This window comes from Lolium rigidum, chromosome 1 (assembly GCF_022539505.1).
Source record: "Lolium rigidum isolate FL_2022 chromosome 1, APGP_CSIRO_Lrig_0.1, whole genome shotgun sequence".
NCBI lineage: Eukaryota > Viridiplantae > Streptophyta > Magnoliopsida > Poales > Poaceae > Lolium > Lolium rigidum.
This window is the reverse complement of record NC_061508.1, coordinates 254,121,637-254,193,725: the sequence shown is the minus strand read 5'-3', so window position 1 is coordinate 254,193,725 and position 72,089 is coordinate 254,121,637.

The window sequence follows — 72,089 nt, the reverse complement described above, 5'->3', positions numbered from 1 at the left end:
AAAGACTTTTCATGAATAGCACTTCAAGACAAGCATTAATAAGTCTTGCATAAGAGTTAACTCATAAAGCAATAATTCAAAGTAAAGGCATTGAAGCAACACAAAAGAAGATTAAGTTTCAGCGGTTGCTTTCAACTTGTAACATGTATATCTCATGGATATTGTCAACATAGAGTAATATAATAAGTGCAATAAGCAAGTATGTAGGAATCAATGCACAGTTCACACAAGTGTTTGCTTCTTGAGGTGGAGAGAAATAGGTGAGCTCGACTCAACATTGAAAGTAAAAGAATGGTCCTCCATAGAGGAAAAGCATCGATTGCTATATTTGTGCTAGAGCTTTGATTTTGAAAACATGAAACAATTTTGTCAACGGTAGTAATAAAGCATATGTATCATGTAAATTATATCTTATAAGTTGCAAGCCTCATGCATAGTGTACTAATAGTGCCCGCACCTTGTCCTAATTAGCTTGGACTACCGGATCATCACAATGCACATGTTTTGACCAAGTGTCACAAAGGGGTACCTCTATGCCGCCTGTACAATGGTCTAAGGAGAAAGCTCGCATTGGATTTCTCGCTATTGATTATTCTTCAACTTAGACATCCATACCGGGACAACATAGACAACGAGATAATGGACTCCTCTTTTATGCATAAGCATGTAACAACAATTAATAATTTTCTCATTTGAGATTTGAGGATATATGTCCAAAACTGAAACTTCCACCATGGATCATGGCTTTAGTTAGCGGCCCAATGTTCTTCTCTAACAATATGCATGCTTAACCATAAGGTGGTAGATCGCTCTTACTTCAGACAAGACGGACATGCATAGCAACTCACATGAAATTCAACAATGAATAGTTGATGGTGTCCCCAGTAAACATGGTTATCGCACAACAAGCAACTTAATAAGAGATAAAGTGCATAATTACATATTCAATACCACAATAGTTTTTAAGCTATTTGTCCCATGAGCTATATATTGCAAAGGTGAATGATGGAATTTTAAAGGTAGCACTCAAGCAATTTACTTTGTAATGGCGGAAAATACCATGTAGTAGGTAGGTATGGTGGACACAAATGGCATAGTGGTTGGCTCAAGTATTTTGGATGCATGAGAAGTATTCCCTCTCGATACAAGGTTTAGGCTAGCAAGGCTTATTTGAAACAAACACAAGGATGAACCGGTGCAGCAAAACTCACATAAAAGACATATTGAAAACATTATAAGACTCTACACCGTCTTCCTTGTTGTTCAAACTCAATACTAGAAATTATCTAGACCTTAGAGAAACCAAATATGCAAACCAAATTTTAGCATGCTCTATGTATTTCTTCATTAATGGGTGCAAAGCATATGATGCAAGAGCTTGATCATGAGCACAACAATTGCCAAGTATCACATTACCCAAGACATTAATAGCAATTACTACATGTATCATTTTCCAATTCCAACCATATAACAATTTAACGAAGGAGAAACTTCGCCATGAATACTATGAGTAGAAACCAAGGACATACTTGTCCATATGCTACAGAGGAGCGTGTCTCTCTCCCATAAAGTGAATGCTAGGATCCATTTTATTAAAATAAAACAAAAAACAAAAACAAACCGACGCTCCAAGAAAAAGCACATAAGATGTGATGGAATAAAAATATAGTTTCAGGGGAGGAACTCGATAATGTTGTCGATGAAGAAGGGGATGCCTTGGGCATCCCCAAGCTTAGACGCTTGAGTCTTCTTAATATATGCAGGGGTGAACCACCGGGGCATCCCCAAGCTTAGAGATTTCACTCTCCTTGATCATGTTGCATCATACTCCTCTCTTGATCCTTGAAAACTTCCTCCACACCAAACTCGAAACAACTCATTAGAGGGTTAGTGCACAATAAAAATTAACATATTCAGAGGTGACACAATCATTCTTAACACTTCTGGACATTGCATAATGCTACTGGACATTAGTGGATCAAAGAAATTCATCCAACATAGCAAAAGAGGCAATGCGAAATAAAAGGCAGAATCTGTCAAAACAGAACAGTTCGTATTGACGAATTTTAAAATGGCACCAGACTTGCTCAAATGAAAATGCTCAAATTGAATGAAAGTTGCATACATATCTGAGGATCATGCACATAAATTGGCTTAATTTTCTGAGCTACCTACAGGGAGGTGGACCCAGATTCGTGACAGCAAAGAAATCTGGAACTGCACAGTAATCCAAATCTAGTACTTATTTTTCTATCAACGGCTTTACTTGGCACAACAAAACACAAAACTAAGATAAGGAGAGGTTGCTACAGTAGTAAAAAACTTCCAAGACACAAAATAAAAACAAAGTACTGTAGGTAAAAACATGGGTTGTCTCCCATAAGCGCTTTTCTTTAACGCCTTTCAGCTAGGCGCAGAAAGTGTGTATCAAGTATTATCAAGAGACGAAGTGTCAATATCATAATTTGTTCTCATAATAGAATCAAAAGGTAACTTCATTCTCTTTCTAGGGAAGTGTTCCATACCTTTCTTGAGAGGAAATTGCTATTTTATATTACCTTCCTTCATATCAATGATAGCACCAACAGTTCGAAGAAAAGGTCTTCCCAATATAATGGGACAAGATGCATTGCATTCAGTATCCAAGACAACAAAATCAACGGGAACAAGGTTATTGTTAACGGTAATGCGAACATTATCAACTTTACCCAAAGGTTTCTTTGTAGAATGATCAGCAAGATTAACATCCAAATAACAATTTTCCAGCGGTGGCAAGTCAAGCATATTATAAATTTTCTTAGGCATAACCGAAATACTTGCACCAAGATCACATAAAGCATTACAATCAAAATCTTTAACCTTCATCTTAATGATGGGCTCCCAACCATCCTCTAGCTTTTTAGGAATAGAGGCTTCGCGCTCTAGTTTCTCTTCTCTAGCTTTTATGAGAGCATTTGTAATATGATGTGTAAAGGCCAAATTTATAGCACTAGCATTAGGACTTTTAGCAAGTTTTTGTAAGAACTTTATAACTTCAGAGATGTGACAATCATAAAAATTCAAACCATTATAATCTAAAGCAATGGGATCATCATCCCCAATGTTGGAAAAAAATTTAGCAGCTTTATCACAGGCAGTTTCAGCAGTTTTAGCAGTTTCAGGCAGTTTTCGCGCTTTGCATTAGAAGTGGAAACATTGCTAACACCAATTCTTTTATTAGTATTAGTAGGAGGTGTAGCAACATGTGTAGCATTAGCATTACTAGTGGTGGTAATAGTCCAAACTTTAGCTACATTCTTCTCTTTAGCTAGTTTTTCATTTTCTTCTCTATCCCACCTAGCACGCAGTTCAGCCATTAATCTTATATTCTCATTAATTCTAACTTGGATGGCATTTGCTGTAGTAACAATTTTATCATCTAAATCCTCAGGTTTAGCAGCCATTTTATTAATTAAAGAAGATTGTGATGCAGACATGTATGAGATTCGGGTTTCAGCATTAGCAAGTTTAGTTTGCAACCCCGAGATCTCCCTATTCAGATTTTCAAGTTGATTCCCTATATTCTTCAACAAGGTAGATTGCTCATTCATAGTTTTAGTAAACAATTTATTTTGCTCATATTGTGATTGCATAAAGCTCTTGGTGGATCTTTCAATTTCTAGCATCTTTTCTTCATTAGGTGAAGCATATCTACCATAAGAATTACCATTAGCAGGGTATGGCCTAGAATCATTGTAATTGTTATTTTTAATGAAATTCACATCAACATATTCTTTTTGAGCAACTAATGACGCTAACGGAACATTATTAGAATTAACATTAGGCCTACCATTCACAAGCATAGACATAATAGCATCAATCTTATCACTCAAGGAAGAGGTTTCTTCGACGGAATTTACCTTCTTACCTTGTGGAGCTCTTTCCGTGTGCCATTCAGAGTAGTTGATCATCATATTATCAAGAAGCTTTGTTGCTTCACCAAGAGTGATGGACATAAAGGTACCTCCAGCAGCTGAATCCAATAAATTCCGCGAAGAAAAATTTAGTCCTGCATAGAAGGTTTGGATGATCATCCAAGTAGTCAGTCCATGGGTTGGGCAATTTTTAACCAGAGATTTCATTCTTTCCCAAGCTTGAGCAACATGTTCAGTATCTAATTGTTTAAAATTCATTATGATACTCCTCAAAGATATAATTTTAGCAGGGGGATAATATCTACCAATAAAAGCATCCTTGCATTTAGTCCATGAATCAATACTATTCTTAGGCAGAGATAGCAACCAATCTTTAGCTCTTCCTCTTAATGAGAAAGGAAACAATTTTAGTTTAATAATATCACCATCTACATCTTTATATTTTTGCATTTCACATAAGTCAACAAAATTATTAAGATGGGCAGCAGCATCATCAGAACTAACACCAGAAAATTGCTCTCGCATAACAAGATTCAGTAAAGCAGGTTTAATTTCAAAGAATTCTGTTGTAGTAGCAGGTGGAGCAATAGGTGTGCATAAGAAATCATTATTATTTGTGGTTGTGAAGTCACACAACTTAATATTTTTAGCGTTGGCCATTTTAGCAACAGTAAATAAAACAAACTAGATAAAGTAAATGCAAGTAACTAATTTTTTTTGTGTTTTTGATATAGCAAACAAGATAGCAAATAAAGTAAAACTAGCAACTAATTTTTTTGTATTTTGATTTAGTGCAGCAAACAAAGTAGTAAATAAAACTAAGCAAGACAAAAACAAAGTAAAGAGATTGAGAAGTGGAGACTCCCCTTGCAGCGTGTCTTGATCTCCCCGACAACGGCGCCAGAAATTTAGCTTGATGACGCGTAAAGCACACGCCCGTTGGGAACCCCAAGTGGAAGGTGTGATGCGTACAACGAGCAAGTTTCCCTCGATAAGAAACCAAGGTTTATCGAACCAGTAGGAGTCAAGAAGCACGTCGAAGGTTGATGGCGGCGGGATGTAGTGCGGCGCAACACCGGGGATTCCGGCGCCAACGTGGAACCTGCACAACACAACCAAAGTACTTTGTCCCAACGAAACGGTGAGGTTGTCAATCTCACCGGCTTGCTGTAACAAAGGATTAACCGTATTGTGTGGAAGATGATTGTTTGCGAGAAAACAGTAGAACAAGTATTGCGAGTAGATTGTATTTCGATAAAGAGAATTGGACCGGGGTCCACGAGTTCACTAGAGGTGTCTCTCCCATAAGATAAACGAGCATGTTGGGTGAACAAATTACGGTTGGGCAATTGGCAAATAAAGAGAGCATGACCATGCACATACATATCATGATGAGTATAGTGAGATTTAATTGGGCATTACGACAAAGTACATAGACCGCCATCCAATCGCATCTATGCCTAAAAGTCCACCTTCGGGTTATCATCCGAACCCCCTCCGGTATTAAGTTGCAAAGCAACGAGACAATTGCATTAAGTATGGTGCGTAATGTAATCAACAACTACATCCTTAGACATAGCATCAATGTTTTATCCCTAGTGGCAACATCACAACACAACCTTAGAACTTTACGTCACTTGTCCCGAGTGTCAATGCGAGCATGAACCCACTATCGAGCATAAATACTCCCTCTTGGAGTTACAAGCATCTACTTGGCCGGAGCATCTACTAGTAACGGAGAGCATGCAAGATCATAAACAACACATAGATATAACTTTGATAATCAACATAACAAGTATTCTCTATTCATCGGATCCCAACAAACGCAACATATAGAATTACGAGATAGATGATCTTGATCATGTTAGGCAGCTCACAAGATCCAGACAATGATAGCACAATGGGGAGAAGACAACCATCTAGCTACTGCTAAGGACCCATAGTCCAGGGGTAGACTACTCACACATCACACCGGAGGCGACCATGGCGGCGTAGAGTCCTCCGGGAGATGATTCCCCTCTCCGGCAGGGTGCCGGAGGCGATCTCTGGATCCCCGAGATGGGATCGGCGTTGGTGGTGTCTCCGGAAGGTTTTCCGTATCGTGGCTCTCGGTGCTGGGGGTTTCGTCACGGAGGCTTTAAGTAGGCGGAAGGGCAAGTCGGGGAGGGGGCACGGGGCCCCACACCATAGGCCGGCGCGGCCGGGGGTGGGCCGCGCCGCCCTAGGGTTTGGGCACCCTGTGGCCCCACTTCGTTTCGTCTTCGGACTTCTGGAAGCTTCGTGGAAAAATAGGCCCCTGGGCGTTGATTTCGTCTAATTCCGAGAATATTTCCTTACTAGGATTTCTAAAACCAAAAATAGCAGAAAACAGCAACTAGCACTTCGGCATCTTGTTAATAGGTTAGTTCCAGAAAATGCACGAATATGACATAAAGTGTGCATAAAACATGTAGATAACATCAATAATGTGGCATGGAACATAAGAAATTATCGATACGTCGGAGACGTATCAAGCATCGATTGCTATATTTGTGCTAGAGCTTTGATTTTGAAAACATGAAACAATTTTGTCAACGGTAGTAATAAAGCATATGTATCATGTAAATTATATCTTACAAGTTGCAAGCCTCATGCATAGTGTACTAATAGTGCCCGCACCTTGTCCTAATTAGCTTGGACTACCGGATCATCACAATGCACATGTTTTAACCAAGTGTCACAAAGGGGTACCTCTATGCCGCTTTGTACAAAGGTCTAAGGAGAAAGCTCGCATTGGATTTCTCGCTATTGATTATTCTTCAACTTAGACATCCATACCGGGACAACATAGACAACAGATAATGGACTAATCTTTTATGCATAAGCATGTAACAACAATTAATAATTTTCTCATTTGAGATTGAGGATGTATGTCCAAAACTGAAACTTCCACCATGGATCATGGCTTTAGTTAGCGGCCCAATGTTCTTCTCTAACAATATGCATGCTTAACCATAGGGTGGTAGATCGCTCTTACTTCAGACAAGACGAACATGCATAGCAACTCACATGAAATTCAACAATGAATAGTTGATGGCGTCCCCAGTGAATATGGTTATCGCACAACAAGCAACTTAATAAGAGATAAAGTGCATAATTACATATTCAATACCACAATAGTTTTTAAGCTATTTGTCCCATGAGCTATATATTGCAAAGGTGAATGATGGAATTTTAAAGGTAGCACTCAAGCAATTTACTTTGGAATGGCGGAAAATACCATGTAGTAGGTAGGTATGGTGGACACAAAAGGCATAGTGGTTGGCTCAAGTATTTTGGATGCATGAGAAGTATTCCCTCTCGATACAAGGTTTAGGCTAGCAAGGCTTATTTGAAACAAACACAAGGATGAACCGGTGCAGCAAAACTCACATAAAAGACATATTGAAAACATTATAAGACTCTACACCATCTTCCTTGTTGTTCAAACTCAATACTAGAAATTATCTAGACCTTAGAGAAACCAAATATGTAAACCAAATTTTAGCATGCTCTATGTATTTCTTCATTAATGGGTGCAAAGCATATGATGCAAGAGCTTAATCATGAGCACAACAATTGCCAAGTATCACATTACCCAAGACATTAATAGCAATTACTACATGTATCATTTTCCAATTCCAACCATATAACAATTTAACGAAGAAGAAACTTCGCCATGAATACTATGAGTAGAAACTAAGGACATACTTGGCCATATGCTACAGCGGAGCGTGTCTCTCTCCCATAAAGTGAATGCTAGGATCCATTTTATTCAAACAAAACAAAAACAAAAACAAACCGACGCTCCAAGAAAAAGCACATAAGATGTGATGGAATAAAAATATAGTTTCGGGGGAGGAACCTGATAATGTTGTCGATGAAGAAGGGGATGCCTTGGGCATCCCCAAGCTTAGACAGCTTGAGTCTTCTTAATATATGCAGGGGTGAACCACCGGGGCATCCCCAAGCTTAGAGCTTTCACTCTCCTTGATCATGTTGCATCATACTCCTCTCTTGATCCTTGAAAACTTCCTCCACACCAAACTCGAAACAACTCATTAGAGGGTTAGTGCAAAATAAAAATTAACATATTCAGAGGTGACACAATCATTCTTAACACTTCTGTACATTGCATAATGCTACTGGACATTAGTGGATCAAAGAAATTCATCCAACATAGCAAAAGAGGCAATGCGAAATAAAAGGCAGAATCTGTCAAAACAGAACAGTTCGTATTGACGAATTTTAAAATGGCACCAGACTTGCTCAAATGAAAATGCTCAAATTGAATGAAAGTTGCGTACATATCTGAGGATCATGCACGTAAATTGGCTTAATTTTCTGAGCTACCTACAGGGAGGTGGACCCAGATTCGTGACAGCAAAGAAATCTGGAACTGCGCAGTAATCCAAATCTAGTACTTACTTTTCTATCAACGGCTTTACTTGGCACAACAAAACACAAAACTAAGATAAGGAGAGGTTGCTACAGTAGTAAACAACTTCCAAGACACAAAATAAAAACAAAGTACTGTAGGTAAAAACATGGGTTGTCTCCCATAAGCGCTTTCTTTAACGCCTTTCAGCTAGGCGCGAAAAGTGTGTATCAAGTATTATCAAGAGACGAAGTGTCAACATCATAATTTGTTCTCATAATAGAATCAAAAGGTAACTTCATTCTCTTTCTAGGGAAGTGTTCCATACCTTTCTTGAGAGGAAATTGCTATTTTATATTACCTTCCTTCATATCAATGATAGCACTAACAGTTCGAAGAAAAGGTCTTCCCAATATAATGGGACAAGATGCATTGCATTCAATATCCAAGACAACAAAATCAACGGGGACAAGGTTATTGTTAACGGTAATACGAACATTATCAACTTTCCCCAAAGGTTTCTTTGTAGAATGATCAGCAAGATTAACATCCAAATAACAATTTTTCAGCGGTGGCAAGTCAAGCATATCATAAATTTTCTTAGGCATAACAGAAATACTTGCACCAAGATCACATAAAGCATTACAATCAAAATCTTTAACCTTCATCTTAATGATGGGCTCCCAACCATCCTCTAGCTTTCTAGGAATAGAGGCTTCACGCTCTAGTTTCTCTTCTCTAGCTTTTATGAGAGCATTTGTAATACGATGTGTAAAAGCCAAATTTATAGCACTAGCATTAGGACTTTTAGCAAGTTTTTGCAAGAACTTTATGACTTCAGAGATGTGGAAATCATCAAAATTCAAACCATTATAATCTAAAGCAATGGGATCATCATCCCCAATGTTGGAAAAAATTTCAGCGGCTTTATCACGAGGCGGTTTCAGCGGTTTTAGCGGTTTCGAGCGGTTTCTCGCGCTTTGCATTAGAAGTGGAAACATTGCTAACACCAATTCTTTTATTATTATTAGTAGGAGGTGCAGCAACATGTGTAGCATTAGCATTACTAGTGGTGGTAATAGTCCAAACTTTAGCTACATTCTTCTCTTTAGCTAGTTTTTCATTTTCTTCTCTATCCCACCTAGCACGCAGTGCAGCCATTAATCTTATATTCTCATTAATTCTAGGGATTTCTATTTTCGTGCCCTCGGTTCCTTAGTTGTACTCAGTTTTCCCCAGCTCCTTAGTTTTTCCTCAGTTTTCCCCAAGCCCTTGTCTGAACCGCAGAAGGAGCTCGGACGGAAGGAATCCGTTAAGTTGACCGTTCCGTGCTCGACGAGTGGGGTCGTGTCGTTTGTGGGGTCGCGTCGTGTGGGACCGCGTCGTGTGGGGCTGGTAGGAAGGGACCGCGTGGGACAGGACGAGGCCGTGTTTGTGTGGCCGTAGCGTGTGGGGCCGTAGTGTGTGGGTCCGGGACGGGGGCACGAGTGGTTTCTGTCTCTTTCGCCCAGATTAGCAGTTTTCAATGTACCTTTTTCCTCTCTATCGCTCGATCTCATTCATATTTGATAGCCCAAATTGGTAGCAAATCTAGAGCAGCTTCTCCTTCGTTTTTTAACGCCATTCATTTCTTTATGCCTTCGTTTTTACCCAATCAGGTAGGAAATCTAGGGCACAAATCCGGAGAAAAATATAGGATAAGCTGCATACGAGCAACCAACATAGCATAGATATATTCAGGACAGATCCAAAAGTAGTACCGATAGATCCAACATAAGCTACATTTTACATGAAATTAAGCTGCTCTACGGATAGAGCAGTCACATACGAGAGAGTGCAGATAGGCACGTTCAACGCCTCCAGGTAGCGCGTGTGACTCGCTTGGAGGTTGCGCAGTGAATCCCAAGTGCTTTGTGTTTGGCCATGTACGCATGCACGTTCACGGTCCTTCCAACTCTAGCGCCACATCCGCCAATGGATTCAGCATGGTTCACCGGGGAGTTGAAGTCGGTGGCACGGAGCTTCCTGTTGCGAAGGGGCACTTGTAAATGCCTCGAGCAAAAGGGCCATCGTAATGGCCGGACTGCAGCCTCCCGAGGACGTGACGAGTCTTGGTGTGGAAGGACTCGTCGTCGCTGTCGACGTCGCTGCTCCGCACCTGCCACGTAGCACCAAAGATCGTGCAAAAAACACGGAGTCAATTGCAACGATGATGGAACAGAGAGTGAACAAAAAATCATGCATGATAATATGGGCTCGAAAAAAAGAGGTAGCCTCGGTTACATTGGACACACTTATATCCAGGATTTGAGTCGGCAAACCAAAGATCATGCACAACAAATTTGTACACACCAATTGTTTATCGACCAAACCCCTGAATCAATTTATGCCCAAATATTCATCATCATCGGCACAAATCTTAAACAAAAGCAAATCACAAACACTAATAACGCAAGATCTAACACAAAAGGATCGAACTAGGAACAGACGAACGAGTAATAACGCAAGATCTAACAAAAAAGGATTGAACTAGGAACAGTACGAACCGTAATAACGGTAGATCTAACACAAAATGATTGAAATGAGATAAGAACAAGGGAACAAAGGGTTACCTCCGGCTCGTTGTCGACGATGGTGGTGTCGTAGGGGTTCTCCGGCGCGTCGTACTCGCACTCGGTTCGTACGGGTCCCAATCGACGGGGATCGGACGGTGGCGGCGGCCGATGCGCCGGCTGCTACGTTGGAAGCAGCGACAGGAGCCTGGACGGGGGCGGCGGCCGATGCGCCGGCTGCTACGTTGGAAGCAGCGACAGGGGCCTGGACGGGGGCGGCGGCCGATGCGCCGGCTGCTACGATGGAAGCAGCGACAATGGGCATCTCATTCTTCTCCATCGCCGGCGGTTTTCTTCGGGGTTTTTTCTTCGGTTGTGGAGAAGATGATTGGACAGGAGAGGCGGTTGCAGTGAGCCAGTGAGAACGTGCGTCGAGGGAGAGAAAGAGGGGCTCTATAAAGACGAAGGTGGCGTGTACCGCAACACGCGTCCGCTATGCACGGCAACACGCGTCCGCTATGCACGGCTGCAGCGTGCACCGCTACCCGAGTCTAACCCCGGGACGTTTGGTGTACTCGGTTATAACCTCGGGCCTTATACGTAAATTTTATCCGTACTCAGTTTTCCCCTCGAGGACTTAGACCGGCAAGTGCAATATACTCAGTTTTACCCTCAAGTAGCTGGTCAACAGAGAGTCAACAAATGAGATTAACATAGCTAATTGAGTCATTTCATGCGCAAAAAAATCCAAAAAAATAAAAACATAGTGGCAACTACTCATGGAGTCTTCGTACGCAACCTGCCACCTAGAAAACCTTAACAAACATATATAAATCAAGTTTTACCACAAATTGCCACTTCTCAGAATCACTAGTGTAGCTATGAAGATGCATGGTTTTCCACCCAAACCCCTTTGCAAAACATCTTTCCCAAAACATAGTTTGTCTAAATGATGCCATAATTGTCACACTCATGTATATTTGAATTGCAAATAATTTGATGTAGCCCAATATGAATTATATTGTACAAAACACACATTTTTCATTTTGTAATTCTTTTGTTTGAATCCCTTAGTCTATTTACTATTTATGTGCCGTTGGATTCTTCGTACTACTCAGTTTTGCCCTCAAGTACTGTCACAAATGCTCTGAGAAGCCCAAACTTATCCTGATTGGTTGAGCCGTTGTCACACGGATCGACTCCACGAACCGTTGATCCACTGATCTAACGGGCAGTATACCCCTATCCGTCTCTTCGTGGCAACCTCTCTCTCTCTCTCTCTCTCTTCGTGGCCACCCATCTCTCTCTCTCTCTGTCGGTGGAGAATGCAATGACGAGTTTGCCACTTAATATAGTTTGGGATATAGTATTGGTATAAACATGAGGCATACATATTTGCGGATTTCGGTGATTGCATTATTTGTCAGCCCTCTAACAATTATCAACTATCTTGAGCTGTCCTTTTCTTTTAGGGAATATAGTTTGGGATATAGTATTGGTATTTTGAAACGGCCTAAAAGTGGTATAATTTTGTTATAAACATGAGGCATACATTTTTGCGGATTTCGGCGATTGCATTATTTGTCACCCCTCTAACAATTATCAACTATCTTTAGCTGTCCTTTTCTTTTAGGGAATATAGTTTGGGATATGGTATTGGTATTTTGGAAAGGCCTAAAAGTGGTATAATTTTGGTATAAACATGAGGCATACATATTTGCGGATTTCGGGGATTGCATTATTTGTCACCCCTCTAACAATTATCAACTATCTTGAGCTGTCCTTTTCTTTTAGGGAATATAGTTTGGGTTATAGTATTGGTATTTTGAAACGGCCTAAAAGTGGTATAATTTTGTTATAAACATGAGGCATACATTTTTGCGAATTTCGGCGATTGCATTATTTGTCACCCCTCTAACAATTATCAACTATCTTTAGTTGTCCTTTTCTTTTAGGGAATATAGTTTGGGATATGGTATTGGTATTTTGGAAATGCCTAAAAGTGGTATAATTTTGGTATAAACATGAGGCATACATATTTGCGGATTTCGGTGATTGCATTATTTGTCACCCCTCTAACAATTATCAACGATCTTTAGCTTTCCTTTTCTTTTAGGGAATATAGTTTGGGATATGGTATTGGTATTTTGGAAAGGCCTAAAAGTGGTATAATTTTGGTATAAACATGAGGCATACATATTTGCGGATTTCGGTGATTGCATTATTTGTCACCCCTCTAACAATTATCAACGATCTTTAGCTTTCCTTTTCTTTTAGGGAATATAGTTGGTAATTTCGGTGAATGCACACGCTAACTTTGAAAACAACTACAAGTACATGTAACTGAATAATGGATTTGTAACAAGGTATCCCTTGTAACAACTTCTAGCGCCTGGTGAGCAATGATAAGAATCCGATCGTAATTATACAACAAAAAAAACAACCAGCCATCGGATTAGCTTGCTTCTTCAACTCGATCAGCTGCCTTAACTGCTTGTTCATTTTCTTCAGTTCTCCCTTCACTTCCACCGGTTCTGCATTGGGAGCATTAGGCATAATCGGAAGGTCCCTAATCGGAACGGCTCCTCTCTCCGCCGCATTCTCTACAGCAAGTCCCCCCTCCCAAATTGCGCCCCCCAATAGCGCCAATTGATTCACCGCAACCGAAGCCTCCGAACGTACACATCGATCCACTCGAAATGCCCGCATTTCTTCAAGATCCGAAAACAACAACGTGAACCCTAAATCCCAAATTTGAGGGAATAACAAGGAAATCGAGAGAAAACGAGAGAAATTGGAGCGAGATCTAACCTTATCCCCCTCTCTATATGGCAAGCTCTCGCATGCAACGAACTCACGTCCACGGTTGCCGTTCTCGTCCGTCTTACGGATCGACCGCTTCGCAGGCTCCTGGCGTGGGCGGTCGGGGCATCTTGTCAAAGGCATGGGTCCATACCGCGGCCATGAAGAACGGGAGGTCGAAGAGAAACTAGACATCACCCGCCTACCGGAGAAGGGCTGCGCCGGCGGAGAAGAAGAACAATGGGGCGCGGAGAAAGAAAGGCGAAGCAATGGCACGGGCACAGGCGCGGGCGCGGGGCTGGCTCGGGCTCCCATTTTGCAACGGTCACCTGGGTAAGCTGTGGGTCCGGCGCACTTAACGTGGACAAGTAGTGGGTCCCACGATGATCTGGATAAGTGAAGACGTGTCCACTGCGGGGCACCAACAGCGGCCCCACTTGCCAGCACTAACCAACGTCAACTAACGGGATTCCTTCCGTCCGACCTCCTTCTGCGGGTTTCAGACAAGGTTTTGGGGAAAACTGAGGAAAAACTAAGGGGCTGGGGAAAACTGAGCACAACTAAGGAACCGAGGGCACGAAAATAGAAATCCCTTAATTCTAACTTGGATGGCATTTGCTGTAGTAACAATTTTATTATGATGATTTTCATTAGGCATAACTTTCGATTTCAAAAGATCAACATCAGAAGCAAGACTATCGACTTTAGAAGCAAGTATATCAATTTTCCCAAGTTTTTCTTCAACAGATTTGTTAAAAGCAGTTTGTGTACTAATAAATTCTTTAAGCATGGCTTCAAGTCCAGGGGTGAACTCCTATTATTGTTGTAAGAATTCCCATAAGAATTACCATAGCCGTTGCCATTATTATAAGGATATGGCCTATAGTTGTTACTAGAATTGTTCCAGTAAGCATTGTTGTTGAAATTATTATTTTTAATGAAGTTTACATCAACATGTTCTTCTTGAGCAACCAATTAAGCTAATGGAACATTATTAGGATCAATATTAGTCCTATTATTCACAAGCATAGACATAATAGCATCAATCTTATCACTCAAGGAAGAGGTTTCTTCGACAGAATTTACCTTCTTACCTTGTGGAGCTCTTTCCGTGTGCCATTCGGAGTAGTTGATCATCATATTATCAAGAAGCTTTGTTGCTTCACCAAGAGTGATGGACATAAAGGTACCTCCAGCAGCTGAATCCAATAAATTCCGTGAAGAAAAATTTAGTCCCGCATAGAAGGTTTGGATGATCATCCAAGTAGTCGATCCATGGGTTGGGCAATTTTTAACCGAGAGATTTCATTCTTTCCCAAGCTTGAGCAACATGTTCGGTATCTAATTGTTTAAAATTCATTATGCTACTCCTCAAAGATATAATTTTAGCAGGGGGATAATATCTACCAATAAAAGCATCCTTGCATTTAGTCCATGAATCAATACTATTCTTAGGCAGAGATAGCAACCAATCTTTAGCTCTTCCTCTTAATGAGAAAGGGAACAATTTTAGTTTAATAATGTCACCATCTACATCTTTATATTTTTGCATTTCACATAATTCAACAAAATTATTAAGATGGGCAGCAGCATCATCAGAACTAATACCAGAAAATTGCTCTCGCATAACAAGATTCAGTAAAGCAGGTTTAATTTCAAAGAATTCTGCTGTAGTAGCAGGTGGAGCAATAGGTGTGCATAAGAAATCATTATTATTTGTGGTTGTGAAGTCACACAACTTAGTATTTTCAGGGTTGGCCATTTTAGCAACAGTAAATAAAACAAACTAGATAAAGTAAATGCAAGTAACTAATTTTTTTGTGTTTTTGATATAGCAAACAAGATAGTAAATAAAGTTAAACTAGCAACTAATTTTTTTGTATTTTGATTTAGTGCAGCAAACAAAGTAGTAAATAAAACTAAGCAAGACAAAAACAAAGTAAAGAGATTGAGAAGTGGAGACTCCCCTTGCAGCGTGTCTTGATCTCCCCGAGCAACGGCGCCGGAAATCTAGCTTGATGGCGTGTAACTCACACGTTCGTTGGGAACCCCAAGAGGAAGGTATGATGCGCACAGCAGCAAGTTTTCCCTCGAAAGAAACCAAGGTTTATCGAACCGGGAGGAGCCAAGAAACACGTTGAAGGTTGATGGCGGCGGGATGTAGTGCGGCGCAACATCGGGGATTCCGGCGCCAACGTGGAACTCGCACAACACAACCAAAGTACTTTGCCCCAACGAAACAGTGGAGGTTGTCAATCTCACCGGCTTGCTGTAACAAAGGATTAACCGTATTGTGTGGAAGATGATTGTTTGCGAGAAAACGATAGAAACAAGTATTGCGAGTAGATTGTATTTCGATAAAGAGAATTGGACCGGGGTCCACGGTTCACTAGAGGTGTCTCTCCCATAAGATAAACAGCATGTTGGGTGAACAAATTACAGTTGGGCAATTGACAAATAAAGAGAGCATGACCATGCACATACATATTATGATGAGTATAGTGAGATTTAATTGGGCATTACGACAAAGTACATAGACCGCCATCCGAGCATGCATCTATGCCTAAAAAGTCCACCTTCGAAGTTATCATCCGAACCCCTCCGGTATTAAGTTGCTAACAACAGACAATTGCATTAAGTATTGCGCGTAATGTAACTAGTGACTACATCCTTGAACATAGCACCAATGTTTTATCCCTAGTGGCAACAGCACATCCATAAATACTCCCTCTTGGAGTTACTAGCATCAACTTGGCCAGAGCATCTACTAATAACGGAGAGCATGCAAGATCATAAACAACACATAGACATAGCTTTGATAATCAACATAACAAGTATTCTCTATTCATCGGATCCCAACAAACGCAACATATAGAATTACAGATAGATGATCTTGATCATGTTAGGCAGCTCACAAGATCCGACAATGATAGCACAATGGGGAGAAGACAACCATCTAGCTACTGCTATGGACCCATAGTCCAGGGGTAGACTACTCACATATCACACCGGAGGCGACCATGGCGGCGTAGAGTCCTCCGGTAGATGATTCCCCTCTCCGGCAGGGTGCCGGAGGCGATCTCCTGGATCCCCCGAGATGGGATCGGCGTTGGCGGCGTCTCTGGAAGGTTTTCCGTATCGTGGCTCTCGCATCGGGGGTTTCGTCACGGAGGCTTTAAGTAGGCGGAAGGGCAGTCAGGAGGGGGCACAGGGGCCCCACACCATAGGCCGGCGCGGCCAGGGGTGGGCCGCGCCGCCCTAGGGTTTGGGCACCCTGTGGCCCCACTTCGTTTCGTCTTCGGACTTCTGGAAGCTTCGTGGAAAAATAGGCCCCTGGGCGTTGATTTCGTCCAATTCCGAGAATATTTCGTTACTAGGATTTCGAAACCAAAAACAGCGAGAAAACGACAGAACTGGCACTTCGGCATCTTGTTAATAGGTTAGTTCCAGAAAATGCAAGAATATGACATAAAGTGTGCATAAAACATGTAGATAACATCAATAATGTGGCATGGAACATAAGAAATTATCGATACGTCGGAGACGTATCGGCGCCACCGTGGGGCTCGCGGCGTCCGGAGGCCGGAACCGGGAGGGTTCCGCCATGGGAAGCTACGACGACACCATCGCTGTGGGGCGCGTCCTTTACGCTGGAAATCTGCCGTTCGTCCCTCCGGATGAGTGCTGGATTCCGGCTAAGACAAACCCCATCAAGCTCTCCATCGTCCCAGTTGGCGGCATACACATCTTCATCGGGGAAACCGTCGATTCCGACGGAAACCCACTGGTAAGTAACGCAGACGCGACCGCCGCTGAGCTGGACGCAGTCGCGAAGATCCGATCTGAGATGCAGGAGCTTCCCAAGGAAGATTCCGCCTTGGATCTGGAAATTTCAAAGCCCACCAAATCTGCCCCTGAGCAGGAAATAACGGTGGAAGACCAATGCAGATCTGCCTGGGTCTCCCAGGTGTTAGAAAAGCAGAGGTGCCACTTCGTACACTTCTTGGCCCATACCGCCGGAACCGCCCCTCAAGAAGTCGGAGCTGGTCCCGAGCAGGTCGAGGCACCGGAAAACAACGCTGCTCCGGATTAGGACGAGCCTGTTGGAGAAAGCGGAACTCCGGCCGAAGAGTCGATTTTGGGGAACCTAAGCCCAATTTCCGGGGATACCCCCTCCATGGACACTGAAGAGTTCAACCGCAAGCTAGGGGAATACGGATATGGTGATCAGCCTGAAGTTGAATCCGCCCAGCCTAAGCAGGTACTTGCGACTTTGGCGGCGCTAGGACAACCTGAATCAGAAGATGCAAACACCCAATCCGACCCCCAGCCATCCCGTCAAGGATCTCCAATGTCGCGGGAACGCCCTCGTAAGGATCCTTCCTCCGAGGACCTCCTGTCGCCTGAGGAGATGGTTGCACAAGCAGGCATGGATGCAATCTATCACTCGGATATTCTTAACAAACCCATCACTCCCGAAGACGTAGAAGCGCTAGAAGCTAAGAGACTGGAGATGCTGGCCACAGCCAAGAAGTTCGCCGACACCGCAGCTGCAATGCTTGATGAAAGGAAGCACGCAGTAGTTTTTGTGGAAGACTTCATCCAGCGCGAGCAGGAGGTAGACGAAGGATTGGCAAAGGTCAAAGAACTCCGGAAGCATTGGGAGGACAAGATCGTTGAAGCTCATCAAGAGGTCGAAAGGGTCCGGCGAGAGTTGATAGCTCCCCGTAAGATCACTTTCGCAACTCCGACTGAGCAGCAGCCATACGCCACTCCAAAGGACAATATGAAGAAGGCTGCGCAGATCTTGAAGAAAAAGGACGAGGAGATCGACATCGACTACGTCCGCACGCTCGTCGCTTCAGCAATGAGGCAGCAGAGCAAGGCAGACACTTCGCGCAAACTGGAATCTAACCCAGAGCATTGTGTTTCCACTGCGCAGAAGGACGCCTACGACAATCGCCATCGAGATGATGAATCGCGAACCGGATCCTCCGAACGCAGAAGGAAAGCCAGAGAACACCCAAATCCAATCCCGGTACCATCAAAGATGCCTCCGTCAGATCCAAGAAAGGGAAAGGATGCAACTTACTCTGGAAAGGACAAGTACCATAACCCCTCTCCTCCGCCTAACGGATACCCGCGCCCCCCTCGCCGCCGTAGTCCAGCAGGAAACACCAGGCCCCATGGGCCTGGCGGAATCGTCATCCGTGACAACGTGCTGCCCTCAAGAAACAGGAACAGGGAGCGCACGCCGGAACCCCGCCGGAGCTAGAACAATGATCGCGAGCCCGAGCCTAGGAGGAGTCGGAACGAGGACCGCGACCCGGAGCCTCGCCGGAGCCGGAACGGCCATGGCAGCTAGCGCCAAGGTGAAGGCAGCCACAGAAGCCGGAGCCAGCATCGGGAGGGGCAAGGAGAATCTGATGGCGGAAGCAAAAAGTCGGACCGGCCCCCTCGCAGGTCTCCTTCACCACCACCTAGCGGTGGCGGCGGAGGTGGAGGCGGCGGCCGGAGATCCCGCTCTCGCTCACAATCTCCTCGCCACGGCTCGCGTGACGCGCGGGAACGCCTCAACGAATACAGAACTGACTACATCGGTCCGAAGTGCTTCAGCAGGATGATTCGAGAGGAACCAAAGCCAAGGATGAACCTCAAGCTACCCGGAAACCTGAAACATTATGATGGCACCGAAAGGCCGGATACCTGGATAGAGGATTACTACAATGCAAGTAACCTTTGCCGGAGGAACCCCTAATATCGCCTGCCGCATGCTTCAGCTGTACCTTGTAGGTCCAGCCCGGATCTGGCTCAGCGACCTCGAGAAGAACTCCATCTTTTGCTAGTTTGACCTGAAGACTGCCTTCGAGAAACACTTCAGGGGCACCTACAAAAGACCCGCCACAGCAAGCGACTTACCAGCATGTATTCAGAAGAAGGGAGAATCCTCAAGACACTTCCTCACACGATGGTTGGCATGCAGGAACGAGTGCGAAAATGTCGACCACACCACCGCGATGTACGCCTTTATCGGTGGACTGCAGAGAGGAGGATTGCTGAGGCATAAGCTCACTTGTTTGGCTAACGCAAATAAACCGACTTTGGATGACATGATCTCCATTGCCGGTGATCATACCGCCGCCGATGATGACGCAGCGGAGATCTCGCAGCTACAAGCAATCCCCCTACACCAACAAAAGAAGAACCGTGATAACGGTAACAGCAGCTGCCACAAGCGGAAGAACCCCCCTGATGACCAGAAGAGTGGCGGATCCGAGATGGTCGCCATGGCATTCCAACGCGGAGGTCCAGGTGGCGGAAGAGGACGCGGCCATGGAGGCGGAGCCGGCAGGGGCCAGCAGCATGGCACTGAGGTCACAGCTGCCGGATCCCGCGCCCCGCAAACCTACGAGGAGTACAGAGACATGCCCTGCCTGGCCCACCTGGATCCGGCTACGGGGAAGTCCACTCACACCAACCGCAACTGCAAGTGGGTCAATGATCTGAAGAACGGCCCGGAAGCAGGATATAAGCGAGCCCGGAAGCACCGCCCACGCGGCAAAGGAGGCAAGGGCAAGAACAAGGACAAAGAGGAGGAAAGTTCCGAGGCGATGGACGAGGATGATAACTCGCCGGAACCCAAGGCAGGATCCGCAGGTAAATCCAACCCATTCGAGAAAAAGAGTGTGGGTGCGTACCACACCTTCCTCGGAACCCCAACAGTCCGCGCTACCAAGTCAGCTATCCGGATCCTGAACGCCACAGTTCCGGCTGTGCCGCAGTATGTCAGGTGGTCGGAAATACCATGCACATTTGACAGGGAAGATCACCCTACCATTGTGCCAAAAGAGTGCTACGCCTTGGTTGTAAGTCCTCGCATAGACGGGTATGATTTCTCCAAGTGCCTCATGGATGGCGGAGCCAGCTTGAACATCATGTACCTGGAGACTCTAGAGCGGATGAACCTTACCAAGGAACAGCTCAAACACAGCAACACTGAGTTTCATGGCGTAGTTCCGGGTAAAAAGGCAAATTCCCTTGGCAGCATCACACTTCCCGTGGCCTTCGGCGATGTTCACAATTTCCGCGAAGAGAAGATCACGTTTGAAGTTGTGCCCTTCAAGAGCTCCTACCACGTCATCTTTGGTAGGCCCACCTACCACAAGTTTCACGCAAGGGCGTGCTACATCTACAACAAGCTCAAGATTCCGGGTCCTAATGGTATGATTACCGTTTCCGGAGACTACAAAAAGGCTCATGAGTGCGAGTTGGGCGAAGCCGCCTTCGCAGAGTTTGTGATATCTGGAGAGGAGCTGAAAGGCTACAGAGCCGCGGTGGATCCGACTGAAATGCAGACCACCAAGAAGCAGATCTCCGAGCAGAAAAACTCCTTGAAGGCCGCGATAGAGACCAAGAAAGTCAACTTCAAGGAAGGAGACGATTCCAAACAGGTCTCAGTCAGAGCAAACATGGACCCCAAATAGGAAGACGCGCTCGTCGAGTTCCTCCGCGCTAACATGGATATCTTCGCGTGGCAGCCTTCTGACATGACCGGAGTACCAAGGGAACTCGCCGAGCATTACCTCAACATAAACCCGGGGGCTAAACCGGTGAAGCAAGCTATGCGACGCTTTGGAGATAAGAAGCGCCGCGCCATAGGAATGGAACTAGCAAAGTTACTAGAGGCAGGTTTTGTAATAGAAGTTATCCACACTGATTGGGTCGCAAATCCCGTCCTTGTACCCAAAAAGAATTCTAAAATACTAAGAATGTGCATCGATTACTCTGGCTTGAACAAACATTGCCCGAAAGATCCGTTTCCCCTACTGCGCATTGACCAAGTCATTGATTCGACGGCAGGGCGGAACTTCTGTGTTTTCTTGATGCGTATTCCGGGTATCATCAGATCAGGATGAAAGAGTCCGACCAAAAGGCGACCTCGTTCATCACCCCATTTCGCGCTTACTGCTATGTTACTATGCCTTTTGGCTTAAAAAATGCAGGTGCCACCTATCAGCGTACGATGCAGCGATGCTTGAAGGACCAAATTGGCCGGAACGTGCATGCTTACGTCGACGACATCGCGGTCATGACCCGGAAAGGATCCGACTTGATCAGCGACCTCACAGAAACCTTCGAGAATCTCCGACGGTACAAGATGATGTTGAATCCGCTGAAGTGCGTCTTTGGCGTACCAGCTGGAAAACTCCTTGGCTTCATTGTCTCTAACAGGGGCATTGAAGTTAACCCGGAAAAAATCAAGGCAATCCTGTGCATAAAAAGACCAACTTGTCTCAAAGATGTGCAACGACTAACTGGTTGTGTCGCAGCTATCAGCAGGTTTGTTAGCCGTCTTGGCGAGAAGGCGCTACCCCTATACAAGCTATTGAAGAAAACAGACAAATTTGTCTGGGATGAGGCAGCAGATGCAGCACTTCAAGGGTTGAAAGAAATACTCACCTCCCCACCTATCCTAGCAGCTCCAGGAGAATCAGAGCCTATACTCCTTTACCTGGCAGCTACCAACAGAGTCATCAGCCTCGTCATCGTGGTGGAGCGACAGGAAGAAGGTCACGAGTATGGAATCCAAAGGCCAGTATACTATATTAGCGAACTGCTTACGGAGTCCAAACAATGCTACCCTCACTTTCAGAAGCTAGGCTATGGAGTATTCCTAGGCAGCAGGAAGCTGAGACACTACTTCCAGGAGCATCCAGTAACAGTCGTGAGCAAGGCTCCGCTGTCAACGATTCTCAACAACGCTGGCGCAACAGGACGCACAGCAAAATGGGGCATTGAATTATCCGCCTTCGACATCAACTATAAAGCCAGGACCACGGTCAAATCCCAGGTCTTGGCAGATTTCGTCGCAGATTGGACAGAGGCTCCGGATGTGAATTTGGAGCCGGAAACAGAGACATGGGTTATGCACTTCGATGGATCCAAGCAGCATCAAGGCTCAGGAGCCGGAGTCACCCTGAAGTCCCGTACCGAAGAAGAACTGCAGTACGTTCTGCAGATCCACTTCGAAGCTACAAACAATATGGCGGAATACGAGGCTCTACTACACGGATTGCGCATTGCCAAGGAAATAGGGATCAAGCACATCATATGTTGCGGAGTGAATGGATCGTAGCGAACAAGAGGGGGGATGAATGGCGCTACGGCAAGTTTTAACCTTTTTCAAGTTTTAGCGCAACGGAAGGTAAAGGTGATAACTTTTTCTATAGCGGTGTTCCTACAATGAAGCTAGAGCATGTGCAACAAGTAAAGGAATCAACAGGATAATAAGAGAGAGGAGCGAGACAACCGGGGGAGCGCGAGGCGAGTCGAGGTTTGTTTCCCGCAGTTCCCTCCACTAAAGGAGGTACGTCTGCGTTGAGGAGGTGCTAGTCTCATACAAGAGACTAGGCGGCCACACCACGAAGGAAGGCCTCACCCTCTTCCTCGAGAGAGCTCCACGGAGGTGCTCTCCCTCTTCCACTAAGGCACCGGTCGAGGCGGTGATTCCTTCACAAGGTTGGGGCGAGCTCCACACACACAAGGATGCTCCCAACACCCTATGGAGCTAGTACATCACCAAGCTAGACTCCATAGCTGCACATCTCCAATGCTCCACCATAGGAACCCATCTCCAATGCTCCACCAAAGGAACCCTTCCAATACTCCACCAAGAAGCTCTTCCAGTGCTCCAGCAAGAGGCTCTTCCAGTGCTCCACCAAGAAGCTCTTCCAGTGCTCCACCAAGAAGCTCTTCCAGTGCTCCACCAAGAAGCTCTTCCACCAAGGAACCCTAACAACAAGATCCACTAAGGACTACCACGAATTGGTGAACTTTCTCTTGGTAGAATGATAGATCAGGGTCTCCTCCACCACCTCACAAAGTATGAGCAGGATTGGTTGGGTGGATGAGGAGATCCCTTCAATTTTGAGCTCAGCAACAATGGAGGAGAGAGAGAGAGAAGAGCTGAGGCTGGGTGGAGAAGAAGGGCCCTTTATATAGGTCCCTCCAAATCCAACCGTTGCCCACTGTTTTTGCCTAAGCGGTACTACCGCTCCTAGAAGCGGTACTACCGCTCTGAGTTCGAATTCCCCACTGAACTTGTCCACGTGGACACATTGCGGTACTACCGCTCGCGATGCACCGCTTGCGGTACCGCAATAGGGTCCAGAACCTTCATCGGATCCCAAGCGGTACCCGAGCGGTACCAGAGCGGTACTACCGTAACGCGTTACGGTACTTAGCGCGGTACCGTGGGCGGTACTACCGCCCTCAAGCGGTACTACCGCTCCAGGTACCGTGAAGGTACCGCAACGTGTTCTGTGGGGCAAAACCTTGTGCAAGGCTCAGAGCGGTATCACGGGCGGTACCAGTAGAGGTAGCGGTACTACCGCTCCTGGTACCGGTAGTACCGCTATGGCTAAAACAGTTTTCCTCTCTTCCTCTCCTACCATGTCACCTCACGACACACACGCAAAACCAGAAACCCTAAGAGCTACGCTTCGGTCTTCTGATCATAATGTGCTCAGCGAGGGTACCGTGCATCTTGCAAACCTATCAATGACAAACTTTGTGCACGGTTAGAATTGTTCGAGTGTTGTTATCAAACACACAAAACACGGGATATGGATCTTGCTCTTACAATCTCCCCCTTTTTGGTGTTTGATGACAACACACGAATTTGCAATAAATCATAGGATATTATGATAAGGAATTTTGGTTTGCAAGTATAAGAGAAGCTCCCCCTAGATGTGTGCATATTTAGAATATGCATTTGTATACAAATGCACACATCCTAGAGAGAACTCCCCCTAAATTTCACAAACCAAGGACAAGTGCTAAGATGATCATATGACAAGATTATGTAGCACAAGTACACTATAGAGGCAAGAATATATGTGTATAGGAGAGTTTGGGTGAACCTTTTCATACCTTTGCCTTGAGAAAACCCAAACTCACCATAAGAATAAGTGCCACCACCATAATAACAAGTGCCTCCATAGAAATGATATGGCCAATCAAGGAATAAATAATGGAGACCATTGATCATTAAGCTACGCACGATTAAGTCTTAATACAAACGGGGGGTCGGGAGACCCACGAATAGAGTAGCAAACACACATACGAATAAAGTTCCGAATAACTAGTGGAAAGTTTTTGATGCCAAGGCCGAAAGAACCAAAACGAAGTCACCAAGCCCTTGGCATCCCCATGCAAATTCCCGTCCTAATAGATCAACTTCTCCCCCTTTGGCATCGAGACACCAAAAAGGGAGAAGGAGCATACTAGCATCCCAAGGGAATCACTCGTCGTCGTCATCCTCCTCGTCATCATCCTCCTCGTCATCATCACCCTCATTGTCATCACCTTCATCCTCGACGTCCTCCTCCTCTTCATCCTCATACTCTTCATCTTGGGCAAGTCCTTTGCCATGAGGTGGCTCGGGGATGGACTCCTCGGAGCTAGACCAAACGAGCTTGGATTTCCACTCACCGGGAGGAGTGATGTTGTCCTTGGAGCCTTCGGAGACCGGGAGTTGCATGTGCCTCATCATCGCCTTTTGGCGTTGGCGGATCTTCTTGTTGTCGTGATGGGCTTGGTACATCCTATCCTCGAGGTCCCTCTTGAAGCAAAAGGATTTCTTGAGGCGGGCGGTGAGCTTGGCGAACAGGCCCTTTTGCTTGATGGAGTTGGGCACATAGTCGGAGTCGTCGTTGTCGGCTTCATCTTCGTCCTTGTCCTTGGGAGCTCCTTTGCCAAACCTTGGAAGGTCATGGTCCTTGACAAGAGGACTCTTCTCCTTGTGAATGGTGACATTGGGTCGGCATTGCGCTAGAAGATCTCCGCGGCCTTCTTGATCCCATTTTAGACAAATGAGCCTCAAGAGATAGAGAGCGTACTGAGGAAGCTTGCGGAGGAAGGCACAATCACGCATCTCATGCCAAATGTAGTCCATGATGTCCAGTTGCTTGCCGCGGCCCCTCAGCTGATGTGTGCGCACAAGGAGGTTCACAAGGAATCCGTGCACCTCATCGTGGTTGGTATGCTTGGGGTTGATGGTGCTGCGGTAGATGCGGTTCATGATATCATAGACCGGCAGGAGGCCCTTGGTGCTCCCACACAACATCCTCCCTCGAATGTAGAGGTCGGCCATCTTCTCCTTGGCCATGGGCTTGTCTTGGAGATGAATGCGGAAGTAGTTGGAGTCGTTCGTGGGGAGCTCATAACCAAGGCATCGAGCAAAGTCTTGCCATGAGGCCTCCATCACATGCTCCTTGGTCATCCACTTCAAAGAGCGATAGCCTCCTTCATCCTCAAGAAAGACCACGGTGGCATAGAATTGGCAAATCACCTCCCGGGAGAAATCATGAGAGAACGTCATGATAGGAATGAGACCTTGTTCTTCACATATCTCCAAAGCTTCTCCAAAGTAGTCGAGGTCGGAGCGGAGCTTGTCCATACTTATGGAGTATTGGGGGCAGCACTTGAACTCTTTGGCCCCATAGTGTAAGGGTATTTTACCCTTATCCATTATTTTGGTATCTATGACACCGTGCTAGAGTATTTGGACTAATACATGTCTACAAGATGACTTTCAGGTATTAGCCAAAGAGGTATGATGGTGTAGCAATGGAACAAAAAGGCAACGGGAGACCCCCCAATTCGACGAAAAATCAGCAAGTTTTTCAGAGCCTGGCCGGTCACGAGATCCGGTCGGACCGGCCCTGGCACCGGACAGCCCGGTCACCAACCGGACCCAGAACCGGTGCCATCCGGGCAGGTTCCAGTAAAGAAGGCAAGACCTCCGGTCGGCGTCCGGTCACCAGCCCGGTTTTGGATCGGCTGCTCCGGTCCATGGCCCGGTCTGACCGGGCACCAGACCGAGCGGCCCGGTCGGCAACCGGACTTTGCGCTCGTGCCATCCGGCGCCATCCGAGTAAGCTCGGACGCCTGCCCGGTCAAGATCCGGTCCCAGCTCCGGTTGGAAACCGGCCGGCTCGGTCCGTGGCCCGGTCTGACCGGGCTGTGGACCGGCCTGTCCGGCGCCAAATCCGGTCTACCGGGTTTCTCGACGAATCTGCTGATGTGGCAAGTGACCAACGGCTGTATTTCGAAGAACACTATAAATAGGCCTTCTCCTACCTCTGAACAGTTAGGAAACATACTACAAGCTGTTCTTGAGCTCTCTCTCTCTTACTCCATTGCTAGAAATACCAAAAGCCTCAGATCTCCCTCCTCCTCCACCCAAACTCAAATCCCTCCGGGGAATCATTAGAGGAGGACCCGATCTACCGTTCTACCAAGCCAAATCTCATTCCCCCTTGTATTCATTGAGAAGCTTGCTTCCTAGGGTTCCTTGGAAACCCTAGGTGGGCAAGAGGAGTCCGGAAGCATCCGGGCTGTGGATTTTCTCCGGGCAAGATTGTGAAGGTTTGGAGGCTACCTCAAAGTCTACCACAAGTGAGTGAGTTATTCCTTCGTGGGATAGGCTCTGGAGAATAGGGTGAGCCTTCGTGGCGCGGGGAATCCTTCGTGGGACCTCCACTCCTCCAAACGTGACGTACCTTGTTGCAAAGCAAGGGAACACGGGAATACATCCTCGTCTCCGCGTGCTATCGGTTATCTCTAACCGAACTCCTTACTTGTGATTTAACCGCCTGTGAGAGCCTTCGTGCTCGAGTTAGTTGTATCCTCATATAGGTTGCTTCACCTAGTTTGCATTAGGCTCATCTTTATATTCCGCAAAGCCTAATATTGCAAAGAAAGAATTAAAATTTGTAGAAACCTATTCACCCCCCTCTAGGTTTACCATCTCTATACTTTCAATTGGTATCGAGCTCGGACTCTTATTAAGGGCTTCACCGCCTTAAGAGTGAGATGGATAAACTCTTCGAGGGTCTAGATGACGACTCTAACCTTTCGGTTAAAGAGATGAAATCTAGATTCTTGGCATATGATGCCGAGAAGAAGAAAAAGGAGGATGAGCTACAAAACCAAATGACGAAATGACTGCCATGCTTAAGAACCTAGCTGCGGGTGGAACTTCTAGTGGGGCTTCGGCCTCTAAGGAAACCTACCATGATGTTAACCATGACTATCCCGAAACACTTCACCCATGCCTCATATAAACCATAGTGGGACCGTTCCCCATTACGATGGAACTCACTTTCCACATTGGAAATCTGCTATGGAATCTCATATTCGCAGCTGCAGGTGTGGAGCTATGGGAGCTCATTGTTCATGGACATCGGGAGCCACAAGATCCTACTCGGTTGACCTCCACCGAGTTCTACAACCGTCAACTCAATGCATCCGCACGTGACAAGATTAGAAGTGGCATCAACCGCAAGCTTCTTGATCAAGTCGATGACATTGTCTCCGCTAAAGAGTTGTGGGATCGGATCGTAGTACTCCAGAGGGAACCGATTTGATCCAATCAGCTCTTTATGAGACCGCAAAGCAAGAGGCCCACCAGTTCATGATTCGAGATGGAGAATCCGTATCCGATGCCTATGCTAGGCTTGGTGCTGCGAAAGTAAGGGTCAAGGGACTTGGTGCCGAGAAGTACAATGACGGCTTCGAGATGAACGAAGCCTTCATAAAATCCAAGGTCATTGCTATGATTGCCGTCAAACAAGAAGACACCAACCTTGCACTCAACTTGCAAATCATGACCAAGAGTGCCGATCTCAACTCCGATGATCTAGTCTCCTATGTGGCCGCCAATGAAAGCATGGCCAAAGCCGGAAAGAGGCTCAAGGCAATGAACCGTGTTGATGAAGCCTCACACAACCATGAAGCGTCACACAACCTTGCTCTCAAAGCTAGAGCCGACCATGAAAGCAAAGAAGACTATGAAATTGAAGAAGATGAAGAGATGACTTCAACTAGTGACATTGCTACCGACTTTGCTTTCTTTGCCAAGAAGTACAAGGCAAAGTTCCCAATGCTCCTCAATGACAAGAAGAAGAAGAGAACTTGCTACAATTGTGATGAAGATAACCACTTTGCAAATGAGTGCCCTTATGAGAAAAGGGTAGACAAGCCAAAGTTCATCAAAGGGGTCAAGCCAAGATTGAAGCCGAACCCAATCAACGATCGGTACAAGAAGAACAAGGGAAGAGCTTTTGTTGGGGCCGAGTACTTGTCCGATGAAGAAGAGGAAGATGAGGAGAAGGTGGCCGGAGTGGCCGGCTTAGCTTACTCTAAGCCCGGGTCACTCTTCACATATGACTACTCCAAAGATTACTCCACGGAGAATGATTTTGGCTCTTCCTTCATGGCAAGAACAACTCAAGATGATGACTCCGATGACTCTCCCTCCTCTCCAATCATTGGCTCTTGTCTTATGGCAAGGGAAACCAAGGTAATAGAACCTCCACCTTCCCTATCTAGTGTTCTTGATGATGAAAACGAAGATCAAGAAGAATTAATTATGCTTAAGGAACTCTATGATGTTAGATGCACCCTTCGTGGTGAAGCTCTTGTCAAGTTTGATTTCTTGATGGACTCACTCAAAGAAAAGGATGAGTCCATTGAGGAATTAGAATATCAATTGAATGAGAAGGAACGGAGATTCAATCTCCTAAGACAAGAGCTAAAAACCGAAAGGTGCATATCTCAAGGCCTTAAGCAACAAATTGAAACTTATGAACTCGATAAAGTTAAGGATCTAGAAACTATTGATAGGGCTCAATTATTGACCCAAGAGCTCAATGCCTCAAAGGAGGAACTTGAAGTTGCTCATGCTTCTCTCACTAGGGATCTTGACCACCTTGAAAGAGCTAACAAGCTTGTCAAGGATGATCTCAAGAAACTTGGAGAGAACCATGATCTACTTCAAGAATCCTACAAAAGGGCTCTTGGATCAATGAAGGATCCCATTGATGTTGAAAAGCTTGCTTGTTCCTCCATTTCCTTTACTAGTGAGCATGCTAAACTTGTTGAGGAACATATTCGTTTACAAGAGGAACTTTCTTTGCATGTTGAGACCAATGCATATCTTGAGTCCTTGGTGACCAAATATGGTCTTGACTATCATCCTAATGAATCTTCTTGTGAGCAAGCATCTATTCTTGAGGAAAATGTTAGGCTAACAAAGGAACTTGCAAAGTTCACCACCGCCAAGAACAAGATGGGATTGGATGACCTCTTGAGTAAGCAAAGGTCAAACAATCAAAAGTATGGACTTGGATATACTCCCAAGTCCCACAAGAAGAACAACTACAAGAAGGAGAAACCCGCTCAAGATAAGAACAAGAAGGTCTGTCGTGGTATCATCACGGCATATGCCATAGGGTGGCTAATCGATGTGGTTCCTGAGAGATCTCACGGCGGTATCCGGATGCGGGTATGGGGACGAGCGACACGGCGACGTACCCAGGTTCGAGGCCCTCCGATGGAGGTAAAACCTCTACTCCTGCTATGAGCGTATAAGATGATCACACAATACAATGGTGCTCCTAGAGCTGTGTCCGGCTGCTCCTGGGAGGCTAAGGGAGACGATGGTCTCTCTCACAGGGCAGCGCTAGGGGTGGAATGAAGTGAGAATGATCGATCCCCTGCACGAGAGGGGGTAGTGCGGCTTATATAGGCGCCGGCACTTTACATATAAGACCCTATGGTCTACTGGCCGGCTTGGCCGGCTCCGGCTTCCGCTCCTTCCCGAGGCGGTGACGTCAGGAGCCGTTGAGGCGTCGTGGCCTGTCGCATCCGGCTGCCAAGGTCAGCGGTATGGAGAGGAGGTGTCCCTGTCGCCGTCAGCCACTGTAGCCGGTACAGATCGTCGTAAGCCATGATGGCCTGTCCGGCGCGTGGCACTATTGCTCCACAGTGCCCCGCGCTTTACGGAAGATGAAGTCAACGTGGACTTTGGGAACCCGGATCACCAACCCGGTTCCTTCCAGCGCAAGACTCACCAGCCTCGAGTCGGTCTGAGGTACAAACCCCCAGTCGGATATGGCTTGTAGAAGCCGGCCCAGCTACAGCATTGGTGGCCGTAGCCAGGCCGACTAGGACCTAGAGCCAGCCGGCTTCCGGACCAGCCGGCCACGGCGCCAGCCGGCTGCACCTCAGCCGGCCTTTGCCGCGAGCCGACCAGTGGCCAGCCGGCTGCTCCGCGTCCATTGCCCTACCCGGGGTCTTCCCCCCGACATTAGCCCCCGAAGCTGGCAAGGTCCTGCGTTTAGAAGGACCTAGGCAGGTTTTCCTGGCTTCTCGAATACATTTGACGGCACTTGGAGGGGCCGACTGAGAATTTTCATTCAGCCGGCTGCGCCCTCATCCGGCTCGTTCCTGCCGGCTGCTTCTAGCCGGCTACTATTTACACTTATGCAGCTTTTGCTTTGTCGCAAGTTTTGGTGGCGTCTCCGCCTTGCTGATGACTTTTGGTCCGAGTGGAACTTATTGTCCGGCTCCGGCTTGCGGCGCGCCGGAGTCTCCGTCGCCTCGGGTCCTGCACCCGACTTGACCGGTCTGACGCCTGGCTCTGCGGTCGGTTCGTCTGGTCACATCAATGTTTCCTCCGGATCCGGTGCGGTAGTGGGGGACGTGGTGTGGCCGTTTCCGGTAACCGCTGTGGTCGTGGGAGGAGTTACGGCGCAATAAATCCGGGGACGTGGCCCACGTTCGCCACTTGGAGGCCAACCGCCCGCGGCAGGAGGCTATAAATGCCGCGGGGGAGGCATCGAGGCGGCCACTTGCCCCTTTCTTCCTCCTCGCGCTCCCGCTTCGCTCCCTCTTCGCTCGAGCTCCTCGCTACTCCGGCGCAGTTTCTCCACCGTTTCCCTGGCGAACTCCGGCGGGCAGCTGCCCCGACGTTCTTCCGCCGGGCCGCCGCCGCCACTCCGCCACTCCGGCGCCACGGGGCCGCGCGTTTCCACGGAGCGTCCTCAGCCGCCGTCGTCGCCGCCGCCGTCGCAAGGCTCTTCTTCGCCCTTTCGCCTCTCGTGGTCATCTTCATCTTCTTCCTCGACAATGGCCTCCGCCAGCGGATCATGGAGGGGCTCGTACATGCGGGAGGACGACATCGAGCGGTTGGTGCGCCTCCGGCGGATCCCGCGGTCGGTGGTCACGCGGGTGCCCGGCGAGGAGACGGAGCCCGCGCCGGAGCCCGGCGAGCGCGTCGTCTTTGGCGCGCACCTCGATCGCGGGCTGGGCCTGCCGGCTTCCACATTCTTCCGGCAGTTCCTCGACAATTTTGGCCTACAGCCGCACCACCTGCCGGCCAACGCATGCGTCCTCCTCAGCTGCTTCGTGGCGTTCATGGAGGCCTACGCCGGCTTGTGGCCGGACATCGACTTCTGGAGCCGGTTGTTCTACTTGAAGGCGCAAACCACTGAGGGCCGCCTGCGAGCCTGCGGCGCCACCTCGATCTACACCCGGCCTGGTACGCCTTTCCCCAAAATCCCCACCGTTGACTCGGTGAAGAACTGGCAGATGTCGTTCTTCTATGTGCGCAACGAGGGGTAGCTCGTCGACCGGATCAACCTGCCGGAGTTCAACCCGGCCCCTCCAGTCGGCCGGATCAACTGGAGCTACAATGCCCGCACGGCGGACCCGGACGCTGAAGTGAATCAGCTCTGGGACTTCCTGGGGGCGGTCGTCTCCAACGGGCTGACCGCCGAGGACCTCCTCTGCACCATCGCCGAGCGCCGGGTGCTGCCGCTCCAAATGCGCACCCACAAAATCGGGCACATGCCCGGCCGGTTCGATCCGAACTGGACGTCCAAGGCGCTGCTCTCCAAGGCCCAAGTGGCCAGCCGGGTGAACAACATCACCTAGGCGAACATGCAGGACGACTGGAGCTACGGGCTGGCGCCCCACGACAGGGACCACCTACCCGAGAAGGTAAGCTTTGTGTTTTCGCCGGCTTCCGGCTTGCGGCTGCGAGGCCGACTTCCTTTTGCTTCTGCCGACTTCCGGCTTGTTGTTTGCTCATGTTTTCTGTCTTTCTAGCTCTTTGAGCGCCAGAACGCCGAGGACGGCGACCTGGCGATGAGGAGGTGGATGCCGGATCACGTCGATCCGGCTGACCAAGCCGGCGACCAGGCCGGCGACGACGACTCCGCTGCGGGCGCCTGATCTAGGCGGCCAAGGGGAGCACAATCCGCCCCCTTCACCGGAGCAGCAGGAGGACGAGGAGCCGGCGACGTCCGCCACGGGGCCAATCCCCGCCGTGCCTCTGCGCGCGAGGCCGCCAAGCACCACGGCGACTTCGGCGCCCAAGGGGAAGAAGCGGGCCAGCGAGCCTCGCTCTACTGCCGCCTTGGAGGCGAAGGCGAAGAAGCTCCGCCGGCTGCAGCCGAAGAAGGTTCCGGAGCAGGCCGGGTGAGCTCTCTTTCTCTTTCTTGTTTGATTCCTTTTCTTTCCTTACTCTATATGCTTATCTTCTCTTTGTTTATCCGGCTAGGGCCCCCATCAAGTTTGCCCAGGGCGGCGGCTCCCGGCAGACTCCGCGCGTTGTGTCGCCGCCTCCGCGCCAGAGGAGGGAGCCGACGCCGCAGCCTTCCTCGCGCGCACCTACGCCGCCGCCGCCTGCGGGTACTCCGCCTCCCGCAGGGGCGCCTTCCTTTGCCGTGCCGCTGGCCTCAGCGCCTGATCGCGGCACGCGGGCCGAGCCGACGCGGCAGCCGACGCTGGACGATATGTTCCCGCGCCGGACTCGTCTTCTGGACCCGGCTGCTGGGGCCGGGCGGGGCATGCCGCCTTCAACCGGAGCCTTAGCCGGCAGAGCTGCACTGTCCGCGACTGGAGCCGGAGCCGGCAGGGCTGCGCCGCCTGCGACCGGAGCCGGCACCAGGCCAAGCGTGGTGGTGCTAGATGAGAGCCCGGAGGGGGCACCTCAGGCACCGGAGACAGCTGCGCCGGCTGGGCCATCTGCTGCGCCCGGAGCGTCGCCACCGCCGGAGCCGACGATAGAGGAGCCGGCCAGGCAGGAGCCGGCAAGGGATGAGCCGGCGCGCACGGAGGGCGCCGACTCGCGCGCGCTGGTGAGGACGAGAGCCCCATCGGCGCCGCAGCAGGGCCTGCACGTGGCCAAGGGCACCCTTCTTCTTCACGTGCCGTCCGCCTCCGACTCCAGCCTTGGCTCGGCTGCCACTATGGAGCAGGCGTGGCTCCGCGCCGATTCCTACGAGGTGACCAGCCGGGAGGGGAACCCTGGCCAAGCATCGGTGGAGATGTTCTTCTCCAGCCTGCAGGCCAACCTCAAGGCCAGGGCTGCCGAGGCTGCGGCCAACGTTGCCAAGGTGGAGGAAGCCGGCAAGGTAAGCTTCATCTGTTTTTGATTTGGTTATCATCCTGGTAGCCTCTCGAGGCATGGGCCGGCTGCTCGGAGCCGGCCCGGGTTTTGCCTATCTGACTGACTTTCTTTTTCCCTTAGGCTGTGATGGATCGGCGCACCACTCTGTACAACCGCGCCGTGACCCACTATCACAAGGCCAAGCTGGACCGGGCCGACTTGGCCCGCGAGCTGGAAACCGTCAAGGGTAAGATTTTGCTTCTTTTGACTCGATGTCTTCTTTCTTTTTAATCTTGGTTGGCTGATGTTTCTTTCCGGCTGCCTTGCAGTTGAAGCCGCCAAGGTCCCGCGGCTGGAGGCGGATCTCCGGGCTGCTCGCGCCCAGTGCGCCGAGAGCGAGGAGGCGGGCCGATCTGCCACCGCCAAGCTCAAGCTGGCTGAGCAGGAGCTGACGCGGCTGCGCCTGCTTGAGCAGAACCACCTCACCGAGCTTGCCTCCCTTCGGACGGCGGAGAAGGAGAAGGTGGAGGATCTGAGCCGGCGGCTGACGGAGGTGGAGAAGCAGCGGCTTGCGCTTGCAGAGGAGGTCACCACCAAGTCCACGGAGCTGACGGCTACCGCCAAGCGCTGGACGGACGAGATTGGCGCGCTTGATCGCGGCTTGTCGGGTGAGTGCATCTCTATGTTCCTTTCCCTTTGCCGGCTTTCGGCTGTCGGCTGCCGGCTTTCGCTGGCAGCCGGCCCGGCAGCCGGCGGCAGAAACTTCTGATTTCTTCGCTATCTCCATCTTCGGGCTGGGGGCAGTCGGTTCTTGCCGGCTGCCGCCAGGCTTTTCCTTTTGTCTTAGGACTTCGAAAATTTGCATTTTTCAGCTTATTTCGGCTTCGATGATTTCTGACTTGCTTCTTCTTGCAGCGGCCTTCCCGGAGACGCAGGACGTGGCCTTGGCAGCCGTTGGCGTTGCACGCGATGCCAGGAGGCGGACGACTGGCGAGGGCAGCTCTGAGTACTTCACCATGGAGGACTACATGGCGTCCATGGCTGCCCGCGTCGAGCCCATCACCAAGCTTGGTTGGGAGCTCCGGAAGGCGGCTGAGGAGCTGGTGCCGCTGCTGTGGCCCGCGGAGGCGGTGCCGCAAGATATCTCCAGCCTCACCTCCCTGATGGAGCGGGCGCCGGATCGCTTCCTCGACTGGAAGGAGTCGGCCACGCGCGCTGGTGCCGACATGGCGCTGTCCTTCGTCCTCTCCAGGTACAACGAGGTGGACCTGGGGCAGCTCGAGTTCCGGCAAGCCGGCGTGGAGGACAAGCTCCCAGCCGAACACAAGACCGCCCGTCTTGCCCGAGCCAGCGCCATCGCCGACTTCGTCGACAAGGGCGTCTTCGTTGCGGACCCGAACCCTCCTCCATCCGATGAGGATTACATGGAAGATGAGGAGGCGGAAGACGCGCCCGAGGACGACCCGGCAGCCGGCTCCGCTGACGCCCCTCCGGCTTAGTTTACCTGTTTTTCAGTTGTTCTTTTGCCAAGACAATTTATTAAATCCCCGGGATGCCGGGTGCATATGTATGAATATTATAGTCCTTTAATTATGTCACACTTTAATGTGTTTGTTAATCATTTGTGTGCCGAGTTGCTTTCTTTCGACTCGTTCACTTTTTCCCATCTGCCCCACTCTTTGGTTGTGCTCTTGCCGGTCGTACGTCCGACATGCGATCCGTCGCCAGATCAAGAGCGGGCCGCTGGGTGAGGCCGACAGTATTTCGGTCGAACGAGCTGAATTCGGCAATCCGTCACTTTTATGAAAAGTTGCAAGTCAACTCGCTTTTACTCTTTCCCTTAGTCATTTTTCGCGTGCCGGCTCCCTAGGCCTTACTCTCGCCAGCCGGACAGCCGGGTTGCGGTCTGTGGCTGGATCGGAAGCCGGCTGTCGGAAACCGGATCACGTTACTGAGCCGACCGCGTGAGAGGGTTCAAGCCAATTGGCGAAACAAAGTAGAGTACGCGAAAAACTTGTCGGAAACGGCGCTCTTGGCGCGTGCTTTTTCATAGCTTACAAAAGGGATACAAGGGATACATACATTCCTGCTCTCATGTGTAAAATGGGCGGAGTAAGTTGACATTCCAGGGACGTTTAGTCTCCTCGTCAGCCTTGTCCGGCTTGTTTTTCTTAGCCTCTTGGGCATCTATGAGATAGTAGGAATCGTTGCCTCATCGCCTTGCTCACGATGAAGGGACCCTCCCATGGGGATGACAGTTTATGCTGTCCGGCTGTCCGTCTGGATCAGCCGGAGCACTAGGTCTCCTTCTCGGAATGCTAAGGGCTGGACCTTCCGGCTGTGATAGCGTCGGAGGCTCTGCTCGGTAGATAGTAGATCCGGACGCAGCCGGCAGCCGGGCCTCTTCGACCGGGTCAACTCCATCTTCGCGAGCTTCTTTGGCTTCGGCTTCGTGTAGAGCTTGATCCTTGGCGCGTCGTGCTCGATATCGGTCGGCAAGACGGCTTCGGCCCCGTATACGAGGAAAAATGGTGTGAAGCCGGTCGAGCGGTTTGTCGTTGTGCGCGAGCTCCACAGCACATTGGGCAGCTCTTCAATCCGGCAGCCGGCTGCTCGCTCGAGCGGCTCCACCAGCCGGGGCCGGATGCCGGCTAGGACTAAGCCGTTAGCCTTTTCCACTTGTCCAGTTGGACTGCGGGTGTGCCACGAGAAGATAGGGCCATCCGGATCCCCATTTCCCCGCAATAGCGAGAGAAGATGCCTTGGGAGAAGTTGCTCGCCGTTGTCGGTGATGATGCTGTGGGGGTAGCCGAATCTCACAATGATTTCCTTGAGGAATGTGACGGCTGTGGAGCCGTCCAGCTTCTTGATTGGCTTGGCTTCAATCCACTTGGTGAATTTGTCAATCATTACCAAGAGATATGTCATGCCGCCTCGCGCTGTTTTGAACGGGCCCACCATATCCAAGCCCCATACGGCAAACGGCCATGTGATGGGTATGGTCTTCAGGGCTGAAGCCGGCTGGTGTCTCTTCTTTGCGAAGCGCTGACAGCCGTTGCACTTCTTCACCAACTCTTCGCGTCTACGAGCGCGATCGGCCGATAGAAACCGTGCCGGAAGGCTTTGGCCACTATGGCTCTGGATGAGGCGTGATGTCCGCACTCTCCTTGATGGATTTCCCGTAGAAGTTCAATCCCTTCAGCCGGCTCGACGCACCGCTGGAACACCCCACTTACGCTGCGTTTGTACAGCTGGTGGTTGATGATTGTATAGGCCCTGGCCCTTCTCTCAATCTGCCTGGCCTGGACTCTATCGTCAGGCAGCACACCGTCGGTGAGGTAGGAGAGGAATTCTTGTGCCCATGAAGGTACGCATCTTATCTTGAATACGCTGACCAACAGGGCCTCCTGCGTGGGAGCTTCCGGATTCGACTGCATGGTCGCCGGGTTCGGCTTGCTAGCCGGCGGGTTCGGCTTGCTAGCCCCGAGTTTGGCGATGAAGCCCCGGGTTGGATTGAGAAGTCCGCGGGTTCGGCATGGTAGCCGGCGGGTTTGGCTTGTTAGCCCCCGACTTGGGCGATGAAGCCCCCGGGTTCGGCTGAGCAGCCCCCGGGTCAGCCGGCACGAATATTGAATCCGAATCCGGTGACGGTATAATGGACGGCTTCTTGAGAACCGCCAAGGCGATGCCCGGCGGAATGGCTTGCCGGGTTGAGCCAATCTTGGACAAGGCGTCAGCCGCCTCGTTGCTTGCTCGTGGCACATGGTGGAATTCGCAGCCATCGAAGAAGCCGGATAGCTGCTGGACATGGAAGCGGTATGAGGCCATGTTGGCGTCCTTCGCGTCCCAGTCGCCGGATGCTTGCTGTATGACCAAGTCGGAGTCGCCGAAGCAGAGTATGCGACGCACGCCAATCTCCTTGGCCAGCTTCAGCCCATGAATGAGCGCTTCATACTCCGCCACATTGTTGGATGCGGCGAAGTGGATCTGCAGGACGTAGTCCAGCCGGTCTCCCTTGGGAGAGGTGATGACGATGCCGGCTCCCAAGCCGTTGCGCATCTTCGAGCCATCGAAGTGCATCTTCCAGTGTGTGGAATCTGGCACAGGCGGCAGGTATTGCATCTCAGCCCAGTCGACGAAGAAGTCCGCGAGGATCTGCGACTTGATGGCTGTGCGTGGCTCATAGAGGATGGTGTGGGCGGCTAGCTCTAGGGCCCACTTGGCAACCCGGCCGTTGGCATCCTTGCTGCCGATGATTTCCACCAAGGGCGCTGTGGCGACCACCTTGATGGGGTGCTCTTGGAAGTAGTGCTTGAGCTTCTTGGCCGCCATGTAGACGCCGTAGGTGACCTTCTGGTAGTGGGGGTAGTTTTGCTTCAACTGGGAGAGCACTTCGCTAAGGTAATAGACTGGGCGCTGAACCAGCTGCTCCCTGTCGGCTTCTTTGCGCTCCACCACCAGGACGACGCTAACCACTCGATTGGTGGCTGCGATGTACAACAGCATCGGCTCCATTGAAGCCGGCGTTGCAAGGATTGGCGCGGTTGAGAGCACGCGCTTCAAGTCACGAAAGGCTTCATCCGCCTGCGGTGACCAGACGAATTTGTCCGCTTTCTTCATCAATTGATACAGGGGCAGTGCCTTCTCCCCCAGCCGGCTGACGAAGCGGCTCAAGGAAGCCAGGCAGCCAGCGAACTTCTGGACGTCCTTGAGGCACTGCGGCAGTTCCATCTTCTCCAGGGCACTGATCTTGTCCGGGTTGGCTTCGATCCCTCGCTGGGAGACGAGGTAGCCAAGGAGCTGGCCAGACGGCACGCCGAATGTGCACTTGGCCGGGTTGAGCTTCATCCAAAATCTTCTCAGATTGGTGAAGGTTTCTCTCAGGTCATCAAGGAGGGTAGTCGTCTCCTTGGTCTTTACAACGACATCATCCACATATGCGTGAACGTTTCTGCCTATTTGATCCTGCAAGCATTTTTGCATGCACCTTTGGTAGGTGGCGCCTGCATTTTTCAAGCCGAACGGCATAGTCGTGTAGCGGTAAGCCCCATACGGGGTAATGAACGAAGTCTTTATTTGATCAGCCGGATTCAAAGGAATCTGGTGGTAGCCTGAATAGGCATCTAGGAAAGACAACAGTTCACGGCCGGCGATCGAGTCTATAACTTGATCTATGAGCGGCAGGGGGAAGGGGTCCTTCGGGCATGCCTTGTTCAGGCTGGTGTAGTCGATACACATGCGCCAGGAGCCGTTCTTCTTCAAAACCAGGACCGGGTTCGCCAGCCAGTCCGGGTGCAGCACTTCCATGATGAAGCCGGCTGCCAGCAGCCGGGCGATTTCTTCACCGATGGCCTTCCTTCGTTCCTCGGCGAAGTGCCTGAGAGGCTGCTTCACCGGCTTGGCTTCAGGCCGGACGTGGAGGTGGTGCTCAGCCAACTCCCTCGGCACACCCGGCATGTCTCTTGGAGTCCATGCGAAGATGTCCCGATTCTCACGGAGGAAGCTGGTGAGCTCGCTTTCCTATTTCTTGCTCAAGCCGGCACCGATGGTGACGTACTTGTCCGGCTGCGCCGGGTCCAGCAGGATCTTCTTGGTGTTGTCGGCCGGCTGGAAGTGAGTCGTCCCAGCCGGGTTGCCTACAGCCGGCATGTCTGTCTGCGCGGCCTTGGCGAGGGTGACGGCGTCATGGATGAGCTGCTTCTCGGTGGCGATGACCAGCGTCTGGGCCATCTTGGAGCTCTGCGTGGCGCAGTCCATGGAGCGGCGATAGTCGCCGGCTATGGTGATGATCCCCTTGGGGCCGGGCAGCTTCATCTTCGGGTACCCATAGTGGGGCACCGCCATGAACTTGGTCGGGGCCGGCCTGCCCGAGGAGCGCGTGGTAGGGACTCAAGAGGTCCACCACCTCGAACTCGATTCTCTCGGTGCGGAAGTGGTCCGGCTTCCCGAACATCACCTCCGGCGTGATCCGGCCGATCGGCCGGCAGCGGTGGCCTGGCACGATGCCATGGAAGCCGGTGGGGGTGGGGCGCACCTCGGCCTCCTGGATGCCCGGCTTGCGGGCGGTGTCGCGGTAGAGGATGTTGATGCTGCTGCCGCCGTCGATGAGGACGCGCGAGAAACGCACGCTGCGCCGGGTTGTGCCGATGGTGGGGTCGAGGACCATGGCGTGGCTGCCCGGCTTCGGCGGGACAGCCGGTGTGTCGCGGCGATCAAAGGTGATGGCCTGCTCCGACCGGTTTAGGTGCTTGGGGGACCGGTGGTATGACCGCGTTGACCTCGAGGAACGGCTCGCTCGGCTCGTCTTGTCCTCGGGCTCGGAGGTGAAGATGATGTAGGTAGCATCTTCGGCCAAATATCGGCCGCCATGGTGCACTTGGTTAGCCTCGTGGTGCTCTAGGTTGGCGTTCTCTGCGCCGGCTTGGCCACCCGGCCCGCCGGCTGGTGGAGGCGGGGGTGGAGGCGGGAGAGGTTCACCGCTTGTCAGCCGCTTCATGAAGTGGCAGTCGCGGGTGGTGTGGTTGGAGGGGTTCTTGCCGGCTGTGGTACTTGCACGGCGAGTCGAGCATCTGCTCGAAGGTGTACTTCGGCTTCCATTGCCGGTCTTGCTTACGGCGGCGGCTGCCGCCTGCCGCGTTGTCTGCCACGGCGGCTACATGGGCGGAGCCGTACCGGCGGTCCGGCTGGTCGCTGTGACGCTTGCCGCGGTAGTTGTCCCGCCGGCTGCCATGCGAGGTGCCCTCTGCCGGCTTGTTGTTGTCCCTTCTGGCGGGGGCCGGCGAAATGTCAGCCGGCGCCTTGCCGGCTTCCTCAGCCATCGCGTACTTGTCGGCGATGGCCATCAAGGCGGCCATCGACTTGGGGTCACTGCGCCGCAGCTTGTGCCACAACATGGTGTTGGGCCGACAGCCTCCCATGAAGAAGCTGATGGCCTGGATCTCGTGCACGCCCTCGCAGGAGTTGCGAATCTCGCACCAGCGCGTCAGGTACGCGCGATCCGTCTCGTCGGGGCCCTGCTTGCACATCTCAAGCTGCTGGGGCCGACCCGGCCGGCGGTAAGTGCCGGTGAAGTTGCTGATGAAGGCCGCTTCGAAGTCCAGCCAGCCGTTTATGCTGCCGGCTGGCAGGTTGTTGAGCCATGTGCGGGCGGAGCCGACCAGCATCAGGGGGAGTAGCGCACGGCCCAGCGCTTGTTGCCTTTGGCGATGCCGACTGCGGTGGAGTAGTCCTGCAGCCAGTCCTCCGGCTTGGCGGTGCCGTCGTACTTGGGGGTGTCGCGGGGGAGCGTGAAGCCCTCGAGCGTGGGCTCGTTGGCGATGCGGGGCCCGAAGCACTTTGGGCCGGCTGGAGCTTCTTCTTCCGCAATGCGGGATTCGACCAGCCGGTCGAGGCGTTCTCGGGCGTCGGCGGGCTCGATGCGCCGGCCCAGCCGGGAGCGTGCCGGCTGGCGTGCGCCGCTTGCTTCTGGAGCCGGGCGGTGCTGACGGCGGGGCTCGGAGTCTTGCTCCTGGTTCCGGCTTGGAGGAGGCCGGCTGCGGCTGCTGCCGCCCGGCTGGTGGCTCGGCCGGCTCGAGCTTGCGTGCGTGGCCCGGGAGTCACGGTGCCGGCTTGGTGCTGGGGAGGCGGACTCGGCCGTGTCCCTGGCGCCTTCCCTGTCGTTGCCTGCAGCTCCACGAGCGTGAGAAGCTCTGGGGGCATTGACATACCTGGGGTCGGCCGCCTGTCTGGTGGCTGCGTTGAGCAGCTCAGTCACCCGCTTGGTCTGGCGGCGTAACTCTTCGCCTTCGAGGCGGTTCAGCTCTTCTGCGGCGGCTTGTGCCGCGCGCATGTTCTTGTCGGGGGTGTTGTAGACGGGTAGCTCCGCGGACGGAGCCGGCGAAGGAGCGCCATCGCGGGCGATCTCGGCGCCAAGGTCGCGGCCCCTGCGGCGGATCTGGCCAGCTCGGCTGGGCTCGTCGCCGCCTGGAGTGAGGCCGTGGGCGCGGTTGTACTCGCGCTGGGTGATCTCCATCTGGCGCTTAGCAGCAGCCAGTTCTTCGGTTTGCTTGAGGAGGAGCTGGCGGTGTGCCTCCAAATCTGCCTCGATGGCGGTGGGGTCGCCGCCAGGCGTGAGCGGGGTGCTCAGCTTCGCCCGGACTTCGTCCAGCCGGGACGGTGGCGGTGGCGCCTTCGCGCCCGAGCCGGAGGCGTTGGGGTCGACGTTGCGCTCCAGGTTGGGGCCACGGGTGCGCGGGTTCTTGGTGGGAAGCTCGTCGCCAGCCATCATGACTTGCACGACGGCGGGGCTGGCGGTGGCGCTGCTGCTGGCTCGCGGAGGAGGGCTTGCGCAGCGCAGCACCTGCCGCGGGTAGCGCGGCGGTGCGACGGTGGCGACGTAGACGTCGTGGCCGCCGAAGGAGATGACGCTGCCGCCGGCTGGGAAGGGCCGGTCGGCGAAGCAGCCAGCGTCGAGGGAGCCGAATCTCCAGATCAAGCCTGAAGCGACTCGCTCGCCGGTGGTGATGGTGAGGCCCGTCCGGATGAAGACACCGGCCGAGGATGCTGAAGGCCCCACGGTGGGCGCCAAATGTCGTGGTATCGTCATGGCATATGCCATAGGGTGGCTAATCGATGTGGTTCCTGAGAGATCTCACGGCGGTATCCGGATGCGGGTATGGGGACGAGCGACACGGCGACGTACCCAGGTTCGAGGCCCTCCGATGGAGGTAAAACCTCTACTCCTGCTATGAGCGTATAAGATGATCACACAATACAATGGTGCTCCTAGAGCTGTGTCCGGCTGCTCCCGGGAGGCTAAGGGAGACGATGGTCTCTCTCACGAGGCAGCGCTAGGGGTGGAATGAAGTGAGAATGATCGATCCCCTGCACGAGAGGGGGTAGTGCGGCTTATATAGGCGCCGGCACTTTACATATAAGACCCTATGGTCTACTGGCCGGCTTGGCCGGCTCCGGCTTCCGCTCCTTCCCGAGGCGGTGACGTCAGGAGCCGTTGAGGCGTCGTGGCCTGTCCCATCCGGCTGCCAAGGTCAGCGGTATGGAGAGGAGGTGTCCCTGTCGCCGTCAACCGCTGTAGCCGGTACGGATCGTCGTAAGCCATGATGGCCTGTCCGGCGCGTGGCACTATTGCTCCACAGTGCCCCGCGCTTTACGGAAGATGAAGTCAACGTGGACTTTGGGAACCCGGATCACCAACCCGGTTCCTTCCAGCGCAAGACTCACCAGCCTCGAGTCGGTCTGAGGTACAAACCCCCAGTCGGATATGGCTTGTAGAAGCCGGCCCAGCTACAGCATTGGTGGCCGTAGCCAGGCCGACTAGGACCTGGAGCCAGCCGGCTTCCGGACCAGCCGGCCACGGCGCCAGCCGGCTGCACCTCAGCCGGCCTTTGCCACGAGCCGGCCAGTGGCCAGCCGGCTGCTCCGCGTCCATTGCCCTACCCGGGGTCTTCCCCCCGACAAGGTCACTAACAATTGCAAAGCCTCAAAGGGCAAAGCCACTAGTGGTGACCGCACGGGGCCAAACGATCACTATGCATTATTTGTTGATTATTATGGTGATGTCTATGCTAACTATGTTGGCCCTCCTAATGGCTATGCTTATAGAGAGTACTCAATTTGGGTACCAAAAGATATTGTTGCCATTGCAAAGGAACCCATTAATCGATGGGTTCCTAAATCCTCTACTTGATTTTGTAAGGGTATTCCTCCGGTGGTCCAAAATGGGTGTTTGATAGTGGATGCACCAATCATATGACCGGAGGAAAAGGTGTGCTTGATCAATTCATTGAAGATATCAACAAGAAGTCAAGCATTACCTTTGGTGACAACTCAAAGGGAAAGGTACTTGGGTATGGCAAGGTAGCAATCTCTAAGGACTTGTGCCTTGAGACGGTTATGCTTGTTGAACACCTTGGTTATAACTTACTTTCTATATATCATCTTGCCGATGCCGGTTACAATTCATATTTCACTAAATATTATGTGCAAGTCTTTAGGAGTGACAATCTCAAATTGGTCCTTGTTGGATATGTGGAGAACAACCTTTACGTGGTTGACCTCTCGAAAGAGAGCCCCTCCTTCTCCACATGTCTAATGGCGGCCAAGCATGACGAAGGATGGTTGTGGCATCGCCGCCTTGGTCATGTTAACATGAGGAATCTTAAACAACTCCTAAAGGGTGAGCATATTGTGGGACTAACCGGCGTTTCTTTTGAGAAAGATCGTGTTTGTAGTGCATGTGTAGCCGGAAAGCAACTCAAGAAGAAGCATCCCATCAAGAGTATTGTTACCACATCTAGGCCTTTGGAGCTCCTTCATTTGGACCTCTTTGGGCCATCACATTATGATACCCTTGGTGGGAGCAAGTATGGACTTGTCATTGTTGATGATTACTCAAGATACTCTTGGGTCTTTCTCCTTAAGTCTAAGGACGAGACCCATAGAGAGTTCATCACCTTCGCCAAGAAAGCTCAACATATGTATGAATCCGAGATCAAGGCAATTAGGACCGACAATGGCACCGAGTTCAAGAACTACACTATGCAAGAGTTTGTTGATGATGAGGGCATCAAGCATGAGTTTTCGGCGCCATACACTCCTCAACAAAACGGTGTTGTTGAAAGGAAGAACCGGACTATCATTGAGATGGCAAGAACCATGTTGAGTGAATTCAACTCACCCCACAACTTTTGGGGAGAAGCCATCTCTACGGCCGTCCACTACTCCAACCGGCTCTTCCTCCGTCCCCTCCACAACAAAACCCCATACGAGCTTCTTACCGGTAACAAGCCTAATGTCATGTATATTCGTGTCTTTGGATGCAAATGCCTTGTTAAGAACAACAAAGGAAAGCTCGGTAAATTTGAAACTAGAACCATAGAGGGTATATTTGTTGGATATGCGGAGAACTCTCACGCCTATAGATACTACAACCGGTCCTCCGGGACTATTGAAGTATCTTGTGACTTGGTGTTCTTGGAGGATAATGGCTCCCAAGTGGAACAAGTTGTTCCATGTGTTGCAGGTAATGATGATGATCCATCTAGTGCCATCAAGCATATGGGCATTGGACACATCCGGCCCATGGAGGTTCATAATGATGATCAAGATGATGGAGTAGATGTTTCAAGCACGCCACAAGTGGAGCCTAGCTCAACTCAAGCCGAACCATCAAGTGCAACTCAAGAACCATCCTCTACTCAAGATGAGTCTCAATCCGAAGAACAAGAAGAAGACCCTCATTCCATGGAGCAAGATCATGATGACGATCAAGAAACATCCTCAACTCATGATCAAGCTCAAGTGGTCCCTCATGATCAAGTACTAGCAAGAGATGAATTCATTGATCATGAAGGAACCGTTCGGAAGATCAAGGCCGCTACAAGGGCAAGTGACATGAAAGCGGATCAAGTTCTTGGTAGCATCTCAAGAGGAGTGGTAACTCGTAGACACCATGCATTACTTATCACTTATTGTCAACATCATGCTTTTGTGTCTAGTTTTGAACCACTTAAGGTACATGAAGCCTTGGTCGATCCGGATTGGGTAATTGCCATGCAAGAAGAATTGGAATGTTTCACTCGTAATGAAGTATGGTCTCTAGTTGAGAGACCCAAGGATCATCGCATCAATGTCATTGGGACCAAATGGGTATTCAAGAACAAGCAAGATGAGAATAGCATTGTTATACGAAACAAAGCAAGGTTAGTGGCGCAAGGGTTTGCCCAAATAGAAGGTATGGATTTTGAGGATACCTTTGCGCCGGTAGCCCGTCTTGAAGCTATTCGTCTTTTGCTTGCATTTGCATCTTTCCACAATTTCAAATTATATCAAATGGATGTGAAAAGTGCATTTTTGAATGGTCCCCTAAAAGAAACCGCATATGTGGCTCAACCCCCGGGTTTCGAAGACCCATGCCGACCCAACCATGTGTATTTACTCCATAAGGCACTCTACGGTCTCAAGCAAGCTCCACGTGCTTGGTATGAGTTCCTTAGGGATTTCTTACTACATGATGGGTTTTGCATGGGTACGGTCGATTCCACCCTTTTCACCAAGCGGGTTAAAGGGGGTGGCCTCTTTATATGTCAAATATATGTTGATGATATTATCTTTGGTGGAACTAACCCCAATCATAACAAAGCTTTTGAGCTATTGATGACTAGGAAATTTGAGATGTCCATGATGGGAGAGTTGAAGTTCTTTCTAGGCTTCCAAGTGAGGCAACTTGCAAAAGGCACCTTCATCTCTCAAGAAAAGTATGTGAAGGACATGCTCAAGAAATTCAACATGACCAATGCGAGTCCAATGAAGACACCCATGCCCGTAAAGGGGCAACTTGGTTCATGTGACGGTGAGAAGGATGTGGACATAAAGGTATACCGCTCCATGATAGGATCCTTGCTCTACCTTTGTGCCTCTAGGCCGGATATCATGCTAAGTGTAGGGATGTGTGCTCGGTTTCAATCCGCTCCCAAGGAGAGCCATTTAGTGGCGGTCAAACGGATACTAAGATACCTTGTTCTCACTCCTACTCTCGGGCTATGGTATCCAAAGGGGTCAACCTTTGAACTCATTGGCTATTCGGATTCCGATTGGGCCGGTGATAAGGTTGATCGGAAGTCTACCTCCGGGGCCTGCCAATTTATTGGCCGGTCATTGGTGAGTTGGTCATCCAAGAAACAAAACTCCACCGCCCTATCCACCGCCGAAGCCGAATACATATCCGCGGCATCTTGTTGCACTCAATTGTTATGGATGAAGCAAACCTTGAAAGACTATGGTGTGTCTCTTGGTACGGTGCCTCTTCTTTGTGACAATGAAAGTGCAATAAAGATCGCCAATAACCCGGTTCAACATTGTCGCACCAAACATATTGACATTCGCCATCACTTCCTACGTGATCATGTTGCCAATAAGGATATTGATCTCACTCATGTGGGAACAACCTACCAATTGGCGGATATTTTCACTAAGCCTTTGGATGAAGCCCGCTTTGTTAACTTGAGAGGAGAACTTGGTATTCTTGATCCTAAAAACTTGGATTGATTAACTTCTTGCACTATATTCTTGCATTTATCTTGCTATCTAGCTTAGAGGTATAGCACATATGGGGATAGTCATCTTACCATGTCTTGGTATGATGCATACCTATGTGTGCAACATAAATAGACCCAATGTCATTATATGGACCCAAGCATGTCTCTTCGCGGTCACATGACATTTGCGCTTTCACATAGGGGGAGTAATCCCCCGCCCCTCATTGAGCCTTCATTGCAAATTGATTTGACTATATAAGGCCCAATGATTTTAGTGCAAGCATCATTTCCAAAATGACTTATGATTCTTGATATACACTTCGAATCATGCCCATTGTTGCTATTCACATCTTGTTTGGTTTTTCTCTCCAATGTGTATGCCTAGAGAACTTTGTGTTTCCAACCCCATGTCTATGCTCATCTCATCATCATCTATCTATCTATATGTACATGTCATCATTTGAGCACTCACACACATTTACACAAAGAATAGGGGCAAAACGAGGCAAAATGACACATTTTTGGGCAAATTGACTCTGGTCGGTCACTGGCCCGGTCGGACCGGCCTTTGCGCCAGATCGTCCGGCGTCTGGCCCGGTCGACCGGGCGCCCGACCGGCCGTGCGGGCTGTTATGTCTTGGAGAGGATACCCCTTGGGGATCTTCTTCCTCATTATCCCCCACCTCTCAAACCTCCATGGCCGCCGCCTCCACCATCTCCACCACGCCCTAGGCACTTCCCACCACTAGTTTCTCCCCAAACTTCACACAACCATAGATCGGGATCTCTCAAGCATCTTCGCCAAAGGATTTGGTCCCTCTCAAGCTATTTTGGGAGATCTTGGGGATTTGGTCCTCAAGCCTTCTTCACGAGTTCTTCTTGCTCACTTGGGCAAAGAGGACGATGTCTTCGGGTAAATCTTTCTCCCTATCCCTCTCCCTCTTGCTTTCCCTCTCCCATTGCCCATTTTTGAGGAAAGTTGAGAAAAGTTAGGGTTAGGGTTAGGGTTAGTAAGTCCTCATGCCACCTAGAGTGTCACACCCTCCTATGCACATTGTTCACTCTCCTGGTATAATCTATGTTCAAGTTTGTGAGTTTTTGCATGATTTTGTGTCGAATTTCTGGGCAAACATCACAACTCAGCATGACCCGGTCTACAGCCCGGTCGACCGGCCTCTCAACCGGCTGGTCCGGCGCACCGCCCGGTCAACCGGATGGCCAACCGGCTCGTCCGGTCTGTCGTCCGGTCGGACCGGCCCCTGCGCCGGCTCGCCCAGCTTTTTCGCATGATCTCGTCGAAACACTTGAATATAGGCTATGCTTTTGGCTTCCTCATATATGCTGATGACATGTACACTTACCTCATTGCTCTCCTCGCCCTATATTGCTTATTCACAGGAGACTGGAGCGGTGAGGACCGTGACACCACTGCCAAGAGAGGGAGGCATGCGGGACACCCACCACGCCGTACTAGTGGTCGTGCATCTCAGCCCATTGGTGGCAGCTCATCTAGGGGCCGAACCAAGACATCTGCCAGTAAGAGGAAAGATAAACATGCAGCACGAGATGGTGATGAGGTACTGCCAGAGTTCCATGTTGGTGATGTACATATTGGTGCATGGAGAAGACTCAGAGAGTCCAACCCCTATCGCTTTGAGGAACCCACTTACACAGGGGGAGATCAGTTTTTCTGGACCAAGACACAGCAAGTCATGTGGGATGACTACTATAACTCCCACGAGCACATGAAGAAAGGCACCATTGTTATGCCCAAGGCCATCAAGGATGTCATTGGAATGTATGAAGCCACCAAGTTTCGCTTTGTGGTTGCGACCTTGAGGCGGATGGGGTTGTATGATCTTATGTGCTTGACACCTACTGATGGGTGCTATTGTCCAATCTTGGTGAGACAGGTTTCACTTGCACGGTCTTTTTCCATGATGATGCAGCTCAGACTATGACTTGGATGACTGGCAAACAGAAATACACTTGCAACTATCTTGATTTCTGTGAAGCATTGGGGTTTGGTGGAGGGCGTGCTTCTGGTTTCAAGATATATTCTCAGCAGAAGTTCAACAGAGGGGACATTGCCATTTGCTATCCTCCGGAACCCACACCTGGACCTCCCACCATCTCTGGCATGTACTACTCCTACCTTTTACTTGCCAAGCTATTCCGTGAGACTCTCATCAGCAAGTCCGGCGATTCAAGTGAATGCCGTGCATATCATCTGAACTTGATGTATTACTGTCACCCTGAGCACCGGAAGCTTATTGATGGCTGTGATCTCATCTACTGTGAGTTACGGCGCTGTGTTCGCGAGCGGTTGACTCCTAATCTTGCCCAGTACGTTCAGCTGCTCATCAACAAGGTTGTGCCCGCACCTCTCAATACTCAAGGTGAGCGGGTCAGGATGGAAGCTTTCAAGGTACCTGCCCAAGGTGATAGACCGGATGTTCCTGAAATGATGCCTTCTGAGCGCCGGTCCAAGGAACGCCATGACCATGCTAGCTCCAGCTCCTCTAGTCGCCCACAGCATGGTGTCTCACGGTTCTTCTCTAGCTTATGGCAGATGTGCAAAAATACCAATGATGTTGCACATCAAAGTCTTTCTTTGAACCAAGAGACAAGGAGGCGCCAAAATGAGTTCATGGCTACTAGGAATGTACCTGTCCCTCCTCCTGGGTCCCGAGTTGGAGCTTCGTCCACGCACCAAACTCGGGAAATGCCTCTTCTTTCCGATGAGATGTTCCGAACTTTGATCCTTCCCCGTACTTTGGTGGTCCTCCTCCTAGATCTGCTCGTGCACCTCCTGCTGATGATGAAGAGGATGAAGGTGATGAGGATGACAATGGCGAGGATGATGATGAAGAGGATGACGATGAGGATGGTGATGGCAGCTCTCCATCCGCGGGGCACCAGTTCTATTGATGGGATGCTAGCATCTCTCCTCTTTTCTTCGCCTTTTTGGTGTTCCGATGCCAAAGGGGGAGAAGAGAGTAGAGTCTAGAATTACGGGATTGTCACAAGCCATGGGAGTTGCTTTATTTGGATTTTATATGGCTTGTGCGTATTTGCTTTGATTTCTCAAGAACCATTTGCTACTTTGAATAATTCATGTATGGGATATGTATGGACGACTATTATGTGTGCTACTCTATGTTAGGATAATCATGCTTTATGGATAATCATGCTTTATGCTTATATATCTTGATATACTTGTCCATACCATGCTTGTTTCCCAAAGATATTGGGGGAGCTTCTCATATTCCACAAATGGTGCACTTTGCATTCAAACGCAAATTCTCCAAGTGCACACATTATGGGGGAGCTGTCGTAATATCTTATATGGAATCAAGGTTTAGAGCTTATCATAATATCTATATGTAACTCTAGCTCGGTTTGTCATCGTATACCAAAAAGGGGAGATTGTAAGGGTATTTTACCCTTATCCATTATTTTGGTATCTATGCCACCGTGCTAGAGTATTTGGACTAATACATGTCTACAAGATGACTTTCAGGTATTAGCCAAAGAGGTATGATGGTGTAGCAATGGAACAAAAAGGCAACGGGAGACCCCCCCAATTCGACGAAAAATCAGCAAGTTTTTCAGAGCCTGGCCGGTCACAGATCCGGTCGGACCGGCCCTGGCACCGGACAGCCCGGTCACCAACCGGACCCAGAACCGGTGCCATCCGGGCAGGTTCCAGTAAAGAAGGCAAGACCTCCGGTCGGCGTCCGGTCACCAGCCCGGTTTTGGACCGGCTGCTCCGGTCCATGGCCCGGTCTGACCGGGCACCAGATCGAGCGGCCCGGTCAGCAACCGGACTTTGCGCCTGTGCCATCCGGGCGCCATCCAGTAAGCTCAGACGCCTGCCCGGTCAAGATCCGGTCCCAGCTCCGGTTGGAAACCGGCCGGCCCGGTCTGTGGCCCGGTCTGACCGGGCTGTGGACTGGCCTGTCCGGCGCCAAATCCGGTCGACCGGGTTTCTCGACGAATCTGCTGATGTGGCAAGTGACCAACGGCCGTATTTCGAAGAACACTATAAATAGGCCTTCTCCTACCTCTGAACAGTTAGGCAACATACTACAAGCTGTTCTTGAGCTCTCTCTCTTACTCCATTGCTAGAAACACCAAAAGCCTCAGATCTCCCTCCTCCTCCACCCAAACTCAAATCCCTCCGGGGAATCATTAGAGGAGGACCCGATCTACCGTTCTACCAAGCCAAATCTCATTCCCCCTTGTATTCATTGAGAAGCTTGCTTCCTAGGGTTCCTTGGAAACCCTAGGTGGGCAAGAGGAGTCCGGAAGCATCCGGGCTGTGGATTTGCTCCGGGCAAGATTGTGAATGTTTGGAGGCTACCTCAAAGTCTACCACAAGTGAGTGAGCTATTCCTTCGTGGGATAGGCTCCGGTGAATAGGGTGAGCCTTCGTGGCGCGGGGAATCCTTCGTGGGACCTCCACTCCTCCAAACATGACGTACCTTGTTGCAAAGCAAGGGAACACGGGAATACATCCTCGTCTCCGCGTGCTATCGGTTATCTCTAACCGAACTCCTTACTTGTGATTTAACTGCCTGTGAGAGCCTTCATGCTCGAGTTAGTTGTATCCTCATATAGGTTGCTTCACCTAGTTTGCATTAGGCTCATCTTTATATTCCGCAAAGCCTAATATTGCAAAGAAAGAATTAAAATTTGTAGAAACCTATTCACCCCCCCCCTCTAGGTTTACCATCTCTATACTTTCACATAGACCTCGTAGTAGATCTTCTCTTGACTTATATGATGAAAGTAGGCATTGGGGCATTGGCGAGCATTTCTTGGGAGCAAATAAGGATTGGCTCCCCGCACCTCCAAGAATTGGCGTTTCTTCACATCAAGCATTGACTTCTGAGGTCCCCTTGCCCCTGCTGCTGCGTCTCTCTGTCTCTTGGTGGTCCTTGCTGGCTTGATTTCCTCTTGTTCATCCTCGTGATGACGACGAGAGGATGGCTTAACCTTGCCACCACGGGTCTTTGGTGCACCTGTGAACAGCAGAGGTTTGGGAGGGAATAGGGGATAAGTGCACAAGCCGAGAAATTAGAGATCAAATTGGACACTAACAAGCAACATTGGTGACTCTATGTAGAGCGGTAGTACCGGAATTTTCAACCGGTAGTGCCGCTTAGACCGGTAGTACCGGTCAAAAATGAGCGGTACTACCGCTCAAGCTCGCATAGCCAGATCGAGATTGGTTCATGGCAGAATCGACTCTAGAGTCACACATTGTTGCTAGCTAGTATCCTTACACATGAATAGCTTCCAAGAGTGCTTCTCCACCACAAATCTCCAACAAACCCTAGCATATGCATCTAGGGAGACCAACTCACCCTAGAGAGAGAAGTTAGGGTTCATACCGGAGGACATGGCGGAGAAGAGGTTGGGGAAGCTTCTCCACGGAGGAGATTGGGCCGACGGCGGCTGGAAAAGGAGATCGGGGCCGATCTCCTCGAGCTCTTGAACTTGGGGATGCCCTTTGACTTGAGGTGGAAGAGGAGAAGTGGTGAGTTGGGGATTGCCCGACCCCAACCGGTACCTCTTGTCAAAAGGAGCAAGCGGTAGTACCGCTCCTAGAAGCGGTAGTACCGCTTACCGCATCTAGCCCGTACTTAGAGCGGTAGTACCGGTCCGGGGATAACCGTCGGCTCGTCAGAGAACTGCCCCAGAGCGGTAGTACCGCCCCAAGAAGCGGTAGTACCGTCCACAAATTCAAAAAGAGCTCAGATTTTGGTGTAGACTTGTGCTTTTAGACGGAATTGGCTCAAGAGGTAGATGATGGCTTGGGATTAGATTACGGAACTGTTAAGGTACTACTCAACCAAGCTTGCAAGAATCAAAGCTAGAAAAGCCAAGCTTGGGTGAATCTCCCGAGAAGAAACAAAGAGGAGAGAAGAAACGACAAACAAAAACAAGTAGAGAAAAGAAAAAGAAAACAAAAAGAACAACAACTCCTCGAAGAGGAGGTTTGATGGCCGAAGCCACCGTGTAAGAGTTTGGTAGTGTGAGGTCGCGTAGAGACCTAGGACTCACGACTACTACTCAACATGAAGCTCATAGTCACTTGATTGACGAATGGCATATGCTTTGGGTTTCTTTATGCATCATGGGGGGAGGGATAGCTCAATAATTTAAACCGCACTCCCCCTATGTCCATGCGTGCTTTACATCTAGACATATAGCACAAGAGTGGTATAGGTATCCACTTATGACACAATGTCCAAATGAGAAGCACAAGGGTAGAGAGGCAAACCTTGATGATGAACGATAGAGGAGTGAGTCCATTGTCTTGTTGGGCATATTCGGGAAGAATAGATCCTTGGGATTGCTATACCGTTGGATCCCATCACATCTTGCTCTTGAGAATGTCTTGTGCTTTGCTTAGATTATGAAGGAGTCTTGACGCATTAGCACCCCGGCGAGAGAAGATCAAAAGGATAGGTTCGTGTGAGGTTCCTTGATCATCATCAAGATTTGGGTCCTCGCCTTGACGTCACTGATGTTGATGCCGAACTTGAGGTTGTGGAAGAGGTGACTTATCACTTGGTTGTCCAATGGAAGAGACTTGGCCTTGTGGTGTAGATGGCTCCATATAGATGGAACTTCGTCCTTCCCCGGTACTCATAGAAGGTAGCGTTTGAGATTGGCGGGAGCCAACACTCATCCTTCCTATGGTAATCGGGGGAATTACATCTCCTTTCTCACAAGAAGCACTTCGCCTTCTTCAAAGAACCATCATATCTATCGAGAAGTCTCATCACTCAATACCACAAGCCTCTCAATAGACTCATACTCCATCATTATACTTGAGTGTCTTCTTAGGTTTGTCTCTCACTTCCGGCTGCCCTATGAGGTTAGGGTAAGAATATGGCTAGGAGTGAAAGGTGGATTCCTTCTTTGCCAATGAAGAAAACCAAGATCTTGAAAACAAACTCCGTTCCATTGTTGCCTCTTCTTGCAAGGATTATGTCATAGAACTTGTATCGAAATTGTTTGGGAAGCTTCATCATGATGCATTTCCTTTCAACACAATTCCTACAAAACACAATCTCTACACAAAGAAGCAAATTCCATTAGTCCTCGACCATGGCCCCTTGAGGAGACTATCTCCACAAGAGGACCACAACATGTTCATAATAGTAGGTACAAAGACCCAAGAGTGGAGAGCAATGAACAAAGAGTACATATGTAGGAGTCTTGACAAGATAGGACTTTGATCACCACTTTGTCAAGGCTCCAATACCTTTAAGCTTGATTGTGTCGTCGTCATGAGAAAGATGGATATAAGGACTTGATGACGGCAACAAATTCCTTGCTTCCGGACATAAGACTTGTGGCTTCAAGATATCCACCCAATAAGCACCTCCAAAAGCAAGGCCCTTCACGGATCAAGAGTTGGAAATAGGAGCCCACTTCTCAATGGGCTCTACCTTCTTATTCTTTGCTTCATTGATCCTTCCTTCTCTCTCAATCTTCTTTGGCATAATTGCCACTCCTCCTTCATTGCATAAGTCCTCGTGGGCTTCAATGACTCCTTCCAAGAATTGAACTTGAATTTGGAGACTCTCAATCTCGGACCTCAAGTCATTGGCTTCATCTTCTCGGTCCACTAGAGCTTCCTCAAGAAGAGAATTCCTTCTCTCGAGTGCATGCTTGTGTCTCTCCAAAGTGGCAATGTCGTCCTCATGATTGTGGCAAATGTAGTCTTTGCTTGAGCATTTGTATTCTTCTATGGCTTCATCTTGCATAAGCTTGATCACCATAAGTTTGTCCTTGCTCCTCTTAAGATAAGCAATTTCATCCTCATGGTTACAACAAGTGACCTTTTCTTTGCTTGAACGAATCCACTCCAACAAGGACTCATTTTGCCTCTCATTGACTTTAACTAGCTTGGCCTTGTGTTTCTTTGGAGTGGCAATCTCTTCTTCATGATCACAACATTGCACCTTCTCTTTACTCAAGTGATAGTATTCTTCTAAGGCCTCCTCTTGAGTTGAGATGACATCCAAGAACTTTGCATTGTGTTTTCTCAAGAAGCATACTTCGTCAAGGAGCTTGTCACAACATGAATTAGGACCTTCATCTTCTTTCTTCTTGGCAAAGGTTGCAACATCCTCAATTGACCATTCATGATCTTCTTCAAGATAATCCTTCTTTGTCTTGAGCTTGTCCAACCAACCAAGAGCATAATCTCGATCCTTGAGATGGGAGATGAGAGATTTGTTGTAGTCTTCAAGAATAAGAGCTCTAGTTTCAAGAGTCATACGCATGCACACTTCTTCCTCATAAGCTTGGGTGATAGAGATAATCTCCAATTCCTTCTTCTTTTCAAGTCCTTCATTTTCCACCATATGGTCTTCATCTTGAAGCATGTTATTTCTAGGCTTGTCGGTGAAGGATCTCTTGGTGATGTGGTTGTTGGGGAGCCGCTTGGGAAGGGGTTGAAACTTGCTCTTACGAATGAGGTATCCACCATATAAGTCCCTTTGCTTGTAGAGGCAATCCGCAACGAAGTGACCTTTGTCGCGACAATTGTAGCAAGAGTTCCTTGATCTCAAGTTTGGTTTCTTGTTTCCACTCCAAGGAAGTAGAGCATTGTAGAACTTTTCTTGATCCAACGGTCATCCACAAAAGTCGCTCCAAGATCTTGCATTTGGATGGCGAGAGCAATAAGGCGTTGATACATCTCTTCGGGCGATTCTCCCTCTATCATGAAAAAGTCATTTGACATTGCTTCACTAAGATGAGAGCATTGGATGTCCCCATTTCCAAGGAAGAGCTTGTCAAGTTCGTCCCAAGCTTCCTTGGCGGTCTTGAGCGATTGGATATGAGCGCGTTCCTTAGGAGTAATAGCCGAATGAATCATGTCGATGGCGATGGCGTTGAGTTGGTGATCCACCACTTCCCGTCTTGTCAAGTTCATTGGGTCTTGTGGTGAATACCCTTCTTGAATGATCCGCCAAAGCTCGGTAGAGGAGCTGCGCACATAAGAATGCATTAATAGTTTACAATCACCATAGCTATTAGATGCAAGTAATGGTGGGGGACCATGAGTCATAATGCAAGGCATGGGAAATTGAGCATTAGAGTCATAATCACTTGATGGAGATGCATCCTTCCCCTTTGATGAGGTGTCAACATCCTCAAGATCCTTTTCCCGGTGTGAATTTGTTGATTGCTCAACAATCTCAACACAAGGAAAAGAGTCGACTTGTGATGGGGAAACATTGACACCTCTATTAGTATCTATGATGGGGTTAGGCTTTGGAGTAATCAACTCCATCATCATGGCCTTCAATTGAGATACAATGGATGACTCCAATTTGTTGAGGTCATACAAAGTAGCCGGAGTATTATTGGCACTTGATGATGGAGATGATTGCTCACGGGAAAGAACTCCATTCACAACCACCTCTTGTTCGGCCATTTCTTAGGCGGTAAAGCCCGAGCAAGAAAACCTCGCTCCGATACCACTTGAACGGATCGTAGCGAACAAGAGGGGGGGTGAATGGCGCTACGGCAAGTTTTAACCTTTTTCAAGTTTTAGCGCAACGGAAGGTAAAGGTGATAACTTTTTCTATAGAGGTGTTCCTACAATGAAGCTAGAGCATGTGCAACAAGTAAAGGAATCAACAAGATAATAAGAGAGAGGAGCGAGACAACCGGGGGAGCGCGAGGCGAGTCGAGGTTTGTTTCCCGCAGTTCCCTCCACTAAAGGAGGTACGTCTGCGTTGAGGAGGTGCTAGTCTCACACAAGAGACTAGGCAGCCACACCACGAAGGAAGGCCTCACCCTCTTCCTCGAGAGAGCTCCACGGAGGTGCTCTCCCTCTTCCACTAAGGCACCGGTCGAGGCGGTGATTCCTTCACAAGGTTGGGGCGAGCTCCACACACAAGGATGCTCCCAACACCCTATGGAGCTAGTACATCACCAAGCTAGACTCCATAGCTGCACATCTCCAATGCTCCACCATAGGAACCCATCTCCAATGCTCCACCAAAGGAACCCTTCCAATACTCCACCAAGAAGCTCTTCCAGTGCTCCACCAAGAGGATCTTCCAGTGCTCCACCAAGAAGCTCTTCCAGTGCTCCACCAAGAAGCTCTTCCACCAAGGAACCCTAACAACAAGATCCACTAAGGACTACCACGAATTGGTGAACTTTCTCTTGGTAGAATGATAGATCAGGGTCTCCTCCACCACCTCACAAAGTATGAGCAAGATTGGTTGGGTGGATGAGGAGATCCCTTCAATTTTGAGCTCAGCAACAATGGAGGAGAGAGAGAGAGAAGATGTGGGGCCCCGGACTAGCTGTCCGAAACACCCGTTATGCATACACATTCACGATCCCATGATCAGTGTGTCGTGAAAGCATAACCGAACTGGTATCAAATACATCATCCATTACAATACCAAATAAAAATATTACAACAGGTCACCTGACCAATACTTACATAAGTGCCGCAATGGCAGGAGATCAACAATCACACAGCGGAAATACGTCAGACAAAAGCGTTCGCATGGCCCAAGTCATGCAATAACCCTACAGGCAACTGACTGGGAAGACGTTCCTAGCTCGCGTAGACGTCGTCGACTCCTTCTTCATCTGTCGGATTCCACCAAGTCTGGCCAAGTAAATAGCCAGGGACAAAGCCATGAGTACATTATGAATTGTACTCGCAAACCACCTTAGAGAGAAGTAAAGGATATGAAATTTGGCAGTAGCAAGGACAGACACTAACTAGGGCTACAAGGAGCGAGAGGTAGTTTCTCTCGAGAATATGACATCTATATATCTTTGTTGAAAAAAAACTTTTTGAAAACAACTTTGTATTTGCAGACTAATAGGTAAGGATGACCCATTTTCCTTTCTGACCATCTCATATGGCCAAAACAACTTTTCCAACTTTCCACCGTACCTCCCGGTACATTTCCACCAGATCCCACCGGTACTCCTTTCCCGAAACATTTTTGAGAAAACACTTTTATAAACCAAAACCTTCCTTTAATGCCACGTACCGCCATTCCCATGTCCATAACCGTGGACACGGCTATTCGAATAGATTTACACTCTGCAGAGGTTGTACACTTTCCCCACAAGATCCGATAAATCCGCCGGGATCATCCCTGGTTCGCCAAGCGTCAAAACGCGAGGCTCGGATAACCGATCGTAGTTTTTCGCTTGCTCGCCTTAGCCTAAGACATGCCGAATGAGTTGTATCTCCCAACACCAGAGTCCGGGATGCCGTTTACCCAGGAGTTGCAAAGTCCCCGACACCCGACCCTCCGGAATGCCATCCAACCACTTAGGCATCTTTCAATGGGAGCTCATAAGTTGTACCCCGCGTACCTAAACGGGCAAATGGGTTGCGTCCCTTCTCATGGGAAGAACCCCGGTCGAAGCGTCCATGGTCGGACTGCCACTACACTTGCAGGACCCAAACTAAGGCGAGACAAACTACTACGCTACGCCCCGTCCCACTAAAGGGTAATGTGGTTGTACTGGCTAGGTCCGGTTTCGTACTATGGTCACCAAGGTTTTTCGAAAACAACTTTTCATCTCCCTTTGCCTCCAGCAATATCTTTCATAAATATTTTTGTCTTTTGTAAAACCACACTTGGGCAGGGCTACCCCATTCCAAGGTTTTCGAAGAATTTCCTTTCTTGAAAACTTTTTCACAAACCTTTTTCAAAAGGGCTCCCGACCTACAGTCTCATTTCTCTTTTGAAAAGAGGCGACAAGGGTGATAAGGTGGTAAGCACCATATCACTAATAGAGGTGTGATCAGTAGGTACCAACGAGGGCTGCACCCTAAGGGTGGATTAATAAAAGTCCGGGTGGCACTAACCACCGACATAATAAATAAAAGACATGCACTTTATAAAATCTTTCATAATGCAAGAGCAAGAATATATATAGGATCAGAGATGCATCAAGAGGTGGCTTGCCTTGGTTGGCTATTTGCCCCTGGACTTCATCTTCGCGAATCATCTGCTCTTCCTTCCTCTTCGAAATCCTCACCGAGATCCTCTCCTTCTCCGGCAGCGTTCGCATTCTAACGTCGCAAAATAAAAGAGAAGGCAATCAATCCCTAGGCGTAGCATCAAACCACAAAAACAACACACAACAGCCAACCACTAAATCGAAGACACTAAACACATCAAATAATATCACCTAGAGCAAAATGGTTATTTTGCTAAAAATACTCTTCCTCACAACAAATCATAATCTACAAAATCAAAGGTGGCTAATGACCTTTGGAAACCACCAGTAGGGGTCTGGTGCCAAGGTTCATTAAAAAGCATTTTAAACATAAACAACACAATTTTCCTATGGGTAAAATAATCAACAGCACCACATTAACAAACCACTCTAAAAAAATGCACACAAAAATTTGGTAAAATCACAGAGAGTAAAGCTTGACTTTAGAAAGCTACATAAATTGGATTCACTAAATTTGAGTTTTTAAAACAATAGATATGATTTTTATAAAACTAGAAATGGCTTAGGAACTAAATAAATGACCTAAATCGTTTTGTTGCTCACAAAAATACATTCAGCATCTTTACTGGAAGCTATTAACATGTGGAACTCACATGCACTGGAAGATTTCAAAAATAAACTTTTAAATATTTTTAAATATTTTTACAAGGCAGAAACTAGAGACAACCATTTTCAAGTCACACGGTCATCAGAGCATATGCACCCAGTAGCAAACATCTCACCGGATAGGTACTGAAAAATGTGATCTACCAAAATCGGTTTGGTATTTTTCTGACCTATAAAATAATTACCACAATTTTTATACTAAAAAGGTACTCTGTTTTGGTTCTAAAATCCCCAGAAATAAAATATAGTTCACAAAAATAATTCCTTTGGCACACTAGTACTCTAGGGTCATACATATCACTGGGAGTTGTTCTTGGTTCAAAACAAGTTTTAATTTTCGAACTAAAAATCACGCAAAGACCTACTGGCTAGATCTGAATCTACTAACCATGCAAAATCCAGGAAACTCCTACCTGTCTAATCTATGCCAAAATAAAGCTACTGAGGAGTAATTTACAACAACATTTGTTTCACACCAAAAATATTTACACAACTACCATAAATAATTAACTACTGAAATAGCATCATTTCAGAAAACAAATTATCAGTGAAAATTCTTAACAGACAACCACATGCATGCAACTCTATGTGGTTTGGAATTTGTCTAGCAACACAAAGCAATTTTAATCAGGCCAAAATAGTATCCGAGGAATTTTTGGTGAATTAAAAGGTAGACTAGATCTCTCAGGGAATTAATTTGCAGAAAAAGGAAAATAAGGAAACAGGCCGAAACACTGGCTTCAGCCAGATGCGGCATGGGCTGGCCCAGCTCCTTTCGCGGGCGCGCGGGAAGCGGCGGCAGTTCAAATGGCCCAGGGCGGGCCCCGCCGCCATGCAAGCATGCACGTCCTGCGCTGCATGCGGCCGTGGATCGACGATCCAACGGCCCATGCCGATTTCTTCAGCGACGATGAGAACGAGCGGCGTTGCCGCGATACTTCGACAGAGACAGGGCCGGCGGGAGAGAAGGGTGCTCACCGCGGCTCGCCGGCGTGATGCGGGACGACATGAGGACGACGGGGTTGCATAGAGGATTGCCTGGGGCGCCTTGGTCGTGCTCCAACAGCTCCAGGGCGTCCACGCGGGCGATGACGAGGCCGGCCGGGGCGAGCTCCGTCGTCGGCGACGAAGGTGGCGCAGATGTGGGTGTGTGTGGCGGTGAAGGGGAGCTGCAGAGGACGAAAAAAAAGCCGGGGAGATGCACAGCAAGTCGAGGAAGGTCCGGGCTGCTCCCAGACGTCGACACAGACAGCACCGGGGTCAACGGCGCCGCAGATGAACACGACGATGCCGGCCTCCACGACTTTCCTGGACCAAAACAGGGGCCAGATTAGGTCTAATAGGAAGTGCAGCAGGGCGCAGATCAAGGACAGAGTAAGGAGATGGAGGCGGGCTCTGCCACGACGGCGACGACCGACGAACTCCGGCTCGGTTCTTCTCTGCCGACGCGGAAAGAGGGGAGCAGGGCTCTTCTAAGAGGAGGGACAGGTGTGTGTGAGAGTGAGAGAGAGACGGCCAGGGTTGCTTCCAGGAGGGAACAGAGATGGAGGGGGCTCGGGATCATGTTAAGGGAGTGGATGCCGTGGTGCACCACGACGGTGCGTGCACCGCGTCCACCACGATGGCTCGAGCATTGATTGGGAGAACTTGGCGGTGGACTGGACAGAAAGGAGGTGCCAAGACACGGTGGCGTGCCGGGATGCTCGTGAGCATGGGAGGGAGGAGCGGGAACGTGTTGTCCGTCCTGGGGACGTGGTCACCGCGGACAGGCGAGTTCGGGCGGCGAGCTTGGCCATGAAGGAAGGGACAAGGAGAGGGGCGGGGTTTGCGCCAGCTGGTGGATGGAAACAAGGCAAGGCTGCTGGCGAGAGGACTTGTCCGGGGGAAGCCCAGTCGGCTCAGGGGGAGGACGACAAACCTGCGCACACCAGGTGCTCGATGACGCGTCGGCATCCAGAGCGAGCCCGATAGTGGCTAACAGGAAGAATACAAAGACTGGCTCGTGCTAGAGTTGGACTAGGGACAACTGTGGGGGGCTGGTGACGCGGTGGTTTGGTCGTTCGTGGTGGTTTCAAAAACAAGGCATGCCATGGGCGTGCATGGCGGTATGGGACAGAGAGGGAAAATGCCAGGGTTGTTGTGGTGCTTTTAGGTCGGGCCAAGGGATGCTATGGGTGTTGTAGCTCCGGTGGACACTGGCTAGATGAGAGGGAGGGGTTGTAGCAATGCTTTCCAAGATTCGTCAAACATATGCAAACCACTCTCTCTTCCTTTCCCTCCAAGAGCAAGCAAACAAAAGGTGCACTATAGCAGCAACTAGGGTCGACTAGAGAGGGGTGTGGAGGCTGGAGAAGTCACGAGGAGGTGGATGGTGTTGAATTTAATAAAGAGAGAGGAGGGAGGTTAGCTCACATGATGCAATGCATGGGGTGTCCGGTTTCTCCTTTTGCTAAGCAAGGGTGGGCCAAGGGAGTTGGATAGGGGTCCAAGAAGTTCAAACAAGAGGTGACGGTGCTGGGGTGGTGGAGTCTATGATGGGGCTTGGGTGAAATAAGAAACTATTTAAGAAATAGAGATGGAAAAAAAGGAGATTGATCGTTTGGTTCATCAATGAATATTTGATCAAATAAAGGTTGGGTGAGATTGTTGATGTGGATAGATAGTTCAGAGATGTGCACTTGGGGTTTTAAGGTTTGCCATTCAATCAAGAATTGTTTTTGGCAAAATGTTTGGATGATTTCCCTATGCCTATGGTTCATTTGAAAACAATACTCGTTTGAAATGAATAAAAAGTATGGAAAAGTTTGAGAGTAGCAAAGCTAGTATTTTGAGCTCAAGGTTTCTACTTGCTTGATTAGGCAAGGTAGATTGTCTCGATTTTAAAATAAGAACGAAAAAGTCAAGAAATGGTATAAGTACCATAAACATGCATTTTGTTAAAAAGAAAGGAAGATAAAATAAAAATAAAAATAATGATATATAAATCGGTACTTGGTGGAAATGAGATGATAGATTTAGCCATCTCATTCCCTTGATTTATTTAAAGAGATAATTTGAAAAGGTTTAATAAAACTAGAAGTAGTTTTGTGGTTAAAACTAGAGAGAAAAATAAATAGGGTTTTGGGAATTTTATTAAAATAAAGTAAGAATAAATTTTGGGGAAAGATCTCAAGGATATATGATTACTACATAATGTAACAATCATTTCCCACTTGGTCTCGTGAAGGTTAAACTTGGATTAAAGAAAAACGAGAGGTAAAAGTGGAAAAATGTGATCTAATGTTGAAACAGTGAGAAAGGTGTAAGATCAAGTTGGAAAAGTGGAATTCAAGGTTCCTAAGAAACATGCAAGATGTGGGAGTTGTAGAGGGATTTGCATAGATGAGATCCATGCCTGGAGTTCACCTATAACAGTTGTGGATGCTTAGAGATCCTCTGCCAAAGTTTGAATATTCTAACACTGCCAAAACAGATTTCCGACTTGGCCTCAAAACCATCAAGGAAAAGTGGGTATATGTGTGACCTGATCCGAGGAAGAGGTATAGTTGGGAAGTGCCCACGACAAGGCAGGTATAGGACCAAGTGCATTGGCTTAGATGGCAAGGGGTAGCTTAATCCAGAGGGTTTAAAATGGAACCTAATAACAGACTTAGGACTTAGCAACATTTGGGAGGTCTTAGGGTTTTTGTCTAGGGTATAAGAGAGGGGTGTATTAAAGAATAGATGATTCCAAGCTTTGTATCAGGGACAAGGTGAGTTAGAATACATCACAAGGAAGATTCCAAGGTAGGTGCATCGAACATGCCACTGGTGGAGGTATTTAAGTCAGAGGTGTAAAGGTTGGACCATAACACAATTTTGGATCAGTCAAGACTTGGTTGAGAAGAAGTGATCTTGATGTGTTAAGATGTTCAAGAAAACCTAAACAAGCAGTTCAGGGAAAATCATCTACAAGCAAACCAAAGCAATTCATGTTAACAAGCACATCAAGGCAATTCAGCTACAAGCAGATCAAGGCAATTCATCTTAATTAGTCTTTAGAAAAAGTTTTTGTTCCCCCGGATTTTTGCACTCTGGACACTAAACAAGGTTGCAAAAGTTGGGGTGTTACAGACCTTCCACCCTTAAAATAATCTCATCTCGAGATTACTAAGTGTAGTACTAGAGAAGTTGTTAGAAGTTAAATTAAGTTAGACTCCATCCTCTGGTAGACGTGTCGTTGTCGGAAGTCACATCCTCAGCTTCTGCGAGACACGGTAGATTTTTGCCGAGGGTAGGCTTCATGAAGAGGTTGACTTCTCTATGCCGGTGTTAGATTTGTAGCTTCCTAATGATACTAGAGGGATCCACGATCCTTGGAGAGTTAGAGCACCCTAACGGTGCTTTCGAAAGGTCGAAAGTTTTAGGGTTAGTTTCAAATTTTAGTGGAAGACGAAGTCTTCCACCCTTAAGATTGTTCAACGGGGGTGTTTGGAAAAACTCAGAGCTTCTGCCTTCGGGTTCTGTCTGGAGCTTCTGAAGAAGTCATCAATCTTCCGTATTGAGTTGAAGAATCTTCAGGGGCGAAGTGTAGGCCACAACTTCAAGAGGCACGAACGGAGTTTGCGGCTTTGTGAGGCACTCATTAAGTTAGTAAGTCAGCGAAACTCCTAGTGAGTCTTCACATAAAGCGGCATCCAGTCGTTGAAAATAGTCTTCAGCTTTAGGGTTGGTGTTTATTAAAGTACACCAAATCTTGAGGGTCTTGAATTGTCTTCAAGGTCTTCACGGGATGAGGACCAGATGGACCATGTAGGGTAGCTTGGCTTCAATGCTATCATCCTTCAGCTGGTTAGATGGTGCGTCAGAGGGGGGTTTTAAGAAGATACTTCAAGGTTACCGCGATTATGATCTACGGTTAGACAAAATTAGTAGGGCTTCATCTTCTCGTGGAGTTGCAGTCGATCTTGAAGGTACTGGCTTCTTCTTCGTTGGCATTGCAGGGTGTATTGAGTTGAATGTCGTACTGGACTTGGGCATTTCGGGAAAAATATGGTGGCATCTACCTGTTACCCAATTTAGAATAAGAGTTTCCGATGAACTTTGTGAACTAACTGATATAATTTCTACTAGAATTTTAACCGGATGCGAGGAAAACATCTTAGGAAGGATTTCCTAGACATGGTTACCACACAAAGAGGGTTTTTCAGGCCGAAAGGGTAAAACAAGCATACACACAACAAGCAATCACAAGCACTCAAGCAGCAAATTCAGAACACCACAAGCAATCATGAAAACCACACGAGGTATTTCAAGTACCCAAGGATACCTAATACGTAGGGGCAGCTCAATCAAAGCAATTGAGTTTGTCCTATCCATCCTATAGGCTTAGGTTGGTCAGAGAGGCAGACGTCTTCATTTTGCTGATATTGACTTCAACATTGATTCTTGTAGCAGTTGGTGGTGAAGTAGACCTGATGTTGATCCGTTGATGTTGACTCGGGGGGTGAAAGCTGCATAGGATCTTCTGGTCTCAGTTCAGAGGGGTAATTGTTGAAGAGCTCCATGGATGACAGCTTCGTGTGACGGGCCTAGAAATTACTAGTCAATAACTGAGGACTTGATCCTTGACGACTGCAAAAGTGCAAGTCCAAAGAGGAACAAGGTCAAATTCTTGACAGACTTTGGTGATAACCAAAGATAGGATCTTACTATCCCTATACGTGTTCTGCAAAGTCGGCATCAATCTTTTATAGCTGCAGCCGGAGATACTTGAGACTTCCTGAGGGTTGATCCATCTTCGACTTCGAGTCTCCGAGTATGAGGTGGGGACATCGTCCAATATGTTGGTTTGGAAGACGATGAGATAATAGAATCAAAATCTTTCAAAGTCTTTGGAAATCAGAGAGCGAGGTAAGAATTTGAAATTTTGAAGGGATAAGAAAATTAGAAGCTATGCTTCCGTCTACTAAAGAAAAAGTGTGTTTCGCAAATAGTTTTTTTTTCCAAAGTTACTTGTTTCCTAACTAACGTCCATGCTAACTAGGGTCTCCTACAGTCAGGATGGCTCTGATACCAGCTCTGTGGGGCCCCGGACTAGCTGTCCGAAACACCCGTTATGCATACACATTCACGATCCCATGATCAGTGTGTCGTGAAAGCATAACCGAACTGGTATCAAATACATCATCCATTACAATACCAAATAAAAATATTACAACAGGTCACCTGACCAATACTTACATAAGTGCCGCAATGGCAGGAGATCAACAATCACACAGCGGAAATACGTCAGACAAAAGCGTTCGCATGGCCCAGGTCATGCAATAACCCTACAGGCAACTGACTGGGAAGACGTTCCTAGCTCGCGTAGACGTCGTCGACTCCTTCTTCATCTGTCGGATTCCACCAAGTTTGGACAAGTAAATAGCCAGGGACAAAGCCATGAGTACATTATGAATTGTACTCGCAAACCACCTTAGAGAGAAGTAAAGGATATGAAATTTGGCAGTAGCAAGGACAGGCACTAACTAGGGCTACAAGAAGCGAGAGGTAGTTTCTCTCGAGAATATGACATCTCTATATCTTTGTTGAAAAAAAACTTTTTGAAAACAACTTTGTATTTGCAGACTAATAGGTAAGGATGACCCATTTTCCTTTCCGACCATCTCATATGGCCAAAACAACTTTTCCAACTTTCCACCGTACCTCCCAGGTACATTTCCACCAGTCCCACTGGTACTCCTTTCCCAAAACATTTTTGAGAAAACACTTTTATAAACCAAAACCTTCCTTTAATGCCACGTACCGCCATTCCCATGTCCATAACCGCGGACACGGCTATTCGAATAGATTTACACTCTGCAGAGGTTGTACACTTTCCCCACAAGATCCGATAAATCCGCCGGGATCATCCCTGGTTCGCCAAGCGTCAAAACGCGAGGCTCGGATAACCGATCGTAGTTTTTCGCTTGCTCGCCTTAGCCTAAGACATGCTGAATGAGTTGTATCTCCCAACACCAGAGTCCGGGATGCCGTTTACCCAGGAGTTGCAAAGTCCCCGACACCCGACCCTCCGGAATGCCATCCAACCACTTAGGCATCTTTCAATGGGAGCTCATAAGTTGTACCCCGCGTACCTAAACATGTAAATGGGTTGCGTCCCTTCTCATGGGAAGAACCCCGGTCGAAGCGTCCATGGTCGGACTGCCACTACACTTGCAGGACCCAAACTAAGGCGAGACAAACTACTACGCTACGCCCCGTCCCACTAAAGGGTAATGTGGTTGTACCGGCTAGGTCCGGTTTCGTACTATGGTCACCAAGGTTTTTCGAAAACAACTTTTCATCTCCCTTTGCCTCCAAGCAATATCTTTCATAAATATTTTTGTCTTTTGTAAAACCACACTTGGGCAGGGCTACCCCATTCCAAGGTTTTCGAAGAATTTCCTTTCTTGAAAACTTTTTCACAAACCTTTTTCAAAAGGGCTCCCGACCTACAGTCTCATTTCTCTTTTGAAAAGAGGCGACAAGGGTGATAAGGTGGTAAGCACCATATCACTAATAGAGGTGTGATCAGTAGGTACCAACGAGGGCTGCACCCTAAGGGTGGATTAATAAAAGTCCGGGTGGCACTAACCACCGACATAATAAATAAAAGACATGCACTTTATAAAACCTGTCATAATGCAAGAGCAAGAATATATATAGGATCAGAGATGCATCAAGAGGTGGCTTGCCTGTTGGCTATTTGCCCCTCGGACTTCATCTTCGCGAATCATCCGCTCTTCCTTCCTCTTCGAAATCCTCACCGAGATCCTCTCCTTCTCCCGGCAGTTGTTCGCATTCTAACGTCGCAAAATAAAAGAGAAGGCAATCAATCCCTAGGCGTAGCATCAAACCACAAAAACAACACACAACAGACCAACCACTAAATCGAAGACACTAAACACATCAAATAATATCACCTAGAGCAAAATGGTTATTTTGCTAAAAATACTCTTCCTCACAACAAATCATAATCTACAAAATCAAAGGTGGCTAATGACCTTTGGAAACCACCGAGAGGGGTCCGGTGCCAAGGTTCATTAAAAAGCATTTTAAACATAAACAACACAATTTTCCTATGGGTAAAATAATCAACAACGACCACATTAACAAACCACTCTAAAAAAATGCACACAAAAATTTGGTAAAATCACAGAGAGTAAAGCTTGACTTTAGAAAGCTACATAAATTGGATTCACTAAATTTGAGTTTTTAAAACAATAGATATGATTTTTATAAAACTAGAAATGGCTTAGGAACTAAATAAATGACCTAAATCGTTTTGTTGCTCACAAAAATACATTCAAGCATCTTTATCGGAAGCTATTAACATGTGGAACTCACATGCACTGGAAGATTTCAAAAATAAACTTTTAAATATTTTTAAATATTTTTACAAGGCAGAAACTAGAGACAACCATTTTCAAGTCACACGGTCATCAGAGCATATGCACCCAGTAGCAAACATCTCACCGGATAGGTACTAAAAAATGTGATCTACCAAAATCGGTTTGGTATTTTTCTGACCTATAAAATAATTACCACAATTTTTATACTAAAAAGGTACTCTGTTTTGGTTCTAAAATCCCCAGAAATAAAATATAGTTCACAAAAATAATTCCTTTGGCACACTAGTACTCTAGGGTCATACATATCACTGGGAGTTGTTCTTGGTTCAAAACAAGTTTTAATTTTCGAACTAAAAATCACGCAAAGACCTACTGGCTAGATCTGAATCTACTAACCATGCAAAATCCAGGAAACTCCTACCTGTCTAATCTATGCCAAAATAAAGCTACTGAGGAGTAATTTACAACAACATTTGTTTCACACCAAAAATATTTACACAACTACCATAAATAATTAACTACTGAAATAGCATCATTTCGGAAAACAAATTATCGGTGAAAATTCTTAACAGACAACCACATGCATGCAACTCTATGTGGTTTGGAATTTGTCTAGCAACACAAAGCAATTTTAATCAGGCCAAAATAGTATCCGAGGAATTTTTGGTGAATTAAAAGGTAGACTAGATCTCTCAGGGAATTAATTTGCAGAAAAAGGAAAATAAGGAAACAGGCCGAAACCCTGGCTTCAGCCAGATGCGGCATGGGCTGGCCCAGCTCCTTTCGCGGGCGCGCAGGAAGCGGCGGCAGTTCAAATGGCCCAGGGCGGGCCCCGCCGCCATGCAAGCATGCACGGCCTGCGCTGCATGCGGCCGTGGATCGACGATCCAACGGCCCATGCCGATTTCTTCAGCGACGATGAGAACGAGCGGCGTTGCCGCGATACTTCGACAGAGACAGGGCCGGCGGGAGAGAAGGGTGCTCACCGCGGCTCGCCGGCGTGATACGGGGCGACATGAGGACGACGGGGTTGCATAGAGGATTGCCTGGGGCGCCTTGGTCGTGCTCCAACGGCTCCAGGGCGTCCACGCGGGCGATGACGAGGCCGGCCGGGGCGAGCTCCGTCGTCGGCGACGAAGGTGGCGCAGATGTGGGTGTGTGTGGCAGTGAAGGGGAGCTGCAGAGGACGAAAGAAGCCGGGGAGATGCACAAGCAAGTCGAGGAAGGTCCGGGCTGCTCCCGCACGTCGACACGTACAAAGCACCGGGGTCGATGGCGCCGCAGATGAACACGATGACGCCGGCCTCCACGACTTTCCTGGACCAAAACAGGGGCCAGATTAGGTCTAAGAGGAAGTGCAGCAGGGCACAGATCAAGGACAGAGTAAGGAGATGGAGGCGGGCTCTGCCACGACGGCGACGACCGACGAACTCCGGCTCAGTTCTTCTCTGCCGATGCGGAAAGAGGGGAGCAGGGCTCTTCTAAGAGGAGGGAGAGGTGTGTGTGAGAGTGAGAGAGAGACGGCCAGGGTGGCTTCCAGGAGGGAACAGAGATGGAGGGGGCTCGGGATCATGTTAAGGGAGTGGATGCCGTGGTGCACCACGACGGTGCGTGCACCGCGTCCACCACGATGGCTCGAGCATTGATTGGGAGAACTTGGCGGTGGACTGGACAGAGGGGAGGTGCCAAGACACGGAGGCGTGCCAGGATGCTGTGAGCATGGGAGGGAGGAGCGGGAACGTGTTGTCCGTCCTGGGGACGTGGTCACCGCGGACAGGCGAGTTCGGGCGGCGAGCTTGGCCATGAAGGAAGGGACAAGGAGAGGGGCGGGGTCTGCGCCAGCTGGTGGATGGAAACAAGGCAAGGCTGCTGGCGAGAGGACTTGTCCGGGGGAGGCCGGCCGGCTCGGGGGAGGACGACAAACCTGCGCACACCGGTGCTCGATGACGCATCGGCATCCGCAGCGAGCCCGATAGTGGCTAACGGGAAGAATACAAAGATCGGCTCGTGCTAGAGTTGGACTAGGGACAACCGTGGGGGGCTGGTGACGCGGTGGTTTGGTCGTTCGTGGTGGTTTCAAAAACAAGGCATGCCATGGGCGTGCATGGCGGTATGGGAGAGAGAGGGAAAATGCCAGGGTTGTTGTGGTGCTTTTAGGTCGGGCCAAGGGATGCTATGGGTGTTGTAGCTCCGGTGGACACTGGCTAGATGAGAGGGAGGGGTTGTAGCAATGCTTTCCAAGATTCGTCAAACATATGCAAACCACTCTCTCTTCCTTTCCCTCCAAGAGCAAGCAAACAAAAGGTGCACTATAGCAGCAACTAGGTTGGGTGAGATTGTTGATGTGGATAGATAGTTCAGAGATGTGCACTTGGGGTTTTAAGGTTTGCCATTCAATCAAGAATTGTTTTTGGCAAAATGTTTGGATGATTTCCCTATGCCTATGGTTCATTTGAAAACAATACTGTTTGAAATGAATAAAAAGTATGGAAAAGTTTGAGAGTAGCAAAGCTAGTATTTTGAGCTCAAGGTTTCTACTTGCTTGATTAGGCAAGGTAGATTGTCTCGATTTTAAAATAAGAACGAAAAAGTCAAGAAATGGTATAAGTACCATAAACATGCATTTTGTTAAAAAGAAAGGAAGATAAAATAAAAACAAAAATAATGATATATAAATCGGTACTTGGTGGAAATGAGATGATAGATTTAGCCATCTCATTCCCTTGATTTATTTAAAGAGATAATTTGAAAAGGTTTAATAAAACTAGAAGTAGTTTTGTGGTTAAAACTAGAGAGAAAAATAAATAGGGTTTTGGGAATTTTATTAAAATAAAGTAAGAATAAATTTTGGGGAAAGATCTCAAGGATATATGATTACTACATAATGTAACAATCATTTCCCACTTGGTCTCGTGAAGGTTAAACTTGGATTAAAGAAAAACGAGAGGTAAAAGTGGAAAAATGTGATCTAATGTTGAAACAGTGAGAAAGGTGTAAGATCAAGTTGGAAAAGTGGAATTCAAGGTTCCTAAGAAACATGCAAGATGTGGGAGTTGTAGAGGGATTTGCATAGATGAGATCCATGCCTGGAGTTCACCTATAACAGTTGTGGATGCTTAGAGATCCTCTGCCAAAGTTTGAATATTCTAACATTGCCAAAACAGATTTCCGACTTGGCCTCAAAACCATCAAGGAAAAGTGGGTATATGTGTGACCTGATCCGAGGAAGAGTTATAGTTGGGAAGTGCCCACGACAAGGCAGGTATAGGACCAAGTGCATTGCCTTAGATGGCAAGGGGTAGCTTAATCCAGAGGGTTTAAAATGGAACCTAATAACAGACTTAGGACTTAGCCACATTTGGGAGGTCTTAGGGTTTTTGTCTAGGGTATAAGAGAGGGGTGTATTAAAGAATAGATGATTCCAAGCTTTGTATCAGGGACAAGGTGAGTTAGAATACATCACAAGGAAGATTCCAAGGTAGGTGCATCGAACATGCCACCGGTGGAGGTATTTAAGTCGAGGTGTAAAGGTTGGACCATAACACAATTTTGGATCAGTCAAGACTTGGTTGAGAAGAAGTGATCTTGATGTGTTAAGATGTTCAAGAAAACCTAAACAAGCAGTTCAGGGAAAATCATCTACAAGCAAACCAAAGCAATTAATGTTAACAAGCACATCAAGGCAATTCAGCTGCAAGCAGATCAAGGCAATTCATCTTAATTAGTCTTTAGAAAAAGTTTGTGTTCCCCCGGATTTTTGCACTCTGGACACTAAACAAGGTTGCAAAAGTTGGGGTGTTACAGAAGAGCTGAGGCTGGGTGGAGAAGAAGGGCCCTTTATATAGGTCCCTCCAAATCCAACCGTTGCCCACTGTTTTTGCCTAAGCGGTACTACCGCTCCTAGAAGCGGTACTACCGCTCTGAGTTCGAATTCCCCACTGAACTTGTCCACGTGGACACATTGTGGTACTACCGCTCGCGCAGTACCGCTTGCGGTACCGCAATAGGGTCCGGACCTTACTGGATCCCAAGCGGTACCCGAGCGGTACCAGAGCGGTACTACCGTAACGCGTTACGGTACTTAGCGCGGTACCGTGGGTGGTACTACCGCCCTCAAGCGGTACTA